The following is a 72089-nucleotide window of genomic DNA, read 5'->3' as shown; positions in this document are numbered from 1 at the left end:
TATAGCTGCAGGCTGTACAAACATGATTCTGGCATCTGCCTAGCTTCTGGTGAGGCCTCAGGAGGCTTTATTCATGGCAGAAGATGAAGAAGGAGCAGGCAGGCACATCACCTGGCAAGGCAGGGGAAGCACCACACACTTTTAAACTAATAGATCTTGCAAGAATTCACTCACTATCACAAGGACAGCACGAGGGACAGGATGCTAGACCATTTCTGAGAAATCCACCCCCATGATCCAATCACCTCCCTCCAGACCTACCACCAACATTGGGGATATCACAATTCAACATGAGATTTAGAGGGAACAACATCTGAGGTATCTCATGCCTCATGTTGTGAGTTGGTATAATGTCCATAAGATTACACTGACTTTACACATCATATTGCAGTTTTTGCTAGCTCTTCTGTAGTAAGAAAATGGAATTCATCAGCAATGCCTTCTAAGTCTGGCTCTGTTTTCCCATGCAGACTTTTCCCTGAGCTCTGCTTGTCAGTCTTGCTAGAACCTCACCCTAGGCAGCAACCTCCAGTCTGAGATTGCCCTTGACAGTGGCTGAGGTTTGCATTGTTGGAATGGATTAGAAAAAACAAAGGGAAGACAGACCAAAACAGATTTAAATACAGATCCCATTTGTTGAAGTTTTAAGTAATTTTAAATGTTTATTTGCAGCAGCTGCCCACTCCCATTGTACTCTCCTCACCCAAAAAGGTGACTTGATATTCTAGTAAAAAGCCAAACTGTGCTTTAGAGAAACCCACTTGTTACTTCTTTAAATCCATATAATTTTGCCAAAGTGAATTTTTCTTAATATGCTCTGGCAGAATCAGTAAACTAATTATTTACACCAGAGTCACTTAACCTTTCCTCTTGGTCATTTGCATGTAAATTATTTTTATATGTATAAAATTTGCTTACTCAAGAAAGCTCTTGCTATATATATATATATTTTGTGTGTGTGTAGTATCTTAACATACTCTAGTCCTGTCTTGAATTCCTTAAGACTTTGAGGTAAAGAACTCTATTGTAACAAGTTTCCAAATCAAAGTGGGAAAGAGGAAGATTATGTTAAGCATTAGGTCATCAGGTATGTAGGACAGCTAATTCCATTATCAGAATGGTAGTGATAGCCAGTTTGCATTTTGCATATTAGTTGTAACAAAAATATTCAGCATATTAGTGACAAAACCAAAGTTATTGTGAATCAGTTTATAATTTATTTTTTGAGATAGGGTCTTACTCTGTCACCCAAGCTCAAGTGCAGAGGTGTGATCTTGGCTCACTGAAGCCTCAACCACCTGGGCTCAAGAGATCCTCCCAGCCCAGCCTCCTTAGTACAGATGAGTGCCACCACACCCAGCTATTTTTTCTCTAGTTTTTGTAGAGATTGGGTCTCACTTTGTTGCCAAGGCTGTTCTCAAACTGCTGGGCTCAAGCAATCCTTCTGCCTCAACCTCCCAAGTGGTGCTGGGATTACAGGTTTGAGCCACCGCACCTGGCCAGTTTATAATGTTAATGGCTTTTGGAGCAGGAACAAGTGGGTGCTGCTTCTTGTCTGCAAGATAAGGAGTCTCCTCTCCCCAGAAGTGAGGCATCTTCTACCACAAGGGAGGCTTTGCCCAAACAGTCACCGAAAGGCTGAGATTGGGGAGAGAACAAAACAGGAGTGAATATGTTCCTGGAACCTAACTGCTCCCCAATTCAGTTCTACTGCAGACATTCAGAATGAAGGGGACATTCAGCTGAAGAACAGGAGTGCACTGGCTGTTAAAATCTCAGATTGTAAAAACAATTTGCTTCATTTTCCCCAAATAATTTTTAAACAATTGTTCTTAGGTGATTTTCTAAACTTCGGGTAATATCTGTGACTTAGTAAATGTTCTTTAAAAGATGGGATAATATTTTTATTTTGTTTAATTATATGTGTTTTTAAACTAATTTTATAGGAAAAATAATTTCTTTCCTTCCCTGTTATACCAAATACAGCCTTTAGCTCAAGACACAAGTAATTTCAGGAAACCTGGAATGTAAGTTCAATATGTTGCACTAAGTACGTTTGAAAGTGCATGGGTTTTTATTTTAATTCATCATTCTCAGTCAACTATCGCAAGGACAAAAAAACAAACACCGCATGTTCTCACTCATAGGTGGGAATTGAACAATGAGAACACATGGACACAGGAAGGGGAACATCACACTCTGGGGGCTGTTGTGGGGTGGGGAGAGCAGGGAGAGGTAGCATTAGGAGATATGCCTAAGGCTAAATGTCGAGTTAATGGGTGCAGCACACCAGCATGGCACATGTATACACATGTAATGTATACATATGTTAATGCACCAATTCTGCATCAAGTCAGTGCAATCAGAGACACTGCAAGAATGACTTTTGGTTTTCTTTTCCTAGTTTTTGAAAGTTTCTCAAGTCTGTCATACTGGACTCTGTATTACATCTTGAATTTTTTTCACTTACTATAGATCTATACTCTCAATTGTTTAGCTATTACCTTAACATTTACCCTGTGAACCCATGACATTTGAGGCTGCCAAAGTGATTATTACATGATAAAACATATGCTTGGTTAAAGGCAATATTTAACAATTGTAAAACCAATAAATCAATAATTAAATCTTTCTGGCTTAGACTTAAAACTGCTTAATTTAGTCATATCTCTACCCACAACATAGGGATTCCAACAAGGGTTGAAAGTAGAGTTGGCAAGCATTTCCATTCTCTTCTGGGACAATAATTCTTACTACCAACACTGGTTCTGACCAGTGAAATTCAAAATCAGTGAAACACTACCGAGAGTCTGAGTGAGTCAAAAATAGTTTCACTTTAGGAAAAAGTCTATATCCTTAGATGTGACTGATTCTCTGTGAACATTTTATTCATTTTAATATATTTAAAGAAAATCTTTCTGAATTGGTGTGTTTTCTTTAGTTTGTATTCTGATACTTTGATGCTAAAAGCTCTTGATTTTAAGTTTTCATGGAGGGGCTATCTACATAATAATTTTTATACATCACTATATGCATCAATAATTAAAAAGGAGTAGAAATTTTTACACTAATTGAGAAATATTATAGACCTAACTAAATGAGGGCAAACTATAAGCAATTTGGGGAAACTATAAGGATGTAATTAAATAGTCACTGTTTTTAGAAACCATTAACTGCATATTGAAATCTTGACACTTGTTGGGAAAATGAGGTGGTAAATCAACTTGTCAGCATGAGTACTAAATAAAACAAAATATGGTTAAGAGTGTCCCTTTAAAGTTCAGATGGTAGTTCTGCAATTTCTGATTTTAAATGTTTCTGCAAAATAGTTTATCTGAATGATTAAACTATTATTCCGTGTTCACCAACCATTAAGAAAATCTGCTGTATGGCCAGGTTAAACCTGAAAGTGGTACAATTCAAAACTTGATGTAGGCAATAGGTATGTATAATGCATTTATTCTAATATGAGAGGGCATATCAAAGTAATTTTCTTGGAGCACACTGTCAAAACAAAGCAATGGGATTTGGCCATGGACATTTCATTATTATCAAAGAGACCTGGACACTAACTTAGAGTAATAACTTTATTATTTAGCAAAGATGTTTTATAAAAAGAACAACAAAATGAGAGGAATAGAAATCATGCAGGTAAAACAGATAATCTAATTTTGTGGGTCTCAGAGCAGAGATTAGTGTCTTTCAGTTTCAGAGTAAATGACCTCACTGCATTTCTCTGAACTGTCATGGTTGTCACAAATATACTGTGTTCTAACACACTCCATGATTTAAGGTCTACAAAGTAACAAAGGCAAAATAACCTATATGCTCTACCATATTTTCCTCAATTCTAGTGTTCTTCAAAGAGAGGATGTTTTCTCTAAATCAAATTGAGAGTAATTCTGTATGGATCGCTAAACATTTCTTCAGGCAGTTGGAGTAATATGTGTCTATGGCTAACTCAGAGGGGTCTTTTATGTCTTTCGAAAGAAGCTAACTATACTCTTGTGATATGATAATCACCATCATTGACTTACAGTTTCTAAGGTTTGAAGGGATATTGAACACTCAAGGGGCTCACATTCTTACTGATTCATGAATCTCTTCAGGTCCAGGGAACTTAGTATTTTTCAAGGGTGAAAAATGCCTAGAGACAGCTGGGAACAAATGAATGTCATTCCTGATACTGTGCTCATAGTTACTTGAGCTTCATCTCAGAAAATAAATTGTCTGGTGCAATATTTCTTACAACTTAGTTCCTAAATGAACTCAACAAACTAGTTCTTTTGTTTTATTTTATTTTATTACTATTATACTTTAAGTTTTAGGGTACATGTGCACAACATGCAGGTTTGTTACATATGTATACATGTGCCATGTTGGTGTGCTGCACCCATTAACTCGTCATTTAACATTAGGTATATCTCCTAATGCTATCCCTTCCCGATCCCCCCACCCCACAACCATCCCTATTGTGTGATGTTCCCCTTCCTGTGTCTATGAGTTATTGTTCAATTCCCATTTGTGAGTGAGAACATGCAGTGTTTGGTTTTTTGTCCTTGTGATAGTTTGCTAAGAATGATGGTTTCCAGCTTCATCCATGTCACTACAAAGGACATGAACTTATCATTTTTTATGGCTGTATAGTATTCCATGGTGTATATGTGCCACATTTTCTTAATCCACTCTATCATTGTTGGACATTTGGGTTGGTTCCAAGTCTTTGCCATTGTGAATAGTTCCACAATAAACATACCTGTGCATGTGTCTTTATAGCAGCATGATTTATAGTCCTTTGGGTATATACCCAGTAATGGGATGGCTGGGTCAAATGGTATTTCTAGTTCTAGATCCCTGAGGAATGGCCACACTGACTTCCACAATGGTTGAACTAGTTTACAGTCCCACAAACAGTGTAAAAGTGTTCCTATTTCTCCACATCCTCTCCAGCACCTGTTGTTTCCTGACTTTTTAATGATTGCCATTCTAACTGGTGTGAGATGGTATCTCATTGTGGTTTTGTTTTGCATTTCTCTGATGGACAGTGATGATGAGCATTTTTTCATGTGTTTTTTGGCTGCATAAATGTCTTCTTTTGAGAAGTGTCTGTTCATATCCTTCGCCCACTTTTTGATGCGGTTGTTTGTTTTTTTCTTGTCAATTTGTTTGAGTTCATTGTAGACTCTGGATATTAGCCCTTTGTCAGATGAGTAGGTTGTGAAAATTTTCTCCCGTTCTATAGGTTGCCTATTCATTCTGATGGTAGTTTCTTTTACTGTTCAGAAGCTCTTTAGTTTAATTAGATCCCATTTGTCAATTTTGGCTCTCATTGCCATTGCTTTTGGTGTTTTAGACATGAAGTCCTTGTCCATGCCTATGTCCTGAATGGTATTGCCTAGGTTTTCTTCCAGAGTTTTTATGGTTTTAGGTCTAAAATGTAAGTCTTTAATCCATTTTGAATTAATTGTTGTATAAGTGTAAGGAAGGGATCCAGTTTCAGCTTTCTACATGTGGCTAGCCAGTTTTCCCAGCACCATTTATTAAATAGGGAATCCTTTCCCCATTTCTTCTTTTTGTCAGGTTTGTCAAAGATCAGATAGTTGTAGATATGCAGCATTATTTCTGAGGGCTCTGTTCTGTTCCATTGGTCTATGTCTCTGTTTTGGTACCAGTACCATGCTGTGTTGGTTACTGTAGCCTTGTAGTATAGTTTGAAGTCAGGTAGTGTGATGCCTCCAGCTTTGTTCTTTTGGTTTAGGATTGACTTGGAAATGTGGGCTCTTTTTTGGTTCCATATGAACTTTAAAGTAGTTTTTTTCCAAATCTGTGAAGAAAGTCATTGGTAGCTTGATGGGGATGGCACTGAATCTATAAATTACCTTGAGCAGTATGGCCGTTTTCATGATATTGATTCTTCCTACCCATGAGCATGGAATGTTCTTCCATTTGTTTGTATCCTCTTTTATTTCATTGAGCAGTGGTTTGTAGTTCTCCTTGAAGAGGTCCTTCACATCCCTTGTAAGTTGGATTCCTAGGTATTTTATTCTCTTTGAAGCAATTGTGAATGGGAGTTCACTCATGATTTGGCTCTCTGTTTGTCTGTTATTGATGTATAAGAATGGTTGTGATTTTTGCACATTGATTTTGTATCCTGAGACTTTGCTGAAGTTGCTTATCAGCTTAAGGAGATTTTAGGCTGAGACAATGGGTTTTTCTAGATATACAATCATGTCATCTGCAAACAGGGACAATTTGGCTTCCTCTTTTCCTAATTGAATGCCCTTTATTTCCTTCTCTTGCCTGATTGCCCTGGCCAGAACTTCCAACACTATGTTGAATATGAGTGGTGAGAGAGGGCATCCCTGTCTTGTGCCAGTTTTCAAAGGGAATGCTTCCAGTTTTTGTCCATTCAGTATGATATTGGCTGTGGGTTTGTCATAGATAGCTCTTATTATTTTGAGATATGTCCCACTGACACCTAATTTATTGAGAGTTTTTAGGATGAAGAGCTGTTCAATTTTGTCAAAGGCCTTTTCTGCATCTATTGAGATAATCATGTGGTTTTTGTCTTTGGATCTGTTTATGTGCTGGATTATGTTTATTGATTTTATGTAAGATTAATCTAAATTTCTGTGGTGAAAGAACCTAAACATGCCTTTTTAAAATTTATATATCATTCCTTTTGTAAAACCTAATGAAAATAACAATTTTGTCTATTGTAAAAGGCAAGTGATTGCAACAGATGGAAATCACTTCATTTCCTATATCTTTGTAAAGATAATGACTGCTAATAAACAACATGAAGAATTTTCAGGTATAATTTTGATAAAAAATTAATGGTTTTTGTCTTCTAGGCCAAATCTGCAATATAACCCTTCATAAGATTGTACTTTGAAACTCTCGTTGTCATCTGACATATGCAGATAGTACAGAAATATAATCCCCTTTCTAAATGTTTACATTGTCTCCCTGGCACGAATTAGCTTGCTGGAAACATCAGTAATCACTGACATAAAGATCCCACTATTAAATAAAACTGATACTTTTTAAAACCATGCAGCAAATAAGCAACATTTCATAAAGCAACATTTCGTAAAGCAACACAGGATTTTATATGTTCCCCACTCCATTAGAGGCTATTATGCTGAATTGGATCCTCATTCCAACCTGTGTCCATATTTTAGGGTTGAAATGGTCTAAAACATAAATTTACTGTTCTCCTGTTGTGATATCTATATATCTAATATGTTCACATTCTCTGTATTCATCTATGTTAATAATTTTAAAAAGGAAAAGAAAGGGGGCTTTAGGAAGAACTTTACATCACGTGTCTGAGTAAACATCAAATCAAGTTGTCATCAATTTACTAATAAACCCATTTAAGAAAAAGTATTCAGCTAGAGAACAATGAACCTTATTGTCTTTGTGTCTGATCCATATTTCTCCACCCGATACATGGAAATAACCAGAGAGTTACTATAAAATACCTCAGGTGCATTGTTGAAAGTAATTTCCTGCTTTTGTGGGATAACTGAAACATAAACGTAAATAAGATAGTTTGAAAGTTCACTTTCTCATCAATGCTCAAATAATTTGTTCTAATAAAGCCCAGTAAAACTTAGCTTGTTATGCCATCAAGGTAAATATATTCATGAAGTACTCACTTGCTAAATTTTTAAACACAATACATTATCTCATCTTTAATTTTTAGTTGTTATTTCAATTGTCCATTGCTGTGTAATTAGCATTCATCAAACTTAGTTGCTTAAAACACAAACTCACAATTTATTAACTTTGGTTGGGCTCAGGAGGATAATATTCGGAGTCTTGCCTAGGTTTCCTTATATGACTGACAAGGCCTACATAGTCCAAAGTGACATCACTCAAATATCTGGCAGTTCACTGGTGCTATCAGCTGGGTTCTCCTCCACTTAGTGTCTCTGGTAGAGTAGATCAGGTTCTCTTTTGGCATTGGTGCCATTTTAATTTGGCGAGCTTAAATTTACTATCATTTATCAAGTGTCTATTAAGTCAGTGTCAGAGAGGGCTATATAAGGATATGGCTATGAGGAGACTTAATAAATCGAGGGTTCTTTGATATAACAGGCTACCTAGTTACATTTCTTGTTCTAAAGATTTTTTTCAGATACAACAAACAATATTTTACAGTTTAACTTGTAGATGAATGAGTTTCCTGATATATAATTTAAGCAAACTCTTTCATACTAAAAATCTTATGAACTCTTTACCCATCTTAGGCTTTAAGATTGATGTGAGAGGTATTCTGGAATAGAAATCTAAATTTAAGGCTAGAGTCAAGAGTGCCGAAGATAAGACTCTTATCCAAAGGAAAATCAAGCAATTGCTATGTCTTGCAAAGGCCAGTGAGCAGACAGAGGGGAGAGAATACAATTGCCCCAAATAAAGACTCACTTTGGATCTCAGTGATTATATGTGTGCATATATGTGTATATATATGTATATTATACATGTGTATGCATGTATATATGTATATTATACATGTGTATGCATGTATATATGTATATTATACATATATATGCATGTATATATAAGAATATATATAAAACTGAAAACTGCACACATCCCATATACACCATATACATGAAAGTGAACACACACACATACACAAACATATATATTCAGTTTCAAACAATTGTTAGAGAACCTGAGGAAGAAACTAAATGGAATATAATGGTTGCATCTATGATAGCCATGGTACTAGAACTAGTAGTAGTTCTACTAAGGTGATAATTGACATAGTAAAATAAATAAGATACAAAGCAGTAAGAGAGAGCTACATTTTCCTTAAGGCCAGGCTGAATATTCACTAACAAGGAAATTTCTACAGTCATTATTTTAATCTGATTCATTCTCTTGGTGGGATATTCCAGAGTTACCACCTACAGAAATTCCACTTTTCCTTACTGAGGTTTTCTTTTTTTCTTTTCAGTCCAAATATTAGTCATTTTGGTAGAGAAGGCAGAAACAATTAACAATTGAGTAATTCCTCAAGAATCATGTTAAAAGGTTTCCAAATCATGAATGTATAGTTATATTTTGTTCACTAGATTTTAACCCACATACCTCACTTGTATAGAAATTATGCTTATTTGGATATTCAGTATATTTCTTCATACAAAGACAAAATCTATAAAATGTACACACACACAGATGCTATGGATACATGCACACATGTGCACACACAAATATGTATACATGGTTTACCATTATTTTCTAGATCATTCAGAGGTCAGTATTAATTAAAACATCATAGATCTATGGCAAATTTTGGGCCACTTCTCCTAAGACAGGAATTTAAAAAGCCTTCAATTGTCATAACAATGGGAAGAAGTCTGAGAGCTGGAGTAAGGGAAGTTGGTGCTCAGAAATATTAACTACCATTTATATAGGATATCCTTATGAGATAATCTTAAAGCCAAATGAGGCTAAAATATTAATACGAGTTATTTAGCCAAGTTTTCCAGCAGGAAGAAGGAAATAAGCAGTGAACTCAAACGCATACAAGATACAGAGGAGCAGGTTAATTGAAGCCATTGCAGCAGAAATTGAGAAGAATAAACAGGAGTTAGAAGATGAGAGCAAGCAATTGAAAGGGGAGTGGGCTGAGCTGGAATTATGGTGTAGAAAATGACTGGTTGAGAAAAACCCAAACAAATATTTCTATAATGTCATGTGCATAAGATACCTGTAGATGTTATCAAGGTATATAAATAAACTACCTGTCATTAGAGCTAATTTCTAAGCAAATTATTCATAAAAGTTTATAACTTTGTGAGGCATTACAGACACCAAAACTAATGATTTGGCATTTCCGTGGCCCAATTTGTCTAAAGAACTATCTTTTACACTTTACTGTTTTTTAATAGGCAATACAGTGCTCAAAAAGTCTTTTATACCAAGTCCAGTAGGTTGATAACATTGAGTATAACTGAGCATTGCTTTGTGTCTACCCTCAGGCAAATATGGAGATATTCTCAAGCCTCTTTATGAAAATGGAGAGACCTCACAAGAGATGCTAATGGACAGCTGACCCTGCTCCCTGCTCCATCACAGGTTGTAGAGTATTAATTCCCAAGTTACCCAGACATTTAGTTCTGAATGTGCAAAAATGGTTTAGGTTCAAATGTTTTCAACTACTGACAAGCTCAAGAATTCAGAGGAGGTAGTACTAAGGGAAATGTAATTAATACATAATATCAAAACTTAAGCATAGCACCATAACACCTAATTTTTGACGATGTCAAATACTTAAAGTTCTCCCTTTTTATTTTCTGGTGAAAGGTGCATAGTATACAAACCTCTACTAACTTCTTGGGCTTCTGAATAAAGGAAAGGACTACCTAATGACAGTAATAGCTTGACTGCTGAAGAATTATGTCAATTAACAAAAATTGCTTCATAGGAAAAAGATGAATTGTCTCTTCAAAGTTTTTTTAAGCATGGGGGACCAAAGCCATCCCATACTTATAAGAAAATATTGCATTCTTTTATACAAGATATGCTGTACACCTTACAGAAGATTCATGTTTAATAACGCATCTTGTAAAAATCTTAGAGAGCTATAACCTTACAACATGACTTAACCCAAATACATTGAAAACTCCTTGGATTTAGACCTACAGGGAGGTGGTTTTGCTTTCTGTACCATAGCACGCATAGTTGAAGCAAACATATTCCTTCAAACATAATACTCTTACATAATAGAAAGTGTTCTCTGTTTTCTGGATGAAAAGGCATGAGGTCTTTTGTATTAGCAAACTGAAATTGTTAACTATAAAAAGTCAAAAATCAAAGGTGCTGTCATGTATTTATAAGGACCTTGAATGGCTCAGATTCATCAGGAAAAAAAAAATGCCTCAGAGAGTCTGATCTCAAGCTGATGTTTCTTTATTGAATTTGATTCTAAACCATCATTTTTGTTGAATCCTCTGTGCTTTCAGAATGCTGAAATGTAAAATATTTTTAACTTATGAAAGAGATAATTTATTTTTATTTTCTCCTATACATTTTTAAGTAGCACCTTAAAAACTAGACAAATCCATCCAGGGTCAAAAGAACTAAACTCAATTCTCTATCACTGTGAAAATAGACTTAGTTCTTCATTAAAAAGCACTACAATAACTACAAAAATTATACCTCCTGGAGTATATATTTACATATCCATGCAAAAGGGGAATAGATTAAAAGATGTTTATGAATGTCTAAAACCTTAAGTCAGTTTAACGTAGTATTATAAATCAGGTTTGTGGGTGATATTTTGTCTGCTTCTAGACTTGTGAGCAAGTTATTAAGTTTTAGGTTACTTATATTTAAAATTCAAAAAGGAAATGATTGTGATTGCATTCAAAGAAAGAGAGGACATTTTGAAGCTTCTTTTTTTTACTGATATCAAAACATAATATCACATTTGTAAAACACGTTGATGGCTTACAACCAAGTAAAATACCTCAATACCCCACTTTTCAAGATCAGTAATATTGGCCTAAGAGTATCACTCTATAGGAATTATAAAAAGTTGTATTTATGCCCTGAGATTATACCCTATAATGTGCAAACATTATAGGATAGACAAGTGGATATAAGGTTTCTTTCTAGGTTTCCTTATATACTCCAAATGGTAAAACTAGATGGAAGATTAAAATTCTAAATGTTGTTAATTTTAGAACCTTCGATGTCAGAGTTACTTTGTATGAATGAGTTTAGCTAATTTTCCACACTATGCATATCTAATAGATATTACTATTGCACAGGTGAGAAAACTGCATCTCTGATTATTATTATTCACTCTAGTCACAGAGATAAGAAAGGGCAAAATATCATAATAGAAGCCCAAATAGGTCTTATTTTAATGGAATATTTTTCCACTGGACTTCAACTGGTTTATCTTATTTATCCATCCGTCTAAGATCAGTTGAAAAAAGAGACTTGCAGATGCAATATTTTAGCTAATATATCCAATCTCCTATTTGAAATCTCCTGCGTATCTAACAGAAAACTCAAATTTAGTATGTCTGAAATCAAGCTGACTGCTGCACATGTTCACAGTGAAACAAAGCAAAACAAAATTCCTTCAACAGCTTTTCTCATCTCAATAAATGGTACTACAATGTGCCTGTATGACTCATGCCCAAAACCTAGAGGTCGACCTAGGTTCTTTTTTTCCCCATGACTCTCCATTTCCAAGATTTCCATTTCTTCCGTGAACACTTCTCAAAGCCACACCCATCTCTCTGTCAGAATACCACAATGCATTGCAAATCTGCCTCCCCACTTGTCATCTCCTCCCTAAATGCTCTATTTTCACACTAGTCAGAGTGGCTTTTTTTTTTTAAAGCACACAAGATCTTGACTCTTCATTCCCTACTTTCTGCTTTAACTCCTTGTTTGGCTTTCCTCTGCTAATATAAAGAAAAATTTCCAACTTCTTTTTAATGACCATAGATCCTGGCTTGATGTTTTCTACCTACCTCTCCAACCACATGTCATACACTTCCCTTCTTTTCTTATCACACCCAAAACATTCTTAATTATTTCCACAGTCTTTGTATATGCCAACCCTTTTTCTGCCTCTAGAATTTTGTGCTTGTTTCTCTTTCTTTCTAAAATAAGCTTTCTGTGGCTTTTTGTAAAATTAGATCATTGTTCTTTGAAATCTCGGCTAAGAAGTTTTCTGAAATACCTTAATTAAAGTTCCTTCCCTGGTTACTAGCAGTCTCCTCACTTTGTTTATTTTTATTGTAATCTTTAATGATTGCTTTCTATTTGTTTGACTTCTTGATCAACTCAAATTTGTATCCTCAGCTCTTATCAAAATACTAGGTAACTACACACCTATTAAAACAACTAAACATAAAAATAGTGACAACAAAAGCTGGCAATGATGAAGAAACTGTATCATTCATACATTATTTGAATTGTAAAATGTTATAATACTCTGGAAATAATTTATCAGTTTCTTTAAAAACTAAACATATATTTATAATAAGATCCAGCAATTGCACCCCTGGAAATTTATCTAAGAGAAATGAAAACCTATATGTGATCTTTAATATCTTTCATAGTACCTTTAATTCTAACAGAGAAAAACTGGAAACATCCAAGATGTTGGACAGGTGAATGGTTGAATAAACTGTGGTATATCCATATGATTAAATACTACCCAGAAATAAAAAAGAATATACTTTTGACACATGCAATAACTTGCATAGATCTGAAGGGCATTATGCTTAGTGAAAAAAAGCAAATATCAAAAGGACACATGGCATATTATTTCATGTATATAACTTTAATAAAATAACATACATATAGAAAACAGATTAGTGATTTCCAGAGGTTAGTGATGGTATGAGAATGTGAGATGAATATGGCTATAAAATGTGAGGAAGACACTTTTAGTGATGGAAGAGTTCTGTAAATTAATTGTAATAATGGTCACATTAATCAACACGTGATAAAATTGGCATAGACCTATGAATTCACATTGTATAAATGTCAATGCCTGGTCTTGATATTGTACTAAATTACACAAGATGTAACTCTTGAAATAAACTGTGTAGAATAGTACATGAGACCTCTCTGTATTTGAAACTCCCTATGGATCTATGATCTTTTCAAAATAAAAAGCTAAAAAATGCTAAGTGTCCAACAAATAAAATAGTAACTGTATTTTATCCAATTCTTACCATATAAAAATGCTTCACATACATTAACTCATACAATTCAATCTATAGCAGGATCATACTGATGCCATTATTAGTCTTAATTTATAGCCTAGTAGCTTGTTCAAGGTCACATAGCTAATAGGAGGAAGGGTTATGATTTTAATCCAAGCAACCAGCTCCAGAGAATGTGCTACCAACTGACACATCACAACGTTTCTCAAAAATAATTCTGGATGGAAGGAAAGAAGGGAGTTAAGGAAGGAGAGAGAGAAGGAAGGAAGGAAGGAAGGGAGGGAGGAAGGAAAGAAGGAAGGAAAGAAGGAAGGCTGGAAGGGAGGGAGGGATGGAGGAAACAGGGAAAGAAGGAGGGAAGGAAGGAAGGAAGATACAATAAAGGAAGGAAGGAAGGAAGGAAGGAAGGAAGGAAAGAAGGAAGGAAGGAAGGAAGAAAGATACAATAGCCAGTATATTTACTCAAAGAGAAGACATCATAAAACCCTTTTAACAAACACAGCCTGACGTCTCAAATTCCCTCTCCATTCAACTTCCTTGACTGTAGAGTCGTATTCATGGTCAAGGGAAGCAGAAATCAAACTAAAGATCATAATGCTGCATGTATGTGGCATTGTATTGCCAGAGTTCTCTGAGTAAACCTTTCTAGAGATGCACATTTTGCACTCTATTGGAAAAGTTATCTTAGTTATAATGTTTCTGAAGATGCATTTGCCATATTGAAAGCAAGCAGTCACATACAATTTGATAGACACCAGCACAAATGACAAGAAAAACTTGGTAAAGTTGAAGAGACTGCCTTTGTTATATCTAATATTCTATCACCCCAGATCTATCTTCTCAAATCTCCACATTACTTAGCCTAACCCTATTTTTCTATTTTCTAGAGGAACCCACCACATTGATCAGGTTGATTTATTCACATTTTCCCAACAATGCTAGGTAGATTCCTTCCTAAATCCATTAGTAAGTTATAGTCTGTATTCCCCATGGATGAACTGTGTTCACCAGTTATGACTCTTAGGAGGAACTTCATAGAAGATCTTCAGTGGCATCTATTGGTACATGTTGGACATTAACTAAAAATGTATAGTTTTAGCAACCAACAGATTCTATTCTCATACCTGTTGGTCATGTCCAGGCAGTTGTGTGTAAAATAATTACACAATGTTTCAAAATTTCAAGATGTTTGCCTACCTATATAGTGTCCTTCACTCTCCTCTCCAGCTCTCCAAATAATATCCATAATTCAAAGACCAGTTAAATCCTACAGGCATATTCACAGAATAACTGCCCTGAAAACATTGCTTAAATTAATGAAGACCATCTATGGGCAATGCATCTTCAAGAGCTCAAGATCTGGTGAAAAAACGGAAACAAAGAAGAAATTTCAATACAATGTGAAGAAAATTTTAAATTATTTCTCTCTTGCAAATTTCCATTGCTTGTTTGAACATTCAGGAGAATAGTACTGCTTTCCCATTGAATGTGTAAATAAATGTACGAATGAAGGTTGGCACTCCCTCCAAATTCATTAAACATTAAATTTTTTAAGTAAAAGATAAGAGGGTTGTATAAAAATTAAAATTCATAATTACTTCCAATATAGAAAATAATTGAAATAGATAAAAACACAACCAAATAGAAATGGATATTGCTAAAAATCACCTTCTTAATTAAACTAGTAACAAAAGTGAAATTATTGTTCTATCCATGTTGGTGACATTGCTTCTTAAATTATTCAAATTAAAATATATTCTACTGGTGAGTTCAGGAAAAATTGACAATAAAGGAATAGTATCATACACAAAGAAATATAACTCACTGTTTTAGCCTAGCAACTAGTGTTTACAGAACAAGTTACAGATTATTCTGTAATACGAAACAATCTTAAAGTGTTTTTAACCTTAAATCAAAATTCAAATTAGAATTAGAAATGAAATGATGTTCTCATTTCAGCAATGAATACAGAAGTGAAATCACTTGATTTTTCTGAAGACTGTATTTTTCAGTGTTCATCTGGATTTAACACTTTAAAGAATACCTTTTATTCCTTAAATAACATTCAGCTTGTGAAAGTAAGAACACCTTTTTCAGCTCTGCTTATTCTGCAGAAGGATCCTTCCATATCAAGGATTAACACAATATGCATCGTGGGTTCCAAAGTTCAGTTTGCAGCTATCCTTAGCAAATCATGAGAACCATCTGGACTGATTGATGTGGAGATTGAAAGTAATTGATCCTGCCATTGAGAAGCTTTTTGAAACATGAAATTAAACAAGATGATATTAAGCATTCTGAAGTCCATCAGAGTGGCACATCAAATGTGTTACTAGCTGTTCATTTTCCTTTGTATTTTTATAAAGACCCATGGCTGGCAGAATGGAACAGAAATAGAAGCTAAAAGATCTGGATATTGATGTAGTGATCAAAGGCATACAGCTGGTTTACTTTGTTATAATAATATTTTATGTGGTACATGAAGACTTTGATCCCTTGACAAATGTCATTTGTAGGTGAGCAATTATTAATAGGATTGTAAGTCTTAATATGCAAGGATCACCATTAATAAAAGTAGACTATTGTAAAGTGAATTAGCAATAATTTTACTTATGAATAAAAAGTTATACTATTTCAGGTCATTTTCTTATTGTTTCTTGAAAAAAGAAGTCCTTTATAAGTCCAGTTAAATATTACCTAATTTTTGCATAAAATTTCATGGTAAACAAGGCTTATTTTCTTACTTTACTGATGTCTAAAAGCTGAATTTCACTGGTGATATATCATTTGTTTAAGACTAGTTAACTGATAACCTAAGCTGAGACCCAAAATTTGTTATTTTCTTTATTTCCAGCACAATATTTTCCATCATGGTAAAAGAAGCTATGTTTTTTTAGCAAGACAATTGAAAAGCATAAACATTGGTTTACTAGAAAGATTTTTAATATTCCATATTATTTACAACTGTTTGCTTATTTCCATGTATAAAATGACATTGATTCAATAGACTTCTTCCACATTTGCATGATATTCAGCTATAACACTAACTCAGGCAATATTCATATGGCTCCAGAATTAAACCGGTATCTGACCTCCCAATTGAATTAGAAGATAGGCATTTTGTGATTTGAGGAAGACATCCTATGAATTTACAAATGTCCAGAAAGTGATACAAAAGAAAAACAAAAGACTTTAGTCTAGTTAAAAGTAGTGCTACTATTTCTTGAAATTCTGAAAGCTGTAATAAGTATCACTCCCAAATCTGGGGATAAAGTACAGAAAATGGCATCTCCCAATATAATCTTGGGCATATTTGTCATTAAGAAGCACAATGAAATATGACAAATTGTACAGCAACTTTTAAAAATTGCTAATAACTCTTTGTTTATCTCAGTAGTAAAATTTAAATACTGATCCAACCTGACACATATGAACATAACATACCTATTCTCAAAGACAAAGAATATGTATCGATATTTATATTATATTTAATACAAATCATGGAATATAGAATTATAGAATTGTGCCTATTTACCTAGAAAATATTACCCCAATTTTGTTTTTCTAAGCTTCAAGAGAGATTTCTTGGAGAAAATGAGATTTTATAAGCAATGCTAGAAAAAAAGACAACTTAAAAGATTATGGAGAAAAAGGCGTATTTTAGATACGAAACACAGATTGAGAAACGCTTAGGGGCAAGAAGTAATGCATCACTGGCCAGTGTAAATGAACCGTTTAGGCAGTAAAATGTGTCCAAGCAAGTGGTGAGTATATCCTGTTCTCTTTTATATATCTAGACAAGTGATTTCAACCACCCACATGGAGCCCTGAGACCCTGGGTCTTCACCTAATGTAAGCCCCAATATAGGAGTTGAGGTCAAGTAATTGAGGGAATATGTCCAACAATCAATAGGCAAATTAGAATGAGCTAACTGTCACACATTCTTACCCTCATCCCTTTGCTGCATTACCTGAGCAAACAGCTCTCTCTACGTAGGAAAAGTGTTAGTACTCAAGTAAAAAGGTAAATTTAATAATCTGCTTAAGGCTGTATGAAAAAATGAAGCAATGTGTATCAGGTTTCTTCAAATATATGCATATTGCAATCCACCCTTATAAATAGATTTACCCTCGATTGTAAGAGCTAAAAGCAGGCCGGGCACGGTGGCTCATGCCTATAATCCCAGCACTTTGGGAGGCTGAGGTGGGCAGATCACGAGGTCAGGAGATCAAGACCATCCTGGCTAACATGGTGAACCCCGTCTCTACTAAAAATACAAAAAAATTAGTTGGGTGTGGTGGCGGGCGCCTGTAGTCCCAGCTACTCAGGAGGCTGAGGCAGGAGAGTGGCGTGAACCCGGGAGGCAGAGGTTGCAGTGAGCCGAGATCACACCACTGTACTCCAGCCTGGGCGACAGAAGGAGACTCTGTCTCAAGAAAAAAAAACAAAACAAAAAAACGGAAACATTCTGCAAATGTTGAATTTAAATGCATATTTCTGCTTTCATATAGCTTATATGATAATAAAGCTATATGCACCAGCAGATATATTAAGTTTTATATTATATAACATATTATATATATTTTACACTGGATAATGGAAAAATGGTACCTATTATGTTGGTGACCACAATTTTGGCAGCCTTAGAAAAACTTCAGGGCCGGGCGCGGTGGCTCACACCTGTAATCCCAGTACTTTGGGAGGCCGAGGCGAGCGGGTCACGAGGTCAGGAGATCGAGACCATCCTGGCAAACACGGTGAAACCCCCTCTCTACTAAAAATACAGAAAATTAGCCAGTTGTAGTGGCGGGCGTCTGTAGTCCCAGCTACTCGGGAGGCCGAGGCAGGAGAATGGCGTGAACCTGGGAGGCAGAGCTTGCAGTGAGCCGAGATTGAGCCACTGCAATCCAGCCTGGGCGACAGAGCGAGACTCTGTCTCAAAAAAACAAAAAACAAAAAACAAAACAAAACAAACTTCAGAGCATAAGCCAAAAGAATTAGAAATGGCATGGCTTTAAATTAATTTTTCAAGAATCTTAAGGTGACAAATATTCTGTCATCTGTCATGCAAATCTAGTTCCACAGAAGGGCAAATTAGGAATCCATTACCTGGAATAACCATTCCTCATGCCTAGAAGAAGAATCTCTACAAGTAGGATTCTTGCTTTCAACATGCCCTTATAAATTGGAGTCAGACTGAATCATTTTTTCTTGGCAATGGACAAGAAAATCAGACTGTAACTGTAGCTTTGTTACTGAGAATTGGTCAACCATTTCAAAATAGGTAAGTTTTCTCCCCCTGATGTCTCTACTGGGGCTTGAAGGATTGATAAATATGCTTCTATTCTCTGTCAGAATTTTGAACTAAGGGAGAGATACCCAAAGATTCAGGCAGATGGAGATCAAGATGGCAGGTTTATTTTTAAAGGAGCTATGGGGAATCTTTGTGGTAACAATAGATTTTTCTGTTACTGTAGACACACGTACCTTCCCAGCCACAAGTGGTGCTAGACAACTGCACACCTCTCCATCCCACCTCCCATCCCAACAGATACATAGGCATTTTCTTCAGATGTTGATGAAAATAATTATTTTATCACTATATCCAGATAATTCCAACAAGCAATATGCTTGTTGAGGTGAAATAATTTTTCTAAGATACAAACAGAAAATATATACGATTGAAATAGACACTAGGTGATATTTCACACATGCAGTATGAGCTCTGTTTCTTTGACAAGACAGATGAATGAAGAATTCATGTTTGAATGATTGGCATTAGTCTAAAGTATTAAATAATGAAAGTGTCCATATTCTCTGCCCAGTATGAACTTTTAAAATATCATCCACACAAATACAAGTGAGGTCATATTTTTTACAATGAGGCATCAAATTTAAAGGCAGCAAAAAAATAATGAATATACCTCTTAGGCTAATTGTTTACCTTAGTGGCTTTAATGATATGGAAAGTTGAAGTTTAGAGTGAGAAAAGCACCAAAAAAGAAAATAATCAGTCTCCTGACTTTCATATCTGGTAGTCTTAGACTGAATGTCAGAACTGTCACAGATCAAATAATGGCCCAGTATGTTTTCAAATAAGTGACACTGAACACCATGTTTTAGAAGTACATGATCGTCCTTCTTGATGTTAATCTCACAACTTAAGGACATGCTTGCCAAACATCATAATTTCTCTTAATAACTCATATCAGATAAATCTCCAGTGGAGACCTATGCTCTGGACTCCAGACTTATGCCAAGTAGCCTAATTACTATCTCCACTTGCAGGCAAAATATGCATCTCAAAGCGAACATACCTCAAAAAGAGCTCTTAATCTCCTACTATTCTCCCCACTTACCCAGCATCTTCCCCATTCTCACCTTCTCTCATCATGTTCCTCATATCAGGAGGTAATAGACTCCATCCTTATAGTTATTAAGCCACAAAACACCCTGTTTATACCCTTGGCAGCCCTATTTTTTAAAAAAATTATACTTTAAGTTCTGTGATACAGGTGCAGAACATGCAGGTTTGTTACATAGGTATACATGTGCCATGGTGGTTTGCTGCACCTATCAACCTGTCATCTACATTAGGTATTTCTGCTAATGCTATCCCTCCCTTACCCCCCACCCCCTGATAGGCCCTTGTGTGTAATGTTCCCCTCCCTGTATCCATGTGTTCTTATTGTTCAACTCCCACTTATGAGTGAGAATATGCAGTGTTTGGTTTTCTGTTCCTGTGTTTGTTTGCTGAGAATGATGGTTTCCAGCTTCATCTATGTCTCTGCAAAGGACATGAACACATTCTTTTTTATGGCTGCATAATATTCCATGGTATATATGTGCCACATTTTCTTTATCCAGGCTATCATTGATGGGCATTTGGGTTGGTTCCAAGTCTTTGCTATTGTGAATAGTGCTGCAGTAAACATACATGTGCTTGTGCTAGCCCCATCAAAAAGTGGGCAAAGGATGTGAACAGACACTTCTCAAAAGAAGAAATTTATGTGGCCAACAAACATATGAAAAAAAGCTCATCATCACTGTGCCGGGTCCATCCCGCAGACCCTGGCTGAGCAACAGAAGAAAGGAGTACTCAGACACAAATATACTGGGTAAGAGCAGGCTAGGAGGCTGCGAGCACTAGGGGCAGAGGAGAGTTAGCAGTCTCGATAAGCCAGAGCTGCTTGTATTTATTCAGTACTGGTATAACGTCCAAGGCCTGGAGTCAACACAATTGCTGGGTAATTAACATTTTTGCTCCCTCTTACAGGGAGCAGTCTAATGCTCAGAAGTTCAAAAGTCAGTTTGCTGATGACATAAGTAAACAAGCCTATTTAGATAAACTTCTTTACTTTTCCTTGTACCTACTTCTCACCCTTAGCCTCAGAGAAAGAGAATTTTCTTCCTTCACCTTTATTCTCTCATGAAGCTTTTGCAAGACATTCCAACCTTTCAAGAAGGCTTGCGTCTTTCCTTATAGCTTCTCCCACCACCCTGACCGATCTCCCACATCACTGGTCATTAGAGAAATGCAAATCAAAACCACAGTGAGATACCATCCCACGCCAGTTAGAATGGCGACCACTAAAAAGTCAGGAAACAATAGACACTGGAGAGGATATGGAGAAATAGGAATGCTTTTACACTGTTGATGGGAGTGTAAGTTAGTTCAATTATTGTGGAAGGCAGTGTGGTGATTTCTCAAGGTTCTAGAACCAGAAATACCATTTGACCCAGCAATCCCATTACTAGGCTTCTACCCAAAGTATTATAAATCATTCTACGTTTTTTTTGACATGGAGTTTCACTCTCGTCATCCTGGTTGGAGTGCAATGGCATGATCTTGGCTCACTGCAACCACCACCTCCTGGGTTCAAGTGATTCCCTTTCCTCAGCTTCCTGAGGAGCTGGGATTACAGGCACCCGCCAACATGCCCGGCTAATGTTTGTATTTTTAGTAGAGACAGGGTTTCACCATGTTGGCCAGGCTGGTCTCAAACTCCTGACCTCAGGTAATCCACCCATCTCAGCCTCCCAAAGTGCCGTGATTACAGGAGTAAGCCACTATTCCCAGCCACCCTCATTTTTTTATAGCTCATACTATGTTAACAAATTTTATCAATAGTAATTCAAAACATCTTCAGATTCTGTTCCTGTCTCACCACCATCACTACCACCCTGATTCAAACCACCATCTCTCCACTCTCCAGTTAGGTTTACTGCTATAGCCGCCTAACTGGTCTTCCTACTTCCCTGTAGCCCCTTGCCTTCAGTCTATTCTAGTTTCTGCAATTAGGGTGATTCTTTAAGAATATGTCAGACCGAGCCATTCTTCTCTTAAAACCCTCCAATGACTTCACTCTCCATCCCACTCAAGGTATTAGTTTTCTCAGGCTACTGTAACAAATTACCACCAACTGAGCAGGTTAAAAGTACAGAAATTTATTCTCTCACAGTTCTGGAGGCTAGGAGTTGAAAGTAAGGTGTCATCAGGGTCATGGTCTCTGAAGGCTCCAGGGGAGGATCCTTCCTTGTCTTTTCCTAGCTTCTCACAGTTGCCATCAATCCTTGGCATTCTTTGGCTTGTAGTTACATGACTCCAATCTCTTCCTTCTTCTTCACATACTTTATCCACCGTGTGTTTTTCTAAATATCCACGTTCTTACAAGCACACTAGTCATTTGATAAGGGCCCATCTGAATCCACTTAACTTGATTGACTAGGCAAGATTTTATTTCCAAGTAATATCATATTTACAAGTACTGAGAGTTGGGATTTGAACATCTTTTTGGGGAAGACACAATTCAACCCACAGTACTCAACCCAAAGCTCCTTACCATGCACACATCTCCAGTCCTTTGGTATTCAAAGTGTGATACACAGACCAGTAGCACCAGTATCCCCTGAAACTTGTAAGAAATATAAACTCTCCAGACCACCTGAATCAGAATCTTTATTTTAATGTGAAACCTAGGTGATTTATATGCAAATTAGAATTTGAGAAGCATACCCTTCAAAACGACCTGCCTACTTTTCTTATTATTTCATCTGCTCCTCCCTCCATGTCACTCTGTCATTACTCTGCTTGTGTCATATTGACCTTTTTGATATTCCTGTAGTGCCTGGACTATTCCTCCCCCCAATATTTGCATGGGTTATTTATTCACCTGCACCAGATATAAAGATATAGTTATTATATATAGTGATATATAATTATACATATATTATCACACATATATATAACACAGTGCAGTTGCTCCTGGATAATCTATTTTAAATATGCATCCTACCAACCCCATTCTTCTTCCTTGCTTTTTCTAATTCAAAAGTATTTATTTCCACAAATTTTTATCCACAGCTAAATATTACAGTGACTATTCCAAGCATTTTTCTATAAAGAAAGGTGTAGTTTACAGATTTGTTCAAAGTGGAAAAATATTTTCATCAGTAGTCTTTCTTCCCTGGTGTTAGGTTCACCCCTGAATATGTTCTGAACTCTTCCAGAGAGGCAGTCCTTCATCTAAATGTCAGTGGGTGGCAAAATGTTATATTCAACTTTCTGGATTATTCTGATACAGTGTCACTTCAGAAAGTAGCTTAGTTTCATTTCTGGTTGATCCCCTTTTTTAGAATTAGGAATTAAAAAAAATCTTTTGTATGTAATGACCTTTATAATAATAATAAATCCTGCCCTGTGTTTGTCACTGGCATTAACCTCTGTCTACACCCTCTAATTCTTTAATTATGGCTCCAGTGGGTACAAAAGGTGAATTATGGTTATTTGGCTCATGCAGCAAATTAATTGGAGAAACTGATGACAAATGGTCTGTGAAGAACTGCAAGGTCTTGCCCCATGCTGTCCCATTTTAGTTACCATTTAGTTATGTAGGCATTATACAAATGCCTCAAATTAGGACACCTTTGCTGTCTCAGCAGGTCGAGTGTATGAAAATTTACTTTATGCAGAAGAAATAAATTCTAATTTATTGGTTACCTGAATCTTAATGTGTGAATGTTCTAAGTAAATATTTGATGAATTGATGGTAGCAGCGTTAATTTTTAAATGTTCCAAGCTCCTAGTTTTTTTTGTTTTGTTTTTACAAAAGCCTTAAAGTTTGGTACTAAGGAAATCAAAGAATCAACTCCCACCATCATGCTTCAGGGAAAGGGAAAAATGTCTACCTTTGGGTCTAATCTGCCTCCCAGGTGAGCCTACAGGTACTAGAACTCTAACTGCAACTATGATGGCACAGGGAAAATGCATGTATGTAATATGCTTGTCGGCTTCAGCAACAACTCATGTATACATACACACTTACTATATGTAAACAGGTCCCGTATCATACTTAAAACACAAGTGTTTGATCTATAAATATTTGATTCTTAGTATTTAAAATGCTTCTAATGTTTTAAAAGACAAAACTCCACCATGATATCACATTGAACATTAAAATTATTCCCACAGCAACACTTATTTCAGAGAAACAATTGAGAAGTCAGTTATCTTAGTCACCACTAAAGGCACCTGGTGAGAAAAGCCTGAACTAAATTTTAAATATTAAAAAATTAAAGAAACATCTAGTACAGAGTTCAAACCTTTATGTTGAATTGTTTAAGAGTAATTACTGATTTCATGACGCTGGTAAGTGTTTGAGTTGAAATGATTTTTAAAAATGCAGAGAAAATGCTAACAGAATATTATATAGTTCCCCTAAAGATGCTTCTTCTAACCTCCAAGTATTAAGTAAGACTGATCTAAATGTTAAGTACATATAAAGTATATATTTGCTAGTCATCTATAAATTTTAAGTACAATTCCAGTGATATACCTGTATCTTTTGGAAGAGAAGAACTAAACCTGCCATTTCTTAGGCTAAATAGACGATTCATAAGGTCCTTCCCTCCCCATTTATTCTGATTGCCAAGCTTGTGTTCAGTAAGCTCTTGGCATCTAGTGATTAACCAGTGACAGCAGACAGTAGTGACCAAGAGAGATGGAGAGAACGATGGTGTAAGACAGTATATAAGGACAGTAAGCCACTGTATTTGTGGAACCACTGCATGTCAAAACTCCTTAACACTCTAACAAGGCATTTTTGGTCTTTTAAGATTAAGGACAGTCCTTACATAAGGGACTCAGTTTCAAACTAAAGTGCATCAAAAAGCAAACTATACTTCACAAACAACTTTAAAGAGGTAGCCACAAACCCAGTTGTTTTAGATTAGCCTTCTAAATGAAGTCAGCACATGGATCCATGTGTGAGTGTCATGGATGTCAGTGATTATGTAACTGTAACTGAAAGAAAAAGGCACAGCTCTGCAGACACCCAAGAGAAGCTGGCATGTTTAATGTGGATGTAGAAGGGATAATGTCCATGGCAACTGATTGGCACACAACTGTCAGCAGCCTCAATGCAGGCTAAGACTGGGTTAAGCCCCAGGAGATGCAGAGAACAACTGAGGAAGCTGTGGTCTAAGGGCATAGTACAGAAGGTAGCTTGGACTGTGCTATGTTTCTGAGAGCCTTTTAAGTTGGGTGGTGGAGTAAAGGAGAGTGGAGGCAGGCTGTTCTACTTCCAATCCATGGATAAATCTCATTTTCTCAATGTAATACAGAGGCTGTTCTTCTACGATTGGCAAACACTATTTGTTCTTATCATGGAAACAGCATACTGCTATCAAGAAATAGGGAAAAGACAGTAAAAAAAAATGTGTGGAAAGAATATGGAATACCATGCAGCCATAAAAAATGATGAGTTCATGTCCTTTGTAGGGACATGGATGAAGCTGGAAACCATCATTCTCAGCAAACTATCGCAAGGACAAAAAACCAAACGCCGCATGTTCTCACTCATAGGTGGGAATTGCACAATGAGAACACTTGGACACAGGAAGGGGAACATCACACACCAGGGCCTGCTGTATGGTGTGGGGAGGGGGGAGGGATAGCATTAGGAGATATATCTAATGGAAATGACGAGTTAGTGGGTGCAGCAAACCAACATGGCACATGTATACATATGCAACAAACCTGCACATTGTGCACATGTACCCTAGAACTTTAAGTATAATTTAAAAAGTGTGGAAAGAATAATATGGGTTTCTAACTGAATGCTTGCTTTTGAAGAGCCCAAAAACAAACAAACAAAAAATTCTAAGAGCAGCAAACATCTACGTCTGTTATATTACTGAATTACTCTTTTTTTAAATCCTTATTTCATAGGAGAGATATTTACAATTTTGAATTACAACGTTTGAAAAACGTTGAAAATAACCTGAAAGGGGAAAGTTGACCTAAGCCATTTTATTGTCTTAAAAAACCCCAAACTTTTGTATAATAGTAATCCCTGAACTGAGTATTTTTGAAGGTTTTTCAGATAATCTGATGTGCGAGGTTAGTTTGTTTTACTATTCAGTTGTTTGGAATAGTAGAGCATTATATGACACTCTTACTGGAGGCTTAATGGTATTAACAGATTAAAAGCTTTCACATTGTTTGGATTTTACATCTATAAATAAAACAAGTTGTTATCATTTTGTAATATTTAGCTTATATACATTTTTTGTGAGAGTTTTGTGGGACTTGGAAAGTGTATGGACTAGCATCAGACACAAATTATTTTTCCATCTTTCTCACTTGGAGTTTCAGATAGCAGCATTTTAATCATCTCTTCCATTAAACCAAGATTACACAAAAGCGTTTGAGGACACTGAGGACTGGCACTTCTAATTTTGCTTCAGAAACCAGTACTCAAAATGTCTGGTTTGGAGGTCAGTTACACTGCTGTCTTTGTATAATCAGCCATTAGAAAATATTTTGGGGACATTTCTCAGAAGTCTCATCCCCATATTTTTGTTCTTAACACATCTCACCACAAACTCTACTACACCTATGGTTTGCAAACTTTGGGAAATGTCAGTATATGCCATTATCATGCTTATTAGTACTATTATTTGTTAAAAGCACTTTGAAGGCAATTTATGTGACTTATATATAGTTAGTATTTTAATCTGGACATTCTCCAGTTATATGCAAAGATTAAAACTCGGCAGCTTCATTTTATAGAATTGGCATCTTTTATATGGCTATGAGGACTGCTTGGTGTCTATAAATTATTATGTATATTTGTTGGACTGAAATCAAACTTAAAATCTTCCACATTTCAAGTGTTTTTATTCTGAGCAGTACGTACAAAAAATAATGCCATAGTTGTGTCTAATTCTGTATAGTTCAGCACTCTCCACAGGCTGTCAATCTCTGATTTGATCTACTTTTACCAGATTTAACAGATCCTTGAATTTACTTTACTGTCTATGCTTCCTTTTTGCTCACATTGGGAATCAGACTAAACATGCATCTACTTCATTGAGGAACTCCAGATTGAGACATGCTAGGATTGACTCCATGGTTAGGGAAGATGGATGAAATGGAAACAAAACATGAAACATGTGCTTGGCATCTAATAGCAGTTGCTGAGGGTCATTCTGCTCTTGTAGTTGTGCCTGGATCATTTGTATAAAGGCCACTGTTACCTGTTCTTCAAATTCATTCAGGGGAGGCTAAAGGTTTAAAATTTTGACAATCTGCTGGGTGCTGAGAGAGGCACACAGGGAGCAGATGGCCTCTTTATCCTCCTGGGTTTTCTTCTTTAATTGCAGGAGCTGGGCTGCTTGGATCAGAGGTTCCATGGTCTGAACTACTCCACTCTGGTGAAGGTTTCTTCCCCAAAGCCACTCCTCAAGCTGACTTATATTGTACCTGAGTTGCATGCCTGTGCTCCAAGAGCAGACGTCCTTCCGCAGGAGCAGGTCATTAAGAGTCACTGCGCTGATCATGTAGAAGAGCTGTTTGAATACCTGCAGGATGATCTCAGGGTCCAAGCCCTGGTCACACATGACTGTATGAAAGGCATTCATCTAGCAGATGATAGCTTCCAGGCGGTATGAGTTATCCTCATCTGCCATGCTGGAGGAGTGCTTCTGGGAGCAGTGGGCTTCACACCAGATAGACCGTGAATGCTCTCATTTTCCAACATGGTAGAAACTATCATCGGCTGTAACACACCCTCGGCAATTTTAAAGAGCTGCTGGTAGATCTGAATGGAAAGGTCTCTCAGTACCTGACGGTATTCGGTGAGGTCAAAGTTCTTAAGGCAGTGTTCGTTGTGCTTTGCAGTATTCTGAGTCATGAAGCCCTCATGCCCGCTGTACCGCTTCAGACAGTGAAGAAGGTGGCAGGTGTTGGATAACAGGAATGACGTCATCTCAAAGTCATCACTGTGCTTCTTCAGGACTTTCTTAGTGCCGTTGGTGGTGGAGGTCATCAGGGAGTGCACTTTGAGATCATCGTTGGTTTGGTCCGCGAGCCGGATGCACATGTAGGGGATGTAGGCAGGGATACAGGGCACTGTGTCCAACAGCATCTGGGGCTTCAAGTCTGTCACCAGGTTGAGGATGAGGAGGGCCTCGCCCTCTTTGTGGCACTCCAACATGCCCTGGAAATCCTTTTCTTTCCACTGAACTGTGACCTGCCTGTTGAACTCATGGCGCTTCCTCTCACTCTGGGCCAACGCCTGGGCAGCTTCTTCATGTAAATCTTCAGTTGCTTTTAGAGCTTCCTCTCATTCTTTTCCTCTTACTTTATTTTTCACCACAGAACTTCCTATCAACTAGTATGTTGAATATTTTGCTTATTAACTTTGTTTATTGTCTTCTCCCTCGATTAGAATATTAGCTACTTGAGTACAAGGATTTGAGCCTGTTATGTTCACTGCTGAATTTTAGGCTCCTGGAAGATACCCAGCATTCAATAGAGACCACACAATAAATATATGTCAAACAAATGAGTCTGTAAGTTCATCAATTTATTTGCCCATATGCTTTAACTTTTGCCCATATACATCCAATAACTCTTGTTATATGAAATCAACTGTACTATTTGCTTCATGTAATAGTTTAAAAATACATATGTGTGTATATAAATATATACAGAGATCATAGACCTAACTCTGTCTATATATGTGTGTATGTGATATGTATAAATATATACACACATATATGACTGACATATATATATAAATATATACACACACATATATATGACTGACATATATATAAATATATACACACACATAGATATCACTGATATATATATCTATCTTGTGTAAGTGGAATCAGGCAGCATTCAAACATACTTTCAATTAGTAATGACTATAGTTTAAATAAGAGAAAGTTTAAAGATTCTGATAGTTTAAATAAGAGAAAGCAAACATCACTACTACTAGTATTTGGGGAAAAAGATTACAAATAGAGATATCATGATAAAAGTGTACAATATTTTTTATGTTTGTGCACTTAGATCCATGTTCAAACTTTGGCTCACCTATACATGTATAGCACATTGGAATATGTGCTACAGTATGCCATTTATAAAGACTGAAAATAATAGTTTATAAACATTATTATTTATTTAGCAAACTCATAAGCTTGGTTTCAAAAATACCTGAATTACATAGCATAATCCCAGTGCTGGAGAACAGAACAGTAGCTGCCAAGGGTTAGGGTTGGTTGGAAGATGTGATTAGTGAGGGATAACATGAAAACATGTACTTTCTTTGTGGTGATAGAGCAGTTCTGCATCCAGATTGTGGTAATGGTTACATAAATCCACACTTCATAGATCTATACACACACATCACACATACATTCAAACACATCTGTACATGTAAAATCCTTAGAAATATGAATAGGGTCTGAACCTGAGTTAATGGTATGGAAACAATGTCAATTTCCTGATTTTGGCAATGTACTAGGTTAAGTTATGTATAATCATTGGGGAAAGTTGCCTGAAAATAGCATAGTCATTCATTTTACTTCTTTTTTTAACTTCTTATGAGTCAAATTATTTTAAAACAAAAGGTATTAAGCAAAGACAAAAATTTGAAAGTTCAAAAATCAAAGCCCATATGAATTTGGACATATGATTTGATTTCTTTTGTAGACCTTGATTTCTTCACCTGTAAAAATGGAATAATAGTATGATTCCTATCTCATTATTGTCATGCTTAAATCATACCACTTATGTAGGTGCCTGTATATATATATATACACACACACACACATATCTATATATATGACTGAGTTTGACTGACTTAGGTCTATGATTTAAGATGTGGAAATTGGAATTTACCAGAACATTTGTGAATTGATTTGTTCTTATGCTTCACCAACTGTCATGGTAAAGGAAACCTTAGCCCCAGCTCATAGTATGAAAACACGTAAATGCTTCTATGTGCCCTAAATTTCTTTTGGTTAAGCTTTATCCTTTTTTTTTTGTTTATGACACAGAAATATGATCACAAAGCACATGTGTACCACAATACAAATTTCATGTATTTTGTCTCTGTGTTATGTTTTCTTTCCATTTATGTCTTTTCAAGCTAACAATTCCTAATCTCCTAATACAGTGGGCCTTTCAAGAACTTACTTCTTTACATAGTCATGTTCTTTTAACTAGGATCTCACAGATAAAGTTATCAAAGCATGGAAAAGGATGAAGAAACTTGACTCCTTCCCCTCTCCATCCCCCACTAAATTCAATTCATCCCAACCTTGCATTTGTTTTGTTCTCCTGGAAAAGAAAATATAGTCATCACCCTCAATAAATATACAATCTAGTTAGAGAGATATGACCTCAGAGTAGGATTTCTTAGTTTTCATTTTGATTATCTTCCTTTAGATATTTGTAAAGACAAAAATGCTGTATGCTTATGGACTGCAAGCAGTATGAGTGGAAAACAAAAGTAATAAATGTTACTTCTGACTTTATTATAATGTTAGGATTGTTAATAGTTAACAATTACTTACTGAAGGAAGATTTAAATTGAATATTTCTAAATGGGAAAAATTTAAAAAGCAGGTGAGTCCATAAATTTTAGGACCCAGAATCTACTGAGCTAAAAACTCAATGAGAGTTAATTCTCTGTTGGTGTTGTAGCAATTCTTGAGGTTATTTCTGAAGACTCACATGAGAGCTAAACAATAAAAGAGGACTGAGACCACTTCAAGGGATGGAGAACACCTTCCTTTCTTGTTCAGATGATGCTCTGAGACATCGCTGTTTATTTTGACTGCCTCTTTTTAAACAAACTTCCACTTAGGAACTTAAAAACCACCTGTAAACCAACAGCCACAAAAAAGTGGGGGAACTCAGCGTTTAAGCATTATTGTTCACCAGACACAGTACTGGGCACTTACATAAATGATATGGTTTAAGCATGACAATAATGAGACAGAAATTCTACTATCATTCCATTTTTACAGGTGAAGAAATCAAGGTCTACAAAATAAATCAAATAATATGTTCAAATTCATAAGGGCTTTGATTTTAGAAATTTTAGATTTTTTGTCTTTGTTTAATACCAATTATTTTTAAATAATTTGACTCACAAGAAGTTAAAAAATAGTAAAAAGAATGACCGTCTTATTTTCAGCCAACTTTCCCCAGTAATTATATCTAACTTAACCTAGTACTTTGCCAACATCAGGAAATTGACATTGTTTCCATACCATTAACTCAGGTTCAGACCCTATTCATATTTCTAAGGATTTTACATGTACTCTTGTGTAGGTGTGTGTGAGTGTATGTGTGATGTGTGTGTATAGATCTATGAAGTGTGGATTTATGTAACCATCACCATAATCTGGATGCAGAACTGCTCTATCACCACAAAGAAAGTACATGTTTTCATGTTATCCCTCACTAATGACATCTTCCAACCAACCCTAACCTTTGGCAACCACTGATCTGTTCTCCAGCACTAGGATTATGCTTTGTAAATCAGGTATTTTTGAAGCCAAAGCTCATGAGGTTGCTAAATAAATAATAATGTTTTATAAAATGTTATTTTCAGTCTTTATAAATGGCATACTGTAGCACATATTCAAATGTGCTATACATGTATAGGTGGCAAAGTCTGAACACGGCTCTAAGTGCACAAATGTAAAAAATATTGTACACTTTTATCACAATATCCCTATTTGTAATATTTTCCCCCAAAAGCTGGTAGTAGTGATATTTGCTTTCTCTTATTTAAATTATCCGAATTATAGTCATTACTAATTGAAAGTATGTTTTAATACTGCCTGATTCCACTTACGTAAGATATCTAAAATAGTTAAACTCCTAGAAATAGAGTACAATACTGGTTGCCAGGGTCTGGAAGGAGGGGAAATGGGGGTTGCTGTTCAATGGGTATAAAATTCAGTTATAACAGATGAATAAGTTCTAGAGATCTGCTGTCAACAGAGCACCTATAGTTAACAAGATTGTATTGCACAGTTAAAAATGTATTAAGAGGATATATCTCATGTTAAACATACTTACTTCATTAACAGAAAAAAATGGAATATTTTACACATAAAATTACATATATGCCTGAATTTCACATTTCGTTTCATAAATTGTACTGGTGCTAAAAAGGTATTTTTCTATTAAAAAACATCTAACTGAAAGAAAAGTTACAAATGAGTGATCATTCATAAATAAAATATAATCCTAGGGACCGCTGTTTTTCCATTTTGAATACCCTCCACAATTAGTCTTAATAATTATGTTGGCTGAATGAAAAATAATGATTTCTCAAGAGGCAATAGAAAATAGAGAATAAGTCCATTCTTGAGAAAATTTATAATTAGTGAAAGTAATTTTTTCATCCTCTTTTCTTATTTAAATCTCAAGTACTCTCTGCCACTCTGTGCTCTTCTTTCTGGGGTAAAATATGCCAGCTATCCACAGTCAGGGCATTCTCTAACCATTCCTCCTTAGAGATGTCTACAGACTTTTACTCAGCTAGACTGTCTTGTTGCCTGTCTTCATATCAACTTCGCAAGACGTGTAGACCATTCTCTTAGGCCCCTGCATGGCAGTGCATAATATATTCCATGCTAATTATCTAATGAGGTTCACTAAATTAATATTTTATTATACCACATAAAATACTCTTAGATCTAACAGTATAAAAATTTCCAATTATGGGCCGGGCGCGGTGGGTCACGCCTGTAATCCCAGCACTTTGGGAGGCCGAGATGGGCGGATCACGAGGTCAGGAGATCGAGGCCATCCTGGGTAACATGGTGAAACCCCGTCTCAACCAAACATACAAAAAATTAGCCAGGTGCGGTGGCGGGCTCCTGTAGTCTCAGCTACTCACAAGGCTGAGGCAGGAGAATGGCGTGAACCCAGGAGAGGGAGCTTGCGGTGCGCCCAGATTGCGCCACTGCACTCCAACCTGGGCGACAGAGGGAAACTCTGTCTCAAAAAAAAAAAAAAAAAGAAGAAGAAGAAGAAAATTCCAATTACATCACTCCTTTGAATTACATCCTAAGACTAATTTAAAGAGGGTATCACAAAAATAGAAATGATAGCGACAGAAAATGGTCCCAATTTTCACTGCACTGTTGCTAAGACCACCTTGCCACTCATCATTATAGAATGCCTTTCAGGTAACATAATAAGAGCCATTTTTAAAATGGAACCTTACTATACCCATGTATGACAGGCAGAGGGACTCTATTATTATTCATAGTTTACAGATGAAGCAGTTAGATTTGCCCCAGGTCACTGGCTTATTAAACGACAGGCTAAGACAGAACCAAGTTTTATTCTCAAATAAGACCATAAAGAAGAGGATTGATCCAAATGAATTACAAAATTTTCTTACAGCTCCAGTAACAATAATAGATAAGCTAATGATTTCTTTAATAAAAATCTGATATGACAAGTAGAATGTGACAGAATCAACATGATCAAATAATCAGATTTGGGTAGTAGTTTGGTAGCTAAATGTTGGATACTCTTGGACATAAAGATGACAGTATTTATGACGATAAAGATGACCATTCCACAGTTTGAGAATTTCTACAGAGAGAGAGATGAAGAAAATTTCTGAAGTTATTGAAACTGTGTGAAGATGAATTATTTGGTTGATGAACTGCTATCATTCTAAATGGACTTCACTTTCTGAAAAAATAATGCATAAGGATGAAATATGTATTGAATAAAAATTATATTTTGTTTTTCCATTTTTTACCTAATAAAAAATCAGAAAAACAGATTTTTTTTAAAAAAAGAAAAGATGACTATAATAGACAATGGAGACTAGTAGAGGCAGTAGGGAAGGCAGCCAGGGTTGAAAAACTACAGGGTACTAAGCTTCGTATCTGCATGATGAGATCAGTCATACCCCAAACCTCAGCATGGCACAATATACCCGGTTAACAAACCTGCCTAGACATTTGTGTAAAATGAGATGATTGCAGGGTAGTTTTAAAAGTCATTCCCCTTATGAAAATATGGAATGTTGTGCACATTATTTCATAGACTTTGTGCTTAGTTAAAGGTCTTAACCAAAAATTCTAAATGATTTCTCCTATTAATAAATAAATATCAATAACATCATTTTAATGGGCTCTATGAAGACCTTATTGAGTGATTGTATCATAATTCAACAAGTGCCCTATTGTTGAACACTTAGACTCTTTCTGATTATTTCCCTTTACAAAAAATGCTATATTATAAATTGTTGTATGTATTTTTAAGTTATGAAATTGTTAGGGCAAAAGGTGAATAAATGTAAGGTCTTTGATAAATACTGTCAGAATTCTCTCCATAGAGGATACGATAAAGCATCTTTTCATTTAAAGGAGCAAGAATAACTGCTAATACTTCTGAGACTTCCAGTACTTTTTTGGTTTTAAGTTTTGTTGTTGTTTACTTGGTTTTTTGGAGGTTTTCTGTTTTGTTTTATAAGTAGGTTTCAGTATTGCTAAGTGTTCAGTCATGGTGGATATTCAAAGAATAATTTCTCTCTTTGGGATTATTCCTCTAACACTATGAGCAAGTATCACTGTGTTCTTTCTCTAAAGGAAAATATAAAGCATAGACAAATTAAATGCTGCTCAGATTCTAAAACTATGAAAATATAACAATGGAGAAACAAATAGCAAGTCTGTAGCTACTCAATGACTTTAGCATTGAGTGGATCCTAAAATGCCTATTTTGCACAGAATGAAAAAGATACAGCAGGTTCCTTTGGAAGATCAAAGTGAGAAAATTGACTACAGCTTTAACAGCCTTAAAATAAATACCTAATGTAAATGACAAGTTAATGGGTGCAGCAAACCAACACAGCACATGTATACATATGTAACAAACCTGCACGTTGTGCACATGTACCCTAGAACTTAAAGTATAATAAAAATAAATAAATACATAAATAAAATAAAATGAATAAAAAATAAATACAAACATATTAATCATAAGTAAATGAAACATCTGATAATCTCATTATGTCTGGTAGTAATGTCACCTCTGAGTATTTAAATATTCATCTACATATTTCTTTGCTAAATTTCCTTTTATTTCTCCTTTATATTAAACTTTTTTTTAGAGAGCACAACTCCAAAGCATCTTTTATTAATATAGAAAGGTCATATTTAGCAAAAGACACAAGGTAGGGAAGTGTCAGGCCTGAGGCCTGAGCTGTGCTGAGGGACAAGGAGGCTCCGGACAAGTGCTGGGAAGGGCTGAGTGGTGGGGGCCACAGAAAGTTCCAGTGGGCAACACTGTCGGCAGGTCATGGGTGGGACTCACGGGGACCTCGTTGCTAACTCTTGTTGCGTTGGCGGGGTGGGGTGGGGAGGGGGGTCCTTAGTGCTGCCACCTAGAGTGAGAACCGCCCCTTGGTTCCTGGAGGGCACCCATCAAGGGACACAGGACAGGAAGCCCAGGATGGTTAGTTCAACTAGGGATGAAGGCCAGGGAGAAGGAGGTGCTCCGGAGTCCAGACACAGAGGCCTAGGAGCTTCCTGTTAAGTGTGGGCGTTCCGCTCTGTCTCTACCAGGCACTCTGACTAGGGATGGATGATACCTCTCTTCAGTCGCTCCGTGGCGCTCTTGCTGCCAGCATAGGTGGGCCGGATCACTTTGCCCATCTCCCCTGTGACCAACAGCAGTTCCGTGTAGGTGCTCTGGGAGCCCTGGGCACCAGGTGGTTTCATGGCCTGCACACAACCGATGGTAGGCGGTCCAAAGTCTTTAAACAGCAGTCTGAAAGGGGCAGTGGCACCCGGCCCTGAGTCCGACGGCGACGGGACGCTTTCTGTAGGGACCGGAGTGCCTGGCCCAGGGGTGCTGGAGCCGGGGGTGCTGCTGGGGGCAGGGGTGGTAGGTTTGTAGGACATCCCCAACTCCTGGGCGCTGGGGAAGCCAGCAGGCTGCTCTTCGGGGGTTGGCTGCGGGGCCGCTCAGCAGCGATCTGATTGGCAAGCGGGCTGCACGCCCCCTGGTAAATCTATATTAAACTTTTTAACTGCAATTTGTATTAATCTAAATACAGTTCAAATATTCTCCATGAAAATTTCACATTTGAGTTGAGACATCCTAAAATGTAAAATACACAATGGATTTCAAAGATTTCATATGAAAAAAGAATGCAAACTATCTCTAATAATTTTTATATTGATTACATATTGACCCAATTTTTGGATATATATTGGGTTAAATAAAATATACAATTTAAAAAAATTATGCTACATTTTTGTTAAAAAATTTAAATAAACTATATATGAAATTATTTCTTGGGATAGAAAAGGGGACATGATTAAATATTTACTTAAACTTTTTTCAAAAACATATCTTTAAAACACATTTTCAAACACAACAAAAGTATTTTAATTTTGAATAGGTAAAATAAACTTACTCCTGCTGAAATTCAATCATGGCATGATTTCCTTTGTATGCATTTGAGGACTCTGTTTATAACCCAGATAAAAACATAAAACTTTTGAAACTCTTCTAAGAATGTCTAACACAAATTACCTGTATAGGTATCACGGCACAGACGATGCTGAGGCCGGACTGACTGAAGAAGAACAGGCTGAAGATGCTGTACTCACACAGCAGCTGGCCCCCAGGTTACCCGCCCTTCATGTACATGGCGATGGTCACCTGGCTCACCAGCAAAGTGAACAACAGGTCGGTGGCAGTCAGCCGCGTAACTGTGTAGAAGGTGGTCTCCTTCTGCTCCTTGCGTGACTTGCACAGCACCACGATGGCCACCAGGTTGCCCACCACCCCGAAAATGGACGGTCCCAGGCTGTCCAGCAGATTGGGCTCCAGGCCAAGGACACATTGGCCTGGGAAGGGGTTAACATGACAGTGGCTGGTGGTACGCAGCCCTGGAGTGCGGAGTCTGGAGATGGCAGAAGAGAGACAAAGCCACCATGAGTGAAATGACCACCTGCAGGGCATTAGACCCGCGCCCAGGAAACGGGATGCTAACATGACAAGGGAGGAACTGAATCCCACTCTCTGGATTGCAACCACTTACCAACGGCAGCCACCCAAATCTCTAGGCTCCCTCTGCTCCTGCCAGCAGCACACCCTTGCTGATCTTAATATTTATAAACTGAGCCTCCCATTCTTCTTCCTCCCCCCAGCCTATCTCACTCCACTGACAAGACCTATCTCCAGGGAAAGGTAGCGCCCTAGTATTATTCCCGACAGATTCTGAGTTAATAAAACGCACATTGAAACCCTGGAAGACAATTTGGAAAGCGCTCTCTTTCCTCCTTGGCTCCCCTGGCAGCGCCCCATCTCCACACCCTTTGCCCGATGGCCCACATCCCATGTCACATGTAGCGGCCCTAGTGGTGGGGCCTAAGACAATGAAACCTAAGACTAATTGGTGTACCTGAGGAAGAAGTGAATTCTAAAAGCTAGGAAAACATATTTGGGGGAATAATCAAGGAAAACATCTGTGGCCTTGTGAGAGACCTAGACATTCAAATAAAAGAAGCACAAATAACACCTGGGAAATTCATCACAAAAAGATCTTAGCCTAGGCACATTGTTATTGGGTTATCCAAAGTTAAGACAAAAGAAAGAATCTTAAGAGCTGTGAGACAGAAGCACTAGGTAACCTATAAAGGAAAACCTATCAAACTAACAGCAGATTTTGCAGCAGAAACCTTAAAAGCTAGATGGGATTGGGACCCTTTCTTCAGCCTCCTTAAACAAAACAATTATCAGCCAAGAATTCTGTATCCAGCAAAACTAAACATCATATATGAAAGAAAGATACAGTCATTTTCAGACAAACAAATGCTGACAGAATTTGCCATTACCAAACCAGCACTGTAAGAACTGCTAAAAGGAGCTCTAAATCATGAAACAAACCATGGAAACACATCAAAACAGAACTTCATTAAAGCATAAATCACACAAGACCTATAAAACAAAAATACAAGTTAAAAAGCAAAAACGAAAAACAAAAACAAAGTACAGAGGCAACAGAGAGCATGATGAAAGAAATGGTACCTCACTTTTTAATACTAATGTTGGTTGTAAATGGCTTCAATGCTCCACTTACAAGATACAGAACCACAGAATGGATAATAACTCACCAACTAACCATCTGCTGCCTTCAGGAGACTCACCTAACACATAATGACCTACATAAACTTAAGGAAAGTGGCAGAAAAAGGCATTTCATGAAAATGGACACCAAAAGCGAGCAGCGGTAGCTATTCTCATATGAGACAAAACAAACTTTAAAGCAACAGTAGCTAAAAGAGACAAAGACAGACAGTATATAATGGTAAAGGTCTCATTCAACAGAAAAACATGACAATCCTAAACATACATGAACCTAACACTGGAGCTCCCAAATTTATAAACAATCACTAGTAAACATAAGAAATAAGATAGACAGCAACACAATAATAGTGGGGGACTTCATTACTCCACTGACAGCACCTGTCGGTCATCAAGACAGAAAGTCAACAAAGAAACACTGGATTTAAACTATACTTTGGAACAAATAGACTTAACAGATATATAAGAACATTTCATCCAACAACCACAGAATACACATTCTATTCAACAGCACATGGAATTTTCTCCAAGATAGACCATATGATAGGCCATAAAACGAGTCTCAATAAATTTAAGAAAATTGAAATTGTATCACGCACTCTCTCAGATCACAGTGGAATAAAACTGAAAATCAACTCCAAAAGGAATCTTCAAAACCATGCAAATACATGGAAATTAAATAACCTGCTCCTGAATGAGCACTGGGTAAAAAACAAAATCAAGATGGAAATGGAAAAAATTTCTTTGAACTGGATGACACAACCTATCAAGACCTCTGGGATACAGGAAAGGCAGTGCTAAGAGGAAAGTTTGTAGCCCTAAACACCTATGTCAAAAAGTATGAAAGAGCACAAACAGACAATCTAAGTTCACATCTCAGGGAACTGGAGAAGCAGGAACAAGCCAAACCCAATCCCAGCAACAAAGGAAATAACCAAGATTAGAGCAGAACTAAATGAAATTGACACAGCAACAACAACAACAACAAATACAAAACATGAATAAAACAAAAAGTTGGTTATTTGAAAAGATAAACAAAATCAATAGACCATTATAAGATTAACCAAGAAAAGAAGAGAGGAAATCCAAATAACCTCACTAAGAAATGAAACAGGGGTTATTACAACTGACACCACTGAAATATTAAAGATTATTCAAGGGTACTATGAACACCTTTTGACACATAAACTAGAAAACCCAGAAGAGTTGCATAAATTCCTGGAAAAATACAACCCTCCTAGCTTAAATCAGGAAGAAGTAGATACCCCAAGCAGACCAATAAAGCAAGCAGCAAGATTGAAATGGTAATTTTAAAATTACCAACAAAAAAAGCCGAGGACCAGACAGATTCACAGCAGAATTCTACCAGACATTCAAAGAATATTTTATTTCATTCAAAGAAGAAATGATACCAATCCTTTCACACTATTCCACAAGACAGAGAAAGAAGAAACACTCCCTGATTCATTCTATGAAGCCAGCATCACCCTAATACCAAAACCATGAAAGGACATAACCAAAAAAGAAAACTACAGACCAATATCCATGATGAACACAGATGCCAAAATCCTTAACAAAATACTATCTAACTGAATCCAACAATATATCAAAGAGATAATCCACCATGATCAAGTGGGTTTCATACCAGTGACACAGGAATGGTTTAACATATGCAAGTCAATAAATGTGATACACCAAATAAACAGAATTAAAAAAAAAACTCACATGATTTTATCAACAGATGCAGAAAAAGCATTCAACAAAATCTAGCATTGCTTTATGATTAAAGCTCTCAGCAAAATAGGCATACAAGGGACATACCTTAATGTAATAAAAGCCATCTATGACAGACCCACAGCCAACATAATACTGAATGGGGAAAAGGTGAAAGCATTCCCTTTGAGAACTGGAACAAGACGAAGAGCCTACTCTCACCACTCCTCTTCAACATAGTACTGGAAGTCCTAGCCAGAGCAATCAGACAAAAGAAGGAAATAGAGGAAATCCAAATCGTAAAGAGGAAGTCAAACTGTTACTGGTTGCTGACGATATGCTCTTTCATCTTGAAAACCCTACGGACTCCTCTAGAAAGCTCCTAGAACTGACAAAAGAATTCAGCAAAGTTTCCAGATACGAGATTAATGTACACAAATAGGTAGCTCTTCTATACATCAACAGCTACCAAGCTGAGAATCACATCAAGAACTCAACCCCTTTTACAATAGCTGCAAAAAAACAAACAAAAAAAACAAACAAACAAAACTTAGGAATATACCTAGAAAAGTAATCAAAAGACCTCTACAGTGAAAATTACAAAACACTGCTGAAAGAAATCATAGATGGAGCCAAGCACGTTGGCGCATGCCTATAATCCCAGCTACTCGGGAAACTGAGGCAGGAGAATCGCTTGAACCCGGGAGGCAGAAGTTGTAGTGAGCCGAGATCACACCATTGCACTCCCACCTCAGCGACAAGAGCGAAACTACCTCTGGAAAAAAAAAAAAAAAAACAAGAAAGAAAAGAAATCATAGATGACACAAACAAATGGAAACACATCCCCATGCTCATGGATGGGTAGAACCAATATTGTGAAAATTACCATTCTGTTAAAGGCAATCTACAAATTCAATGCAATCCCCATATGAATACCACCATCATCCCTCACAGAATTACAAAAACAATTCTAAAATTAATATGGAACCAAAAGAGTGCCATGTAGCCAAACCAAGGCTAAGCAAAAAGAACAAACCTGGAGGCATCACACTACTTGATTTCAAACTGTACAATAAGGCCATAGTTACCAAAACAGCATGGTACTGGTTTAAAAATAGGCACATAGACCAGTGGAACAGAAGAGAGAACCCAGAAATTAACCCAAATACTTACAGCCAACTGATCTTCGACAAAGCAAACAAAAACATAAAGTGGGGAAAGGACACCCTTTTCAACACATGACGTTGGGATAATTGGCGAGCCACATGTAGGGTAATAAAACTGGATTCTCATCTCTCACCTTATACAAAAATCTACTCAAGATCGATTAAGAACTTAAACCTAATTCCTGAACTGTAAAAATTCTAGAAGATAACACTGGATAAACCCTTCTAGACATTGGCATACGCAAGGATTTCATGACCAAGAACCCAAATGCAAATGCAATAAAAACAAAGATAAATAGCAGGGACTTAAATCAACTAAAGAGCTTTTGCATGGCAAAGGGAACAGTCAGCAGAGTAAATAGACAAATCGCAGAGTGGGACCCCTGACCCTGACCCTGACCCCTGACCCCTAACCCTGACCCCTAACTCCTGACCCAAACCCTAACCACTATCCCCAACCCTAACCCCAACCCTCACCCTAACCCAACTCTAAACCTTAATCCCTAACCCCTAACATCTCTTAAACCCTAACTCTAAACGTTGACTCCTAACCCCTAACTCTGACCCCAATCCCTATCTCCAACCCCTAACCCTAAACTTAACCCCTAACCCCTAACCCTAACACCAACCTTAACCCTAGGTTCGTTACTACGTTTGTATTGACTATGTCAATGTTGATTATTATGATCGCTGTCTTTGGACTGCACAGCAGCGAGGGGATTGCGGATCTTATATTAATATTTTTGTATTGAGGCAGTGCATTAGCATTACAGGTGCTTGTTACATGAGCAATGGGGGTGTCATACTTTGGGTGTCATGTCTGCATTAGGAATGCCGCATTTGTCTTCCGAGGCTGCAGTGTGGATCTCGCACTGCGGCCGCCTCGCCTTGGCTGGGGAGAACCTCGGTGGGCAGGATTCAGAGGGGCTTTTGGTTTCCCGTTTTCCACACTGAACCCTTCTAACTGGCCTCTGACACTGATTATTCAGGGCTGCAAACAGGAAGGATTTTATTCACCATTGATGCGGCCCCGAGTTGTCCCAAAGCGAGGCAGCGCCCCCAAGGTCTGTGCTGAGGATAACGCTGCTCTGCCTTCGCGGTGTCCCCCGGGTGTGTGCTGAGCAGAACGCAGCTCCGCCCTCGCGGTGCCCCCGGCCTGCCCGCCCGGGTCTGTGCTGAGGAGAACACTGCTCCGCCTTCGCTGTATCTCCGAAGTCTGTGCAGAGGAGAACTCAGCTCCGCCCTCGCGATGCTCTCCCGGTCTGCGCTGACGAGAAGGCAGCTCTGCCCTCGCAAAGGCAGAGCGCCCTTCGCAAAGGGAGAGAGGCGCAGAGCGCCAGCGCAGGCGCGGAGGGGGCGCAGGGCGCCGGCGCAGGCGCGGAGAGGCGCAGAGCAGGGCAGGTGGCACCAACAGCGGGTCCCTCAGGCCTCAAGCGCATGCATTCCAGTGGCCACCCAGACCATGCTCCGCCGACTGGGCGCCCAAGCTGCAGTCGCCCTCCGTGTGCAGGCAGCAGCTGCCTGGCAACCCCCGAGCTCACTCGCGCTGCCAGCATCGCAGAACCATGGCCAGGTGTCCCAGTGGCTGCGGCCAAGCCAAGCATTCTGGCCGGCAGCGGCGGCTGCACAGGAGCGAGAACTGAGAAACCGCCGCTCAACCCCACACGGGGTGACTGCCGAGTGCCCATACCAACGGCCCCGATCTCCCTCAGGTGGAGGGCTGGGCGGGAGGCACAGCCTGGGGGCCCTCAGGCTGGGCGCGCTGGCGATCCCGAGGCCGACCAGGCCATGCACCTCCAGCCCGCCTGGGCAACCAAGCTGCAGCCACCTTCTGTGTGCAGGCAGCAACCTCCAGGCAACTCCCGAGTCCGCCCTCACTTCCCACATCTCGGAACGAGGGCCAAGCCAGGCGGTCTGCCCGGCAGTAGCTGCACGGGGGCGGGAACCGGCCCTCAGCCCTATCCCCCTTGGCTGCAGAGGGCCCTTGGCTAGAGGTGTCGAGCTCTGACAGAGGAGGAGCCGGGCGGGGGCAGGGTCTGGCGGGCTCTCAGGCCAGGGGCACTCGCGATCCAGAGGCCGCCCAGGCCATGCTCCACCACCTGGGCGCCCAGCTACAGGCGCCAGGCAACTCCCAAGCTGGCTGGCGCGCCCAGCCTCGCAGACCTGGGCCTGGATGTCGCCGTGGCTGCGGCCAAGCCAGGCGGTCTGCCCGGCGGCGGCTGCACCGGGGCAGGAACCGACCCTCAGCCCCATCCCTGGTGGCTGCGGACGGCCCCTGGAGCGGCCCCGACGTCTCTTCGGAGGAGAAGAGGGGCGGGAGTCACGGACAGGCAGGCCCTCAGGCGAGAAGGGATGCGCGCCTGCGATTCCGGGACGTACCGCGCCAGCCCAGGAGAACCCGGAAGCCCGCAGCGCCTGTTTCTCTGTGTGATTCTGTGAGGAACCACCAAATTGTTTTCCACGGCAAGTGCATCATTTTCTATTCCTAGCAGCCAGTTCATGAGGGCTCCAATTTCTCCACCTCCTTAGCAACACTGATTTTCTGTGTCGTTGTTATGAAAGCCTTACTAGTGGATGCAAAGTGGCATCTCATTTGGGTTTTGTCTTGCATTTTATTAATGAATAACGGTGTTTAGCATCTTTTCTTGTCCGTCTTAGACATTTGTGTATCTTCTTCGGAGAAATGTCTATTCAAGTCCTTTGCCTATTTTTTAATTGGGATGTTAGAAATTCTGATGTTGAGTTGTGGGATATTAAGCTTTTATCAGATACGCACTTTGATTTTATCAGATACATATTTTCTCACATACTATGGGTTGTCTTTTAACTCCCTTGATAGTATCCTTTGATGCATAAAGGTTTTTTATTTTGATTAAATCTAATTTACGTGTATTTTCTTTTGTTATCTGTGCTTTTCTGTCATATTTCAAAATACATTTAAAACTCAAAGGTCATAAAGGTTTACCTTGTGTTTTCTTCTAAGAGTTACATACTTTAGTCCTTACATTTAAGTCTTTTATTAATTTAGAATTAATTTTTGTGTATACTGCAGGGTAGGGGTCTAACTTCTCTCTTGTGCACTGACATCCAGCTGTTGGAGAGACTGTTCTTTCCTCCCTTGACTAGACTTGGACAGCTTGTTGAACAGTCATTGACCATATATGTGAGCACTAATTTGTAGGATCTCAAATCTGTTCTATTGTATTGGTCTAAAAGTCTATTAGTCTTATGCCAGTACCACACTCTCTTGATTACTGTAGATTTGTAGTAGGCTGTGAAACTGAAAAATGTGAGTTTTCTAATATTCTTTTTCAAGACTGTTTTGTCTGTCAGATCCTTTGAATTTTTGTATGAATTGTAGAATGAGTTTCTTTCTTTCTGCAGAAATGCCTTTGGGATTTTGATGGTATTGCATTGAATCTGTAGATTACTTTAGATGGTATTGTCATCTTAACAATATTGTCTTACAACCCGTGAACACAGACTGTCTTTCCAGTTATTTCCACTCTCTTTCGTTTTTTTCAGCAAAGTTTTGGGTATACCACCATGGTTAGATTTATGCCTGAATAACTTATTCTTTGATGCTATTATAAATGGAATTTTTAAAATGTTTTCATAGTTCTTTACAACTATATAGAAATATAGCTCATTTGCCTATGTTTGTTTTGCATCCTGCCTCTTTTATTAGTTATAATCAGTTTTGTGTTTTATTTGGAGCTTTATACACATAAGATCATGTGTAGATATAATTTTACTTCTGTTTTTTAGTTCTAATTTAGATGCCTTTTGTTTCTTTGTCTTGCCTAATTGCTCTGGCTAAAATTGCCAGTGGTACGTTGAATACAAGTGGCAAATGCACCGTGCTTGTCTTGTTCTAGATGTTAGGAAAACAGCTTTCAGTGTTTCATCATTGATCATGATATTAACTGTTGGGTTTTTGTACATCCTATTGTCATGTTGCAGAAAATCCCTTCTATGCCTAGTTTATTGAATATTTTTATTATAGAAGGGTGTTATATTTCATCAATGTTTTCTCTGCATCAATTGAAATAATCATGTGCTTATTCATTTTACTGTTAGAGTATATTACACTGATTGATTTTTTATATGTTGAGCCACCCTTGCATTTTGGGGATAAATCTCACAGGGTGATAGTTTACAATCCTTTGATTATACAGTATTGCTGCTAGTATTTTGCTAGTATTGCTAGTATTTTGCTGAGATTTTTGCTTATATATTCATAAGGGATATTGTGCTGTAGTTCTCTTTTTTGTGCTCTCTTTGGCTTTGGTATAAGGATAATGCTGTTATCAAAAGATGAATGAACAAGTATTCCTTCTTCATGTATTATGTCGGAAGAGTTTGAGAAGAAATGGTATTAATTCTTCTTTAAATGTTAGGTTGACTCACCAGTTAATGCAGCTATTTGGTCATAAATGTTTCTTTGTTAATCACTTTCGATTACCAATTCAATATCCTAGGTTATAGGTCTATTCAGATTTTCTTTCTTCTTGAGCCACTTTGGTAGTTTGTGTCTTTCTAGTGATTCGTCCATTTCATCCAGGGCAGCTAATTTGTTGTTAGACAGTTGTTCACAGTATACTCCTGTAATCCTTTTGTATTTCTGTAAAGTTGGTAGTAATGGCTCTGCTTTCATTTATTATTTTAATAATTAGTCTTCCATCTTTTGCTCAGTCAATATAGTGAAAGGCTTGATCTTTCAAATAATCTATGTTTATTCATTCTACTGCTCTCCAAACTTCTATTTTATTGATTTATGCTCTAATTATGCTCTCTATTATTTCTTTCATACTGCTAGCTTTGGATTTAGTCTTCTTTTGTCTTCTTCCACTGCCTTTAGGTATAGAGTGAGGATGTTGATTTGAGATTTTTCTTAAATGTAGTTGTTTATATCCATACATTTTCCTTTGAACTCTACTTTCACTGCATTCAATAAGTTTTGGTATGTTTTGTTTTTATTTTAATTTATCTCAAGATATTTTATAATTTTGCTTGTGATTTATTTTTTCACTCACTGGTAGTTGAAGACTGTATTGTTTAATTTCCACATTTTCGTGAATTTTCCAGTTTTCACTTATTTATCTGTTGTTTCTTCCATTGTGGTTGTAAATTATATTTTGTATGATTTCAAACTTTTATAAATGATTAGGACATATTTTGTGGATGAAGATATGGCCCATCCTAGAGAACTTCCATATACACTTGAAAGGAATGTATATTCTGCTGTTGTTGAATGGACTGTGCTGTATATGCATATTAGCTCTCAGTGGCTTATACTGTTGTTTAACTCTTGTATTTCTCATGAAGCTTCTGTCTGGTTTTTCTATCCATTAATTAAAATGAGGTATTGAAGTGTCCAACTGTGACTATAGAACTGTGGGTTTATCCTTTCAATCCTGTTAATTATTTCAGCTTCACTGAGGTGTAATAGAGAAATAAAAATTGTACATGTGATGCGTTTATATGTACATTCTGAAATGATTACCAAAACGAAGTCAATGAACATGTTAATTACCTCACAGAATAGTTACCTTTTTGTGTGCATGTGTGGGATAAGAAAACTTAACTCTATCCCCTGTGACTGCAAAGTGGACATTCCACCTGCTCCAGGCTCCAGCAGAGGAAGACTGGGGCAGGTGGCACCACCAGGGAGGCCCTCAGGCCTGGCGCGCACGCATTCCAGAGGCCACCCAGACCACGTTCCGCCGCCTGGGCGCACAAGCTGCAGTCGCTCTCCGTGTGCAGGCAGCAGCTGCCTGGCAACCCCTGAGCCCGCTTGTGCTCCCAGTCTCGCAGAACCAGGGCCAGGTGTCCCTGTGGCTGTGGCCAAGCCAGGCATTCTGCCCGGCGGTGGCGGCTGCACAGGGGCGAGAACTGAGAACCTGCCGCTCAACCCCACACGGGGTGACTGCCGAGTGCCCATGACAGCGGCCCCGATCTCTCTCAGGTGGAGGAGTGGGTGGGAGGCATGGCCTGGGGGCCCTCAGGCTGGGCGCGCTGGCGATCCCGAGGCCGACCAGGCCATGCACCTCCAGCCCGCCTGGGCTCCCAAGCTGCAGCCGCCTTCTGTGTGCAGGCAGCAGCCTCCAGGCAACTCCTGAGCGTGCCCGCTCTCCTCACATCTCCGAAGCAGGGCCAGATGTCCCTGTGGCTGCGGCCAAGCCAGACGGTCTGCCCTGCAGCAGCTGCACGGGGGCGGGAAGCGGCCGTCAGCCCCATCCCCAGTGGCTGCAGAGGGCCCCTGGCTAGAGGTCTGGAGCTCTGGCAGAGGAGGAGCCGGGTGGGGGCAGGGTCTGGCTTGACCATTTGGAATTACAATACACTTCACTCATCAACCACAGAACATACACTGGAGTATCATCTGCGTGCAGATGAGTATACTGCTCAAAGCGATTTACAGATTCAATGCTTTTCCTATCAAACTACTAATGTCATTTTGCACAAAATAGAAAACATCTAAAATTTATATGGAACCTAAAAGAAGTCTGAATAGCCAAGTCAAAGCAATACTAAGGCTAGAGACATAGGCTAGAGACATCATAGTACATGACTTCAAACTATACTAGAAGACTATAGTAATCAAAACAACATGGTACTGGTAGAAAAACAGACACATAGACCAATGGAACAGACTAGAGTACTAGAAACTAAGGCCACATGCCTGCAACCATCACATCTTTAACAAAGTTGACAAAAGTAAGCAATGGGAAAAATACTTTTTATTTAATAAATAATGCGGGGATAACTGGCTAGTCATATGCAGAAAAATAAAACTAGACCCCCATATTTCACCAAATACAAAAATTAGCTCAAGATGGATTAAAGAGTTAAATGAAAAATCTCAAGCTATAAAACGCCTAGAAAAAACCTAGGAAATACTTTTCTTGATAACGGCCTTGGCAAATAATTTATGGCTAAGTCCTCAAAAGCAATTGCAACTAAAACAAAAAATGACAAGTGGGATTTAATTAAACTGAAAAACTTTTGCACAACAAGAGAAACTATCAAGGTAGTAAAGAGATAACCCACAGAATGAAAGAAAATATTCACAAACTACGCATCTAACAGAGGTCTATTATGCAGAACCTATAAGGAACTTAAACAAATCAACAAGCAAGCAGCAAGTAACTCCATTAAAAAGTGGGCAACAGGACATGAACGGACATTTTTCAAAAGAAGACATACACACAAGCACCCAACAAACATATGTAAAAGTGCTCATCGTCATTATTTATTAGAGAAATGCAAATCAAAACCGAAATGAAATACCATTTCACACCGTTCAGAATGGCTTTTTTTGAAAAGTCAAAAGAAAAACACATATCGGTGAAGATTTAGAGAATAGAGAACACTTATACACTTTCTGAAGGAATGTAAATTAGTTCAGCCACTGTGGAAAGCAGGTTGGGGATTTCTTAAAGAACTGAGAGTTGATCTACCATTCAATCCAGTAACCCCATTACTGGGTATATACCCGAAAGAAAATAAATATCCTATCAAAAAGACACATGTAGCCATATTTTTATCACAGCAGTATTCACAATCACAAAGACATAGGCTTAATCCAGACATCCATCAGTGGTGGTCTGGATAAAGACTCATGGAATACTATACAGCCAGAAAAAAACTCAAAATTATGCCATTTGAAGCAACATGGATGCATTGTTTCCAGCAAACTAATGCAAAAGCAAAAAACAAAATACTGCATGTTCTCTTTCATAAGTGGGAGCTAAATGCTGGGTACACATGGTCATAATACAGAGGGGTGGGAGGGGCCGGGACGGTGGCTCACGCCTATAATCCCAACACTTTGGGAGGCCAAGGTGAGCGGATCACCCGAGGTCAGGAGTTTGAGACCAGCCTGGCCAACGTGGTGAAACCCCGCCTCTAATGAAAACACAAAAATTAACTGGGCATGGTGGCTGGCGCCTGTAATCCCAGCTACTCGGGGATCTGAGGCGGAGAGTCGCTTGAACCCGGGGGGGCGGAGGTTGTAGTGAGCCAATATCGCGCCACATCACTCCAGCCTGGGCAATGAGCAAAACTCTGTCTCAAAAACAAACAAACAAACAAAAAACAAAGAGGGAGGGGGGAGGGAATACAGATTGATTAAAACTACCGATTTGTTAGTGTCCTCTCTACCTTGGTAATGAATTCATTCATTTAATTCATAAGTCATTCATTCAATTCATAATTCAGTTCCCCCTGAGAAAAAAATATTCACTTGTCATTAAAATCTCTCTGTATCTTACTGATTTCAGATAGAAGTTAAATTTCACCTTAATAATAGAAATAAAAGAACTAGTTAAACTGACAAAAACTAATAAACGTTTGTTCAAATTTACTGAGAGAGTCATGGGTACTCATATAATAGTAACATTCTACCAGTTTTAAGTAAAATAAATAAGGAAACAATCTTAACTCCATCGCCTACCGGAAGGGACGTGACCCCGCTCCCAGGTGAGTGGGACCCTGCGCTCTGGGCGGGTTGCGCCGCGGTCTCTGGCACCTCTTGTTGGCAGCGTCGCTTTTGCAGGCACAGGGCAGGCATTGGGGGGCGGGCAGCAGGCCAGGCCCAGGCGAATCCTTTGCCAGGGGCTGGGCAGGTGTGGAGAGGGGCGGAGCGGTGCTGCCCTGGGCGAGGGAGCCTCCCGCTCTGGACGGTTCGCCGCCCCTGCCCCAGGAAGGCGCTGCAGGATCTGGGTGGGGAAGGGGAGGGACAAGGGAACACAGGCCAGGCCAGGTGGCCCCTGAGACCTGGATGATGCAGGAGGGGCTGTGGGAGACCAGAGAGGACCCGAAGCAGAAACCGGGAACTGATATCTGTGGCTGAATATTTGTCCTCTTGCTGAAGTTTGAAAGTCAGTTATTTCATTAAAGTTTAATTTTATTATAAAAATAACAACTATTAAAAATTCCCTGTAGTCACTGGAGTGATAAATTTTGGTGCAGTTTCAGCATAACACTCTAATTATTCTAATTGCGGCCATGTTTCAAAATATATGCCATATATTTTTATGGCATCCACCCCTGTGTCCCTGTGTCCCCCATCCGCCTCTGTGTCCCTGCTGGCTCAGGAAACGAGCTTCTTCCTCCTTCCGCAGACTCGAATCAGGCCATCCTCCCTCCTGCGCCTGAGGCTGTCATGGGGACAGCCTGCCCTTGAATAGCCGGAGAACGCCCGGCCTGTGCCCTGTGCTTGGCCTGGTGTCCTGGCTTGTGCCCCTCAGAGCCCCGCACAAAGCAGTGTGACAGGTGTGGAAGGACCCAGCACCAGGCAGCGGTGAGCGGATGGATGCTCCAGGGATGTGGGGCTGCTGGCAGTCAAGAACCCATTGCCAAATTCCATGGCATAATTTTGGATATTTTTCCCTTATATTTTTGTGTAAGGCTTTCAGACTTACACATTTTGAGTTTTTTTTAAAAAATAGTATAAACTACAATTCTGACTACTGTATTTTACATGTTGATAGCAAATCTTCATACCGTTTTTGTGTTAAAGGGGGCTATTCCCTCTCCATAGTTTGGCCTTTGCACCCTTGTTGAAGATCATTTTGACCATATATACAAGGTTTTGTGGAGAGAGGGGTCTCTATTATTTTCTATGTCTACACGTCTTGATTTAATACATTTCTTTTTAGATTTTCTCCTTTTTACTTTTTGAGACAGGTTCTTTGTCATCCAGGCTGGGGTGCACTGGTGCGACCATGGCTCACTGCAGCCTTGCTCTCCCAGGCTTAAAAAATCCTCTCACCTCAGCCTCTGGAATAGCTGAGACTACAGGTTCATGTCACATTGCCAGGTTAATTTTAATTTTAATTTTTTTTTTAGCGATAGATGTTCTCACTAGGATGTCCAGTGTGGTTTGAACTCCTGGGTTCAAGCAATCCTCCTACCTCAGCCTCACAAAGTGCTGAGGTTACACGTGTAAGCCATAGAACCTGGCCTCAAAATACCACATTTGAAAAGAGTTTAACAGCACTGCAATTAGTTTTTGATTTAAAAATTGTGAGGGCTCCACAATTGACATTATTTTACAAGTTTAATTGGCTATTTTCCATCTTGAGATTTCATATGTTTTAGAATTTTGTATTTCTGCAAGTAAATATTGTTATGATTTATATAGCTATTGCATTTAATCTGTTGTTGATTTCATTAGTATAGACTTAAGAATATTGTTTTCTAATTTATGAATATGGGATATCTTTTCAATTGTCTAATCTATAAATATAGAATATCTGCCCCATTGTTTGTGACTTTTCTTCAGCAACATCTTGTAACTTCTAGTATACTAGTCTTACATCTCTTTGCTTGTTTATTCCAAAGTATATTCTTCTTAATGCTATTTTCAATGGAATTTTAAAAACTTGGATTGTACCGTGTAATGAAGAGAAATACACTTAATTTTGTATTCTGCAATTTTGCTAAATGCAACTATTACTCTAACAGGTATTGTTTTCAGCGTATAGGATTTTTTTGTATATAACATCATATCATGTAATTTTACTTCTTCCTTTAGAATGTGGATCTTTTCTTTTTTTCACTGCCTAGTTGTTTTGCCAGGACTTTCACTGCTATTTTTGAATAGATGTGGCAACAGTGAATATCTTGCCTTATTATTAATCTTAGAGGATAAACTTTCCACACTTCAGAATTCTGTATAATATTAGTGATGATGGTTTTGTTGTTGTTGTTGTTGTTGTTGTTGTTGTTTTTCTGAGATAGGATCTTGCTCTGTCAACCAGGCTGGAGTGCAGTGGCATGATCTGGGCTCACTGCAACCTCCACCTCCCGAGTTCAAGCTATTCTCATGCCTCAGCCTCCCTGGTAGCTGGGACTACAGGCACACACCACAACGTCAAGCTAATGTTAATATTTTTTGTAGAGACAGGGATTCACCATGTTGGTCAGGCTGGTCTGGAACTCCTGACCTAAAATCATCCACCCGCCTCAGCCACCCAAACTGCTGGGACTATAGGCATGAGCTGTTGAACCCAGTTGGTGATGAGTTATTTACATATCTTTTGCTATGTTATTTTCCTTTTATTTCTAGATTATTGAGTGTTTTTTTATCTTGAAAAGATGATTAATACTGTCAGTTGACTTTTCTGCATTATTTGAGATGATTGTGTGGTTTATATCTTTCACTCTGTTAATATGATATATTAAATTGATTGGTTTAAACTCTCATTCCAATATAGCCAAATAGGAAGAGCTCTGGTCTGCAGCTCCCAGTGTGATCAATGCAAGATGGGTGATTTCTGCATTTCCAACTGAGCTACCTGATTCATCTCATTGGGACTGATTGGACAGTGACTTCATCCCATGGAGGGTGAGCTGAAGCAGGGCAGGGCATCAACTCACCCAGGAAGTGCAAGGGGTTGGGGGATTTTCCTTTCCTAGCCAAGGGAAGGCATGACAGACTGCATCTGGCAAAACAGGACACTCTTGCCCAAATACTGCACTTTTTGCACAGTCTTAGCAACTGGCAGACCAGGAGATTCTCTCCTGTGCCTGATTCATTGGGTCCCACACCCATAGAGCCTTGCTTACTGCCAGTGCACCAGTCTGAGATTAACCTTCATGCTGCAGCTGAGCAGATGGAGGTGAATCCACAATTTTTGAGGTTTGAGTAGGTAAACAAAGTGGCCAGGAAGCTTGAACAGGGTAGAGCCACTCACAGCTCAGCAAGGCCTACTGCCTTTATAAACTCCACCTCTGTGGGCAGGGCATAGCTGAATAAAAGGCAGCAGAAACTTCTGCAGACTTAAACCTCCCATCTGACAGCTCTGAAGAGAGCAGTGGTTCTCATGGCATGGTGTTTGTGCTCTGAGAATGGACATACTGCCTCCTCAAATGGGTCCCTGAACCCCGTGTAGCCTAACTGGGAGACACCTCATAGTAAGGGCCAACAGACACCTCATACAGGTGGGAGACCCTCTTCAATGAAGCTTCCAGGGAAGGATCAAGCTGCAATATTTGCTGTTCTGCAGCCTTCTCTGTTGATACCCAGGCAAACAGGGTCTGGAGTGGACCTCCAGCAAACTCCAACAGACCTGCAGCTGAGGGACCTGACTGTTAGAAGGAAAACTAACAAACAGAAAGGAATAACATCAACATAAACAAAAAGGACATCCACACCAAAACCCCATCTGTCAGTTACCAACATCAGATACCAAAGGTAGATAAAACCACAAAGATGGGAAGAAACCAGAGCAGAAAAGCTGAAAATCCTAAAAACCAGGGCACCTCTTTTCTTCCAAAGGATTGCAGCTCCTCACCAGCAGTGGAACAAAGCTGGAGGGAGAGTGACTTTGACGAGTTGACAGAAGGAGGCTTCAGAAGGCTGGTAATAACAAACTTCTCCAAGCTAAAAGAGCATGTTCGAACACATCGCAAGGAAGCTAAAAACCTTGAAAAAAGGTCAGACAATGGCTAACTAGAATAAACAGTGTAGAGAATACCTTAAATGACCTTATGGAGCTGATAACCATGGCACAAGAACTTTGTGACACATGCACAAGCTTCAATAGCTGATTCAATCCAGTGGAAGAAAGGATATCAGTGATCAAAGATCAAATTAATAAAATAAAGTGAGAAGACAAGTTTAGAGTAAAAAGAGTGAAAAGAAATGAACAAAGCCTCCAGGAAAAATGGGGCTATGTGAAAAGACCAAATCTACGTTTGCTTGGTGTACCTAAATGTGACAGAGAGAATGGAACCAAGTTGGAAAACACTCCTTAGGATGTTATTCAGGAGAATTTTCCCAATGTAGCAAGGCAGGCCAGCATTCAAATTCAGGAAATACAGACAACACCACAAAGATACTTCTGGATAAGAGCAACCCCAAGATACTAATTGTCAGATTCACCAGGGTTGAAATGAAGGAAAAAATGTTAAGGGCAGCCAGAGAGAAAGGTCAGGTTACCCACAAGGGGAAACCCATCAGACTAACAGCAGATCTCTCAGCAGAAACCCTAGAAGCCAGAAGAGAGAGGGGTCAATATTCAACATTCTTAAAGATAAGAATTTTCAGCCCAGAATTTCATATCCAGCTAAACTAAGCTTCATAAGTGAGGGAGAAATAAAATCCTTTACAGACAAGCAAATGCTGAGAGATTTTGAGACCACCTGGCCTGCCTTAAAAGAGCTCCTGAAGGAAGCACTAAGCATGGAAAGGAACTACCGGTACCAGCCACTGCAAAAAATATGCCAAATTGTAAAGACCATCGATACTATGAAGAAGCTGCATCAATTAACAGGAAAAACAGTGAGCTAACATAACAATGACAGGATCAAATTAACACATAACAGTATTGACCTTAAATGTAAATGGGCTAAATGACTCAATAAAAAGACATAGACTGTCAAATTGGATAAAGAGTCAAGACCCATCAGTGTGCTGTATTCAGGAGACCCATCTCACATGCAGAGACACACATAGGCTCAAAATAAAGGGATGGAGGAAGATTTACCAAGCAAATGGAAAGCAAAAAAAAATTAAAAATTAAAAAAAAGCAGGGGTTTCAATCCTAGTCTCTGATAAAACAGAATTTAAACCAACAAAGATCAAAAGACACAAAGAAGGCCATTACATAATGGTAAAAGGATCAATTCAGCAAGAAGCGCTAACTACCCTAAATATATATGCACTCAATACAGGAGCACCAAGATTCGTAAAGTAAGTCCTTAGATACCTACAAACAGACTTAGACTCCCACACAATAATAACGGGAGACTTTAACACTCCACTGTCAATATTAGACAGATCAACAAGACAGAATGTTAACAAGGATATCCAGGACTTGAACTCAGCTCTGCACCAAGTGGACCTAATAGAAATTTACAGAATTCTCCACCCCATATCACCAGAATAAACATTCTTCTCAGCACCACATCGCACTTATTCTAAAATTGATCACATAATTGGAAGTAAGCACTCCTCATCAAATGTAAAAGAACAGACATCACAACAAACTGTCTCTCAGATCACAGTGCAATCAAATTAGAACTTAGAATTAAGAAACTCACTCAAAATGGCACAAACACATGGAAACAGAACAACCTTCTTCTGAATGGCTACTGGGCAAATAACAAAATGAAGGCAAAAATAAAGATGTTCTTTGAAACCAGTGAGAACAAAGACAAAAAACACCAGAATCTCTGGGACACATCTAAAGCAGTGTGCAGAGGGAAATTTATAGAACTAAATGCCCACAAGAGAAAGGAGGAAAGATCTAAAATCAACAGCCCCACATCACAATTAAAAGAACTAGAGAAACAGGAGCAAACAAATTCAAAAACAAGCAAAAGGCAAGAAAGATCAGAGCAGAACTAAAGGAGATAGAGACACAAAAAACCCTTAAAAAATCAATGAATTTAGGAGCTGATTTTTTGAAAAGATCAACAAAATTGATAGACCACTAGCAAGACTAATAAAGAAGAAAGAAGACAAGAATCAAATAGACACAATAAAAAATGATAAATGGTATATCATCACTGATCCCACAGAAATGCACACTACCATTAGAGAATACTATAAACTCCTCTACACAAATAAACTAGAAAATCTAGAAGAAATGGATAAATTCCTGGACACATACACCCTCCCAAGATTAAACCAGGAAGAAGTTGAATCTCTGAATAGACCAATTACAGGCTCTGAAAATTGAGGCAATAATTAATAGCATACCAACAAAAAAATATCCAGGACCAGATGGATTCACAGCTGAATCCTACCAGAGGTACAAATAGGAGCTGGTACCATTCCTTCTGAAAGTATTCCAATCAATAGAAAAAGAGGAAATCCTCCCTAATTCATTTTATGGGACCAGTATCATCCTGATACCAAACCCTGGCAGAGACAAAACAAAAAAAGAGAATTTTAGACCAATATCCTTGATGAACATCGATGTGAAAATCCTCAATAAAATACTGGCAAATAGAATCCAGCAGCACATCACAAAGCTTATCCACCACGATCAAGTAGTCTTCATCCTTGGAATGCAAGGCTGGTACAACATACACAAATTAATAAATGTAATCCATCATATAAACAGAATCAATGACAAAAACCACATGACTATCTCCATAGATATACAAAAGGCCTTTGAAAAAATTCAACAGTCTTTCCTGTAAAAACTCTCAATAAACTACATATTGATGAAATGTATCTCAAAATAATAACAGCTATTTATGACAAACCCACAGCCAATATCATACTAAATCAGTAAAACTGGAACCATTCCCTTTCAAAACTGACACAAGACAAGAATGCCCTCTCTCACCTCTCCTATTCAAAATAGTGCTGGAAATCCTGGCCAGGGCAATCAGGCAAGAGAAAGAAACAAAGGTATTCAATTAGGAAGTCAAATTATCTCTGTTTGCAGATGACATGATTGTATATTTAGAAAACCCCATCGTCTCAGCCCAGAATCTCCTTAAGCTGATAAGCAACTATAGCAAAGTCTCAGGATAAGAAATCAATATGCAAAAATCACAAGAATTTCTATACACCAATAACAGACAAACAGAGAGCCAAATCATGAGTGAGCTCCCATTAACAATTGCTACAAAGAGAATAAAATACCTTGGAATACATCTTACAAGGGATGTGAAGGACCTTTTCAAGGAAAACTACAAATCACTGCTCAACGAAATAAAAGAGGACACAAACAAATGGAAGAACATTCCATGCTCATGGATAGGAATAACCAATATTGTGAAAATGGTCATACTGCCCTAGGAAATTTACAGATTAAATGCTATCCCCATCAAGCTATGAATGACTTTCTTCACAGAATTAGAAAATACTACTTTAAAGTTCATATGGAACCAAAAAAGAGCCCATATCGCCAAGACAATCTAAGCAAAAAGAACAAAGTCAGAGGCATCACACTATCTGACTTCAATCTATACTACAAGGCTACAGTAACCAAACAGCATGGTACTGATATCAAAACAGATCTATAGACCAATGGAACAGAACAGAGGCCTCAGAAATAACACCACACATCTACAGCCATCTGATCTTTGAAAACCCTGACAAAAACAAGCAATGGAGAAAGGATTCCCTATTTAATAAATGGTGCTGGGAAAACTGGCTAGCCATAGGTAGAAAGCTGAAACTGGATCCCTTCCTTACACCTTATACACAAATTAATTCAACAGGGATTAAAGACTTAAATGTTAGCCCTAAAACCATAAAAACCCTAGAAAAAATCCTAGGCTACATCATTCAGGACATAGGCATGGACAAAGATTTCATGACTAAAATACCAAAAGCAATGGCAACAAAAGCCAGAATAGACAAATCAGATCTAATTAAACTAAAGCACTTCTGCACAGTAAGAGAAACTACCAACAGCGTGAATAGACAACCTACAGAATGGGAGAAAATTGTTGGCAATCTATCCATCTGACAAAGGGCTAATATCCAGAATCTACAAAAAACTTAAACAAATTTACAAGAAAAAAACACCATCAAAAATTGGGCAAAGGATATGGACAGACACTTCTCAAAAGAAGACATCTATGCAGCCAACAGACACATGAGAAAATGCTCATCATCACTGGTCATCAGAGAAATGCAAATCAAAACCACAGTGAGATACAATCTCATGCCAGTTAGAATGGTGATTATTTGAAAGTCAGGAAACAACAGATGCTGGAGAGGATGTGGAAAAATAGGAAGGATTTTACACGGTTGGTGGGATTGCAAATTAGTTCCACCATTGTGGAAGACAGTGTGGCCATTCCTCCAGGATCTAGAACTAGAAATACCATCTGACCCAGCAATCCCATTACTGAGCATATACCCAAAGGATTATAAATCATGCCACTATAAAGACACATGCACACTTATGTTTATTGCAGCACTAGTCACAATAGCAAAGACTTGGAACCAACCCAAATGTCCATCAATGATAGAACTGATTAAGAAAATGCAGCACGTATACACCATGGAATAGTACGCAGCCATATAAACAGATGAGTTTTTGTCCTTTGTGGGGACTTGGATGAAGCCAGAAACCATCATTTTCAGCAAACTATCACAAGGACAGATAACCAAACACCACATGTTCTCACTCATAGGTGGGAATTTACCAATGAGAACACTTGGACACGAGGCAGGTAACATCATACAATGGGGCCTGTCAGGGGCTGGAGGGCTAGAGGAGAGATAGCAGCAGGAGAAATATCTAATGTAAATGATGAGTTGATGGGTGCAGCAAAACAACATGGCACATGTAAACCTATGTAACAAACCTGCATGTTGTCCACATGTATCCTAGAACTTAAAGTGTAATAAAAAACAAATAGATTGATTTACATGTGTTGAACAATACTTTCATTGGAGAGATAACTCCTTCTTCGTCATGGTGTATAATCCTTGCAATATGTTATTGAATTTGGTGTTCTAATGTTCCGAGGAGAATTTTTACATCAGTAGTCAACAGGAAAATTGATTTGTAGTTGTATTTTTTTTTCTCCTTAGTGTCTTTGTGGGATTTGGTGTTGTGTTAATTCTGGGCTCATAAAATAAGTTGGAAATTGTTTTATCTTTTTCATTTTTCTGAAGTAGTTTAAGAAGGGTTGGTGTTAACCCTGCTTTAACATTTTGAAAAAAATATGTATTTAATGAAGTGATCCGGGCCTCGGCTTTTTGAGGGGAGGTTGTTGTTACTACTTATATGCCTATTCAGACTTTTTTATGGTTTATTTTTAGTATTATCTATATTTCTAGACATTTGTCTATTTCTCTTAGCTTATCATATTCCCTAAGTGCCAGGTTAGCTACAATAAAATAGAAGAGCAGCTAAATTTTGAAGATTCTATGCTTTAATCTCTGGCTCCCAGGTAGCATCTGTGGACCCACTCATGGCTAGGGGAACTTGCAACCCCATAGGCAGAGACACAAACCTGGCTGGCATTGCCAACTATTAATCACAGAGTCCTAGGGCTTTGAATAAACTTATATGGTAGCCAAGTAGTGGTTGCAGTGGGCCTTGGGTGAGACCAAGTATTTTCTACTCTTCTTTCCCCTCTCTGCAGGCAGAAGAGCTTCTTCTATGACTGCCAACACTACTGGCCCATGGGGGGTTTCCACCAAATCATCATCACTTTCTCACTTAAAGCCCAAGGACTCTTTAGTTAGCTTGTGATAAATTCTGCAATGCCTGGGACTCGACCTTTGGCCCAGGGCAAGTGCAGAAATGCTGACCAAGAAGACCCTAGGCCTGGACTCAGGGACTCTAAGAATCTGCTTGGTGATCTACCCCACTGTGGTTGAGCTGGTATACCAGGTGCAATGTAGAGTTCCCTTTACTTTCCCCCCTGCCTTTCTCAAACAGAAGTCTTTCACCATAGCTACCACAGCTAGAAATGTACTGGGTCACACCTGAACTTAGCACTTCTCAGAGCCCAATGCCCATGGTGTATTACCTGGTTGTCACTGTTTTTTATTCTGGGTACAGGGGTTCTTTAGTCAGCAGGTGATGAATTCTGCCAGGTCTTTACTGACATGGCAGCATTGAGTTTGATGTAAAGTCCTCCAGTCACTGTGCTCTCCCTCTCCCAAATTCACAGGTTTCTGTGTGTTGTGTGGCTGCTGCTAGGTGGGGGGTGGGGGAGTGGTGTTGTGAGCACTCCCTTAGCTGCTCTGGCTGCTGTCTCAGTAGACCCCATACTCCCCACCCTCCACATTCCACTGGCTCTGAGCCCAGCTCGGAATATGACTTGCCTAATAATTGAAGTCCTTGTGGCCTAGACTGCCCCTTAAGTTCTCTTAGAGTCCAATAGCACGTCAACTCATGATGGCAAGACTTGTAAAAACTCAAGCTCCCAACACTAGGATGGGAAGTTTTCCTCTTTCTAGGGCCAATACACATGCTTCTTCCATTGGCAGATGTCAGCTGAGTACAGTCTTGTTCTGCTTTTCACTGTGACAGGGTAGTACTGAGTTTATTGAAAGCCTCACAAACTATGCGCTCCCTCTCCCAAACATACTATCTCTGCACGATGTAGCCACTACTGGTGGTTGAAAAAGAGGTGACATCCATGCTTCTAGACCGTCTTTTATTTTTTTGTCTTCTCCAATGTCTGTTTCAGTGATATGAAGTTAATACCAGGTACTGTGATTGCTCACCCAATTTTTGGTCCCTTTGACAGTGCTTCTTGAATGTAGTTAGTTGTGAAAATTTGGTGTTTTTGTGTGGTGGATGAGAATGTAGGCTTCTATTCTGCCCTCTTACTCTGTCTCTGCCTTAAATTTTTTAGATTCAGGGAGTATATCTGCAGGTTTATTACATGGATATATTGTGTGATGCTGAGCAATGTGGGATATTATTGATCCCATCACCAAGGTAGTGAGCATATATTGTGGGATATAATTGATCCCATCACCTAGGCAGTAAGCATAGCACCTATGGTTTTTCATCCCCTGCCCTCCTCCTTCCCTCATTCATCTGGTAGTTCTCAGTGTCTATTGTTGTCATCTTTATATTCATGAGTACCCCATGTTTAGATCCTACTTATAGGCAAGAACATATGGTATTTGGTTTTCTGTTCCTGTATTAATTTCCTTATGATAATGGCCTCCAGACTTATGCATGTTACTGCACAGGACATAATTGTATTCTTTTTAATGTGTGCATAGTGTTTTATGGTGTATATGTGGCACATATTTCTATCCAATTTATTGATTCACACATAAGTTAATTCCATGCCTTCCCTATTGTGAATAGCAATATGACGCATATACAAGTGCATGTGGGGTTTCTTTTTGTAGAATTTTAAATTTTCTTTTGGATATATACTCAGTAATGGAATTGCTGGTTGAATGGCACTTCTGTTTTAAATTCTTTGAAAAATCTCCAAACTGCTTTTCACAGTGGCTGAACTAATTTACATTCTCACCAACAGTGTATAAGCATTTCATTTTCTCTGAAGTCTAACCAGAATTTGTCATTTTTTTACTGTTTAATAGTAGCCATTCTGACTAATATGAGATGGTATCTTACATTGACTTGCATTTCTCTGATGATTAGTGATGTTGGACATTAGGAAAACAACCCCATTAAAACATTGACAAGGGACATAAGCAGACATTTCTCAAAAGAAGACGAGCCAGGCACCGTGGCTCACACCTGTAATCCCAGCACTTTGGGAGGCTGGGGTGGGGGGATCACAGGGTCAGGAGATCGAGACCATCCTGGCTAACACGGTGAAACGCTGTCTCTACAAAAAATACAAAAAATTAGCCGGGCGTGGTGGTGGGCGCCTGTAGTCCCAGCTACTCGGGAGTCTGAGGCAGGAGAATGGCGTGAACCTGGGAGGCAGAGCTCGCAGTGAACCAAGATCGCACCACTGCACTCCAGCCTGGGTGACAGAGCGAGACTCCGTCTCAAAAAAAAAAAAAAAAAGATACAGAAGTGGGATTCTTATTCTGTCACATTAAGCTGCCTTTCCTTTGCAAATACAAAATCAAACCATTCGAAAAATCACTTTAATTGTAGGGATTGACAGTATCTTTCCCCTTCCCTATCTCCTTTCCTCTTTTGTGATTTTTTTTTTTTCTGATCACTATGAGTCCACTCCACAGGGTAACCTCCTTTCTTAATCTGTGTGAATTGTGGTGATGAGCTAGTCAGCTCTGTTAAAACCACCAACAAAAAAGTTTTAAATTTCCTAGTTAGTAATACATTTTTAGCATGCCACAAGATACTCTTAGAACAAGGACTTCTGGTCCAGGCATTATGGATTATGATGATTAGTTCTCTGGATTTCTATAAGCTTTGAAATTATGAGGTAAAAATCTAAAATAAGTCGGACTTCATGCTATTTATACATTTATTGGGTTTGTTAATAATTCCATAGGAAAACAGATGAAAGACTTTTGTAGAATTCAATTCTGCTTCACCATACTTAGGGTTACAAGACGGCAATTATATTGATGTAATTGACAGACTGAATTAACCTCAGTCATCACATGTGATTTTTCTAGAGTTTTTTTTAATGGTGCTGACATTCTCTTCAATATGTCCATGCTTAGCTTGGGTTTCTGGGGGACAGATGAGTAGCTAGTACTACCCATCTAAAACATAATGTTCATTAGTTGGAATAATGGTGTGATATGATAGTCTTCAAGATGATGCCCTCAATTTCTTTCCTCTCTGCATGCACATGCTGCTGTTTACATTGACAGGTAGAGTCGAATCTCCCATTTCTTGAATCTGTACTGGTCACAATGACTTGCTTTTCCAATAGGATGGAGTAGAAGTCGTATTCTAGGACCTCCAAGGCTAGGTCCTAAGAAGCTTTGTAGTATTTGCCTGTGTGTCTTGGGACAAACTACCACGTTGTGAGCACTCCAGGTAACATGGAGAGGTCAGATAGGCATCACACTCAGCAGCCAATATGTGCTGCCAGCCATGTAAGTGACCCGTCTAGACTCTTTAGCCTAATTGAGCTTTCAGGTGACTTCAGCAGCAGCCAACCAACCGCAACTTCAAGAAAGTCTCCAAAAGACAACTTTTGTAGTGCCCATCAACCCACAAAACCATGAGAAATAACGTTATTAAAATTACTAAACAAATAATAACAATAAACAATATTAAACAATAAATAATTCCTTAAGTTTTGGAATGGCTTACTATTCAGCAAGAGATGGCTAGAACAAGTACTAAATATTGCACAATACTGAATAAGTATAAGTTTATTTGTATAATATACTTCTATATTTCAAAGCCATTGACATTTCTGGAAAGAGTGCAAAAGTGAGCACTGATTAAATGGTTCCCAAGAGAAGTTGTCTGTTGTGTCTCAATAGCATCATTTACCAATGGGAGCTGTATTTTGTTTTTGGAAAATACACATTTTAATGTTCATTTTAAAAAATATACTAACCATTGTTTAGAAAGGCATATGCTATTTTGAAAAAAATTTGAGCAAACCAGAGAAGTGTAAACTTTAAAGCTCTAATCATATTTATATGCAATTTAACCCATAAGTCCAAAGTCTGATGACAAATATGTTTATGTAATACTGATATTTGGATAAATAAGTTAAACTAACAGCTTTCTTTTTAAATGATAGGCTTATAATTGGTATGATGTTGAGATGGCTGCAGTGGATGGGCTCATCACCAGAATAAAATTTTCTCTTTAATACTTTTTTAGAACATTAAGTGAGAACCAGAGAGTCTAAAACTGGGTTACACAGCAGCAATAAAATCAGAGTGACACTTACTTTGCAGCAGCAGGACTGGAATTCTTGCTGTTGGGGTTGGTGGCAGCAAACTCAATTATGGGTGTCTCCTGCTTCATGCTTAGATGGTGTGTTGGGACATTTCCTGTTTAGAACTCTCTAACACTTCCTGACTAGAGCTGTTTAAAATAGAAACAAACTCCTCTGATTTTGAATTTAGCCTATTTATTGTTACGATTTGTTCATATGTTTCTACTTTTTAGACTGTGGCTTTCTTGTAGACAGAAATTATATCTTATACCTCTTTTTCTTCAGCAGCAGTGTGCCTGGCACCTAGTTGAATTGTCAGGTTCATTGAATGAGTAAAGCAAAATTATACTAGACTTAAACTATTAACTTTATCAATTTTACTCAGAAAATATATAGCTAAGTATGACGTATGAATCAATTTACTCACTTATTCAACAAACTTTTTTAAGTGACTACAATATGTTATGAGCTAGGAATATGACAGTAAACAAATCTCACCTTGTCTCAAACTTCAGTGGATCCAGGAGTCTCTAGAAGTTTAATTCTTGCTCAATCAGCAATTCCTTTTCACTGAAGACTTGACAAGAAGGTTTGAGAAGGCAAGAGTGTGTGAACTCAGCAGATGTTTGTGATGCACCTACCTACTGTGTGCCAGAAGTTGTAGTGTCACAGGCTCTGCCTGTGTCTCCTAGGAAAGGTGAAAACTAAGGACAATATTTTACACAACAAATAATGGCAAGTATGCCATGTGATGGAGAGGGAAAGTGCTGGCTCCCAAGAGTATAACAGGCACTGAGCCTAGCGTGGGGTCCAGGCGTCTCTGGCATGGTGCCCTCCTAGGTCCTGGTTGTCCCTCCTCGTTGCTTCTGATGTCTTCTTCAGTTACATCTGCTTCTCTGCATTTCCTCATTTTACAGTATGTTGGATGCAGTCATCTCTGAACAGGAGTAGGCAACTGTGCACCTGTTATGCCATGCTTGATGCTCTGCATTGATGTACACTGGGCCCAGGTTTCCCTGGTGGACTGCTTGGGCCGTTCTTGTCATCTGGCTCTGAAGTCTTTGCTCACAGAGGTGCACTTGCCAGATGGGTAAGCCAGAGATCTGGGGTCTCTGATGAGGCCACTCTCACCCTGCTTATCTTTCCTGACATACATAACAGATGAAGCTCAGGTGGGCGATGCACCTCAGGCCACAGTGTGGACTGTTGTAACCAAGCGAGTTATAGAGGAACACCACACTTTGAGATAAATTAAGGAGTCCTTTATTAGCCGGCAACTGAGAGGCATGTAATGCTCAAAATTCTCTTGGGCCCGAGGAAGGGGCTGGTTTTGTTTTTATACCGTGGTCTAAATAGGGGAGGGGGGAGTTTAGCTGAAACAAGTTTTACAGAAGCAGAGCTGGCAAATAGTTAAAAAATTAATTGGTTACAACAGCAGTTACAAAACAAATAAACAGTTCCAGGTGCAGGGGCTTAAACTATCACAAAGAGAGAAATGCAGGGGTTTTGCATGACATTCACCGAGTGCATACCCAGGAGCAGCTGGTGCAACTTGCCTCAATATCTTATCAGTAAGTGCATTCCTGGACCTGCTTTGAGTCAGTTTACACTAGTTATGCAATTAAGGGTGGGAGGTAAAGGGGGCTGCATGCGAAGAAAGAAACTAAAATGGAGTCTGTCCGGCTCTCTCTCCACTAGGAGAGAGTCACTCAGGTTAAAACAAGGTAGGGTATCACAGGACCATGTACAATTCTTCAAACTGCAGCTTCAACTCTCTTTCTTATTGCTCTCTTAAGACAGTATATTTAGATCAGAGTAAATGAAAGTAATGTTATTAGGAGATAAGATTAAAATTGATCCCATTTGTAAAAAGGGAAGTAGATTATTTGTGAACTGTAACACTTTTTTTTAGTGAAGAATCACCTTAAAACTTGGAACCTGGATACAAGATAATTCCTTCATTCTGTAAAAGTTTAGTAGCAAACTATATGCCAGGACTGTGCTAGGTACTAGGGATAGATGGTTGAATATATAGTATAAGATGCCTTGGAGTGTCAGATAGTTTCATATAAATGGCTCATGCAGTATATAGACAGTGTGGTAAAAAGAGACTACTGAGATGCACAGAGGACAGACAATAAAGTGTCTTTGAATGGTAGATAAGTGTGTTTAGACTTTTCACCCAGGGCTGTTGAAGTTTTTGAAGGTCAGTGGTCTCAGAGTTTTGGTGTTTTCAAGCCCTGCTAAGCACTTTGTTTCTAGCTGATGATTGGCCACCATTACTGATCATCTATTGGCTCTGTCTGATTCAGCAATCCCACCGCTGAGTATTTATGCAAAGGAAAATAAATCAATGTATCAGAAAGATAACTGTACTTGTGTATTTGTTGCAACACTATTCACAGTAGCACAGACATAAAATCAAACTAAATGCCCATCAACAAATGATTGGAGAAAGAAAATGTAGAAAATATACACAATGAAATACTATTCAGGCATAAAAAACAATAGAATCATAACTTTTGAAGACACATGGATGGAACTGGAGGCCATTGTTGTAAGTGAAGCAAGCCAGACACAGAGTAAACATCGTATTTTAGCACTCATAAGCGGGTGCTAAAAGATGTGTAGATATTGACGTAGAGAGTGGAATGATAATGGAGACTCAGCAGGGTGAGGGGATGGAAGGGGTGAATAGTGAGAAATTACTTAATGGGTACAATGTGCATTATTCTGGTGATGGATACCAAAAGCCCTGACTTCACCACTATGCCATCCATGCTTACAGCAAAATTGCACTTGGAACCCATAAATTTATACAAAAAAAGTCTTAGACCTCTCTCTCTTCTCTCATAAGCCTCAGAGCTCAATGATCCCCTTGGATCTCCTCAGCCTGCTGAGTTGTGATTTTCCTACCTAAGGTGATTTTGGGCAGAGACAAGGGAGTGTTTCAGGAAGATGTTCTCAGGCACACGCTTCTAAAGAAACATTGGAGACTCTTCTACTGGCCTTTATCTAGTCACTGCTTTAAGCAAGGAATAAAACATCTGTGGCTAAAATTTGTAAAACTGTGTTTCCCACCCACCCTTCAGACCTGACAGAAGAGTTTTTAGGATTTTAAGGGAATAGCTTTTTCCTGACCCAAAAGGGCACAGTAGTGCAAAGGCCAATGTCACGTAGGTACCGTTTCCCTATCTGTAAAATAACTTTCAGATACGATTCCTACACCTGGAATCAGTACAGTGTTTTGACTGAGGTATTAGAAAAACTTATGAGTTCATTATCATTTGAACATATGACTAATGTGAAATTTAGGCAGAATTTTATTTGAAAGGATTATTTATGTAATTTTTGATTAAATGATTTATATTGCAGTTATTTCAAACAATAAAAATCAGGTCATTGTGTTGTAAGCTAGAAATACTTACAATAACACATGGTCTTGATTATCTCACATGATGAATTGAAGATTAAAGCAAAATAATTTATCTTAGGGAATTCTGTGACAGTTTCTCTTTCTCTTTGCTTTAATAATGACTTCAAACTCTTGTACATATATGGAGAACTCCTGACTAAAGATTTTTTTTTTGTCTATTGTGCTATGTTTCTGTAACTTTTTAAGATCCAGAGGAACGTACAATTAGTCTCAGTTGGCCAACTAAATGTTATGGAGTCAGCTTCTGCATTATGTGCTGAGCATTGAAGGAATGGTGGAGACAAGGCTGCTACCCTCACGGAGTCTGCTGAGAAAACCTGATGGAGTGTGGCAGGGAACATGCTGGGAGCATCCCAGGATGCCAAAAGTGCACACGGATGGAACACCTGCCTTAGAACAGGGGAGGGTCAGACAAGGAGAAGTGTCAGGAAAAACAAGGAAAGTTTAAAATGCAGGAATAGAAACACACTTGAGAAATCCATGGGGAATGAAAAGAGAATGGCTGAGCAGCAGCAGATTGTCAAAAAGGAAATCAAGAAGGAGCAGCCAAAGAGGTTGATGGAGAACCAGGAGAAAGAAGGTGACACTGAAGCCAAGGGAAGGAAAGTGTTTCAACATTTCTGGGAAACAATGACATGCTCTGTCTTAACCTTGCTGTTTTATGAGTCATATAGCCACATTCCCGGTTCTGAGAAGTCCAGCACTAAAGATGTTTCTTTTAATTTGCTTAACCCAACATTTGCCAGAATAATCTGGGCTCAGTGTGAGTGTGTGTGCGTGTGTGTGTCTGTGTGTTCTACTAATATCTCACTGAGGCTAGTGCTGTACACAACATAAATTTTAAAACACTGGTTTTATCCATCTTTTTGTTCAGCTGCAGCAACATTTACAAAGGTCAACTTTGATCATGTGTCTTCATTACTAAAGGAAACAAAACAAACTAATGAATAAAGCCCACCTGGCAGTTGCTCCTCACTACCTGTACGTCGGAGCCCACCTGGCTTGGCCTGGGTGCCCTGTGCTGACCTGGCCGTGCTGTCTTCTGCCTGCTGCTTTGCCTCCCCTTTCCTCCTGGAGAAGGTAGAGATGCTCTGAGCTTTGGCCTGTCTGGAACATGTGTCCTTCCCCTCATGTGGCCCATGTTTTCCTGAGTCCACTTTAATCTCGTTTAAGGGTATAGAACTTTCCTTAAAGCTTTTGGTCAGGTCTCACTCTCTATGCTGTTTTCCTGCCCCTTCTACAATGTACATACTTTACTGATACATTAATTATGCTATACCAGCCCAGGTTTTTACTTCTATATCATTTTATATCATCATCATTTTTCTTAGAGCTTAGTTCATTTATTTATTCAGTCTTTCCAAAATATAATTGTATGTCATATAATTTCATATTTATTTTCATTGGTGTTTATGTATCTTTTCTGTAAAAATGGAGGCTTTCTAAATAGATCTTCATTAATGTTGAAATAACAAGGTTTCATGTCTTGGTCTCAGCCAAAAGGAGTTCCCCACATTACCAGGAGGGAAATAAACACTTGCATTGTTGCATTAGATATTCTTACAGAGAAAGAGAACCATGTGTAATGGAAAATTGCTAACTTTGCCTCAGGGAGACCAGGTTGATTCACTGAGAAAGTCTGAATTGGTTTAGAAGGTATAGTTCTGAGTTTTCTAGAAGGACAAAAGTTAGAGTAGGGCATAAGAAGTAATGCCCATATCAAAAAATTAGAAATATCTCAAATTAACCACCTAACATCACAACTGAAAGAATTAGAGAAGCAAGAAGAACTCAACCACAAAGCTTATAGAAGACAAGAAATAACTAAAATCAGAGCTGAATTGAAGGAAATTGAGACATGAAAAACTGTACAAAAGATCACTTAATCAAGGTTTTTTGAAAAAATTAATAAGATAGGGCACTAGCTAGACTAATAAAGAAGAAAAGAGAGAAGATTCAAATAAACAAAATTAGTAATGATGAAGGGAATGTTACCACTGACCCCAGAGAAATAAAAATAACAACCAGCAACTACTACGAGCACCTCTATACACACAAACTAGAAACCCTAGAAGAGATTAATAAATTCCTGGACACATATACTCTCTCAAGACTGAACCAGGAAGAAATTCAGTCTCTGAGCAGACCAATTATGAGCTCAAAAAATTGAATCCATAATAAATAGCCTATCAACCCCCCCCAAAAAAAACCCAGGACCTGATAGATTAATAAATTTTAACAGATGTACAAAGAAGAGCCAGCACCAGTCCTACTGAAACTATTTCAAGAAATAGAGGAGGAGGGACTCTTCCCCAACTTGTTCTACGAGGCCAGAATCATTCTGATACCAAAGTCTGGCAGTGACACAACAAAAGAAGAAAACTTCAGGCCAGTATCCTTGATGAACATCCATTCAATAATCCACAACAAAATACTTGCAAACTGAATCTAGCAACACATCAAAAGTCTAATTCACCATAGTGAAGTAAGCTTCTTCCCTGGATTGGAAGGTTGGTCCATCATGGGCAAATCAATAAAACGTGATTCGTAACATAAATTAAACTAAAGATAAGAACCACGTGATTGTCTCAACAGATGCAGAAAAGGCTTTCAGTAAAATTCAACAAAGCTTCATGTTAAAAATTCACAATAAATGAGGTATCAAAGGAACATACCTCAAAATAATAAAGGCCACCTATGATAAACTCACAACCAACATTATACTAAATGGGCAAAATCTGGAAGCATCCTCCTTGAAACCCGCACAAGACAAGGATGCCCTCTTTCACCACTCCTATTTAACATAGTATTAGAAGTCCTTTCTGGAGCAATCTGACAAGAGAAAGAAATAAAGGGTATTTAAATAGAAAGAGAAGTCCAACTACCTCTGTTTGCAGACAACATAATTCTCTATCTAAACCCTATAGTTGTGACCCAAAAACTCCTTAAGCTGATAAACAACTTCCACAAAGTTTCAGGACACAAAATCAATGTACGAAATTTGCTAGCATTCCTATACACCAAGAAGAACCAAACTAACAGCCAAATCAGAGAGGCAATTTTATTCACAATTTCCACGAAAAGAATAAAGTACATATGAATACAGCTAAGCAGGGAGGTGAAAAATCTCTACAATGAAAATTATAAAACACTGCTCAAAGAAGTCAGAGAAGACACAGATAAATGAAAAATCATTCCATGTTAATGGAGAGAAAGAATTAATATCATTTAAATGGTTGTACTGCTCAAGGCTATTCCTATTAAACTACCAATGACATGCTTCATGGAAGTAGAAAAAAGCTATCCAAAAATTCATATAGAACTAAGAAAGAACCTAAGTAGCCAAGGCAATCCTAAGCAAAAAGAACAAAGCTTGAGGCATCACATTACCCGACTTCAAACTATACTACAGCCCTATAGTAACCAAAACAGCAAGGTACCAGTGCAAAAACAGACACATACACCAGTGGAACAGAATAGAGAGGTTAGAATTAAGACCACATACCTACAACTATCTAATCTTTGACTAAGCTGGCAAAAACAAGCAATGGGGAAAAGATTCCCTATTCAATAAATGGTGCTGGGATAACTGGCTAGCGATATGCAGAAGATTGAAGTTGGACTTCTTCCTTATACCATACACAAAAATCACTGAAGATGGATTAAATACTTAAATGTAAAACCCAAAACTATAAAAGCCCTGGAAGACAACATAGACAGTACAATCCTGGACATAGAAAGAGGCAAAGATTTCATGATAAAGACATCAAAAACAACTATTGACAAGTGGGATCTAATTAAACTTAAAAGCTTCTGCTCAGCAAAAGAAATTATCAAGAGAGTGAACAGACAACATATAGAATGAGGAAAAAATATTTACAAACTATGTATCTGACAAAGATCTAATATTCAATATAAGGAACTTGAATTTACAAGAGAAAAACAAAAAACCCTATTAAAAAGTGGCCAAAGCCCTGACTTCTGAATGGCACTTCTAGACCCAGCCAGGGACTGAGGGATCTCACTGCCTTAAAGGAAAGAACACAGGTCTGTCTGGCTTTGCCAACTGCTAATTGTAGAGGCCAAAGGCCTTGAGTGAACATAGGCAGTCGTCAGAAAGTGCATGCAGCAGGACTTGAGCAAGACCCATGCTGGGCTAGCTTCAGGTCTGATCCAGGGCATCATAGTGGTGGTGGCCAGGGGTGCTTGTGTCTTTCTTCTCCCAGCTTTAGGTGGCTTAGAACAGAGAGAAAGACTCTGTATCTTTGAGAGAAAATAAGGGTAGGGAAAAAGAGTCTCTGGCTAGTAATCCAGAAAATTCTCCTGGATCTTGTTGAAGGCTGTCAGGGTGGTACTTCTGTGAGTCTGGAAGAATTACAGCATTATTGGGTATAAGGTGCCCCATAAAGCAGATATGGCTTAGATCACAACACCCAACTCTTTTCAAATATGTGAAAGCCTTCCTAAGAAAGACAGCTACAAATAAACCCAGACAATGAAGACTACAATAAATACTCACCTTTTCTCTCTTTAAATTTTATTTTTTAAACCTCTCATATGGTGCTGCATGCCCAAGATTTTAATGTCCAGACATCGAAGAACATCTACTAGCATCAACACCATCCAGGAAAACATGACCTCACCAAGTGAACTAAATAAGGCACTGGGGACAAATCCTGGAGAAAAAAGAGATATGTGATGTTTCATACAGAGAATTCAAAATAGCTGTATTAAAAAAAAAAGCTGAAAGAAATTTAAGATAACAAAGTAAAGAAATTCCAAATTTTATCAGCTAAACTCAACAAAGAGTTTGAAATAGTTACAGCAAATTAAGCAGAAATTCTGAGTGTAAAATGCAATTGGCATGCTGAAGAATGCATTAGAGCCATGTAATAGCAGAATGGATCAAGCAGAAGAAATAGTGAGCTTGAAGACAGGCTCTTTGAAAATACATATAAGAGACAAAAGAAAAAGAATAAAAACAACAAATCATGCCGACAGGATCTAGAAAATAGCCTCACAAAGACAGATCTAAGAGTTATTGGTTTTAAAGAAGATGTAGAGAAAGAGGCAGGGGTAGAAAAATTTATTGAAAGGGATAATAACAGAGAACTTTCCAAACCTAGAGGAAGATACCCATATCCATCTGCAAAAATGTTATAGAACATTAAGCAGATTTAACCCAAAAAAGACTACTTCAAAGCATTCAGTAGTCTTCCAAAAGTCAAAGATAAAGAAAAGTTCTTAAGGAAGAAAGAGAAAAGAAACAAATAACATACTGGGGAGCTCCAACACCTCTGGCAGCAGACTTTACAGTGGAAACTCTACTGGCCAGGAGAGAGAAGCAATAAATATTTAA

The 72089-nt window shown here is 38.5% G+C and overlaps 1 protein-coding gene and 2 pseudogenes across 1 annotated transcript; 1 reads left to right on the top strand and 2 right to left on the bottom strand.

Moving 5' to 3' along the window:
• Positions 1–27063: 27063 nt before the first annotated feature.
• Positions 27064–34563, bottom strand: LOC129138347 (unconventional myosin-Vb-like; annotated as a pseudogene).
• Positions 34564–35011: 448 nt separating this feature from the next.
• LOC107972979 (cyclin-dependent kinase 2-associated protein 2-like) lies at positions 35012–36016 on the bottom strand. Its single transcript, XM_054675153.1, has one exon. The coding sequence runs from the start codon at positions 35962–35964 to the stop codon at positions 35635–35637; it is 330 nt and encodes a 109-aa protein (XP_054531128.1). The 5' UTR covers positions 35965–36016; the 3' UTR covers positions 35012–35634.
• Positions 36017–42813: 6797 nt separating this feature from the next.
• Positions 42814–43681, top strand: LOC129138316 (uncharacterized; annotated as a pseudogene).
• The last annotated feature ends 28408 nt before the right edge of the window (positions 43682–72089 follow it).

This window comes from Pan troglodytes, chromosome 22 (assembly GCF_028858775.2).
Source record: "Pan troglodytes isolate AG18354 chromosome 22, NHGRI_mPanTro3-v2.0_pri, whole genome shotgun sequence".
Taxonomy (NCBI): domain Eukaryota; kingdom Metazoa; phylum Chordata; class Mammalia; order Primates; family Hominidae; genus Pan; species Pan troglodytes.
This window is presented reverse-complemented; position numbering and strand designations above follow the sequence as displayed.

What these genes read in the sequence shown, in the direction of transcription:
- LOC107972979 (XM_054675153.1), bottom strand. Translation starts at nt 35,964, where the DNA reads ATGTCCTACAAACCTACCACCCCTGCCCCCAGCAGCACCCCCGGCTCC.